This window comes from Primulina eburnea, chromosome 9 (genome assembly GCF_022965805.1).
Source record: "Primulina eburnea isolate SZY01 chromosome 9, ASM2296580v1, whole genome shotgun sequence".
NCBI classification, from domain to species: Eukaryota; Viridiplantae; Streptophyta; class Magnoliopsida; order Lamiales; family Gesneriaceae; genus Primulina; species Primulina eburnea.
This window is the reverse complement of record NC_133109.1, coordinates 29,286,124-29,355,866: the sequence shown is the minus strand read 5'-3', so window position 1 is coordinate 29,355,866 and position 69,743 is coordinate 29,286,124. Positions and strand designations below refer to the sequence as shown.

General features: G+C 33.6%; 9 protein-coding genes and 1 long non-coding RNA gene across 23 annotated transcripts; 3 read left to right on the top strand and 7 right to left on the bottom strand.

Annotated features, from left to right (window-relative positions):
• Positions 1-9,903: 9,903 nt before the first annotated feature.
• Positions 9,904-11,320, bottom strand: LOC140840509 (uncharacterized). Its single transcript, XR_012120009.1, has 4 exons — positions 11,190-11,320; positions 10,994-11,115; positions 10,304-10,915; positions 9,904-10,219 (listed from the first exon to the last, which is right to left on the bottom strand). It is a non-coding gene; the product is annotated as an uncharacterized lncRNA (long non-coding RNA).
• A 1,719-nt stretch (positions 11,321-13,039) lies between these two features.
• Positions 13,040-16,387, bottom strand: LOC140841506 (SUPPRESSOR OF GAMMA RESPONSE 1-like). The gene is made up of 6 exons (XM_073208993.1): positions 16,090-16,387; positions 15,038-15,170; positions 14,582-14,768; positions 14,000-14,496; positions 13,638-13,928; positions 13,040-13,546 (listed from the first exon to the last, which is right to left on the bottom strand). Exons 1-6 carry the CDS (start codon positions 16,095-16,097, stop codon positions 13,493-13,495), a joined length of 1,170 nt encoding a protein of 389 aa, XP_073065094.1. The 5' UTR covers positions 16,098-16,387; the 3' UTR covers positions 13,040-13,492.
• A 496-nt stretch (positions 16,388-16,883) lies between these two features.
• LOC140841505 (serine/threonine-protein kinase STY13-like) lies at positions 16,884-20,520 on the bottom strand. Its single transcript, XM_073208992.1, has 6 exons — positions 19,809-20,520; positions 19,296-19,428; positions 18,891-19,086; positions 17,805-17,929; positions 17,560-17,718; positions 16,884-17,461 (listed from the first exon to the last, which is right to left on the bottom strand). Exons 1-6 carry the CDS (start codon positions 19,937-19,939, stop codon positions 17,150-17,152), a joined length of 1,056 nt encoding a protein of 351 aa, XP_073065093.1. The 5' UTR covers positions 19,940-20,520; the 3' UTR covers positions 16,884-17,149.
• Positions 20,521-28,563: 8,043 nt separating this feature from the next.
• On the bottom strand, positions 28,564-30,482 carry LOC140840508 (ribosomal RNA-processing protein 8-like; the record flags this gene model as incomplete). Its single annotated transcript, XM_073207695.1, is given in 7 exon segments — positions 28,564-28,733; positions 28,846-28,890; positions 29,660-29,777; positions 29,853-29,959; positions 30,198-30,268; positions 30,271-30,282; positions 30,362-30,482. Coding segments are annotated over 7 exon segments (546 nt in total), but the record flags the coding sequence as incomplete, so codon positions are not given.
• Positions 30,483-34,650: 4,168 nt separating this feature from the next.
• On the top strand, positions 34,651-36,990 carry LOC140841504 (putative pentatricopeptide repeat-containing protein At3g01580). Its single transcript, XM_073208991.1, has one exon. The coding sequence runs from the start codon at positions 34,737-34,739 to the stop codon at positions 36,852-36,854; it is 2,118 nt and encodes a 705-aa protein (XP_073065092.1). The 5' UTR covers positions 34,651-34,736; the 3' UTR covers positions 36,855-36,990.
• Positions 36,991-37,909: 919 nt separating this feature from the next.
• LOC140841503 (U-box domain-containing protein 45-like) lies at positions 37,910-40,395 on the top strand. Its single transcript, XM_073208989.1, has 3 exons — positions 37,910-39,233; positions 39,324-39,735; positions 39,879-40,395. The coding sequence occupies exons 1-3, from the start codon at positions 39,016-39,018 to the stop codon at positions 40,251-40,253; spliced, it is 1,005 nt and encodes a 334-aa protein (XP_073065090.1). The 5' UTR covers positions 37,910-39,015; the 3' UTR covers positions 40,254-40,395.
• A 361-nt stretch (positions 40,396-40,756) lies between these two features.
• Positions 40,757-43,908, bottom strand: LOC140841502 (serine/threonine-protein kinase D6PKL1-like). Of its 2 annotated transcripts, none has more exons than XM_073208987.1 (4): positions 43,680-43,908; positions 43,438-43,573; positions 41,850-42,999; positions 40,757-41,732 (listed from the first exon to the last, which is right to left on the bottom strand). In XM_073208987.1, exons 3-4 carry the CDS (start codon positions 42,992-42,994, stop codon positions 40,883-40,885), a joined length of 1,995 nt encoding a protein of 664 aa, XP_073065088.1. In that variant the 5' UTR covers positions 42,995-42,999; positions 43,438-43,573; positions 43,680-43,908; the 3' UTR covers positions 40,757-40,882. The 2 variants fall into 2 exon arrangements, with proteins under 2 accessions (XP_073065088.1, XP_073065089.1); XM_073208988.1 differs by having other exon boundaries at positions 41,850-42,943.
• A 3,567-nt stretch (positions 43,909-47,475) lies between these two features.
• Positions 47,476-55,072, bottom strand: LOC140841501 (nuclear pore complex protein GP210). 13 transcript variants are annotated; one of them, XR_012120203.1, is made up of 6 exons: positions 54,803-55,072; positions 54,419-54,684; positions 48,439-53,918; positions 48,313-48,360; positions 48,109-48,234; positions 47,476-48,022 (listed from the first exon to the last, which is right to left on the bottom strand). XR_012120203.1 is itself a non-coding variant. In XM_073208986.1 (3 exons), the coding sequence occupies exons 1-3, from the start codon at positions 54,970-54,972 to the stop codon at positions 48,502-48,504; spliced, it is 5,853 nt and encodes a 1,950-aa protein (XP_073065087.1). In that variant the 5' UTR covers positions 54,973-55,072; the 3' UTR covers positions 48,299-48,501. The 13 variants fall into 13 exon arrangements, 1 of the variants encoding a protein (XP_073065087.1); XR_012120208.1 differs by lacking the exon at positions 48,109-48,234 and having other exon boundaries at positions 47,477-47,843; positions 47,975-48,022; XR_012120205.1 differs by lacking the exon at positions 48,109-48,234 and having other exon boundaries at positions 47,477-47,843; positions 47,975-48,022; positions 48,313-53,918.
• A 5,629-nt stretch (positions 55,073-60,701) lies between these two features.
• LOC140841500 (uncharacterized) lies at positions 60,702-62,343 on the top strand. Its single transcript, XM_073208984.1, has one exon. The coding sequence runs from the start codon at positions 60,755-60,757 to the stop codon at positions 62,159-62,161; it is 1,407 nt and encodes a 468-aa protein (XP_073065085.1). The 5' UTR covers positions 60,702-60,754; the 3' UTR covers positions 62,162-62,343.
• Positions 62,344-62,985: 642 nt separating this feature from the next.
• Positions 62,986-66,397, bottom strand: LOC140840507 (uncharacterized). The gene is made up of 14 exons (XM_073207694.1): positions 66,183-66,397; positions 65,812-65,960; positions 65,239-65,603; positions 64,918-65,022; positions 64,713-64,796; positions 64,529-64,644; positions 64,337-64,438; positions 64,139-64,252; positions 63,993-64,046; positions 63,829-63,895; positions 63,684-63,737; positions 63,519-63,593; positions 63,407-63,442; positions 62,986-63,320 (listed from the first exon to the last, which is right to left on the bottom strand). The coding sequence occupies exons 3-14, from the start codon at positions 65,293-65,295 to the stop codon at positions 63,207-63,209; spliced, it is 978 nt and encodes a 325-aa protein (XP_073063795.1). The 5' UTR covers positions 65,296-65,603; positions 65,812-65,960; positions 66,183-66,397; the 3' UTR covers positions 62,986-63,206.
• Positions 66,398-69,743: the final 3,346 nt, after the last annotated feature.

Sequence of the window (69,743 nt, the reverse complement as noted above, 5' to 3'; positions counted from 1 at the left end):
AAAAAGTCCATTAAAAAGTTTGAAAAAAAATAATCTCTTTATTTTTTTAATGAAAGTTTCGATTTCAAATATGAAAATATTAACGGGTTTTAACTTAAAATATTCAATATAGAAATTTTTTTTCCACAGCTTGCACGGATCATCTCGACTTTTATTTGCAGCTACTTCCCGATTCAACAAGTAAACCAATGTCTCTGAAAATTACAATTCAGACATCATGAGTTGTCATAAACTTCGCCTTAGTCACCTTTTCTTTTCAACACCAAATTATTGTAATATTTTTTATTGTTAAAACATATAAACAATATGTGTGTGCGCGCGCGTGTGATTTTTGGGCTATGATGTTAATTCAAATATATTTTTATTGAATGATATTAGTTGTATGGAATGATAAAATTTATTAGTATAGGTTGACGTTATTTTTATAGGATAATGATGTAACGATAGATCGTTTTAAATATTTTATTATTTCTTCTATAATATTTGATATCCTAGTTTTATATTTATTTTTCTTTATCATTCTCGACAATTTAATAAATATTCATAACTTATTCGAAATAATTCGAATTTGAGAAAATATAATTATAAGCGTTAATATAATATTTGGATAAAGTATGAATATTAATCCAATGCCGGAGATGAGATGAATTAAATAACCGACGATGTGAATGAAGATAAATATAATAAATGAAGACGAAAATTGAAGATATGAACTTCTACGTAAATTTTACTCATTGTTATCTTTAATTAATTGCTTCACAAGAAAAATCATTTGTGATTCATTATATGTCGTTTGATCAAATACCTAGGATCGAACTAACCAAATGATGCATTGGATTTTAAAATTTAAATACATATTTTATTATTTAATCACTTTTTAATAAACCAATAAAATTAATGGATGAATTAATAACTGGTCGGCCATTGATTAAAAAACGATAAGCAAAAACTTGTGTGACACGGTGTTATTGGTCGTATTTGTGAGACATATATCTTATTTGGGTCATCCATTAAAAAATATGAATTTTTATGCTAAGAGTATTACTTTTTATTGTAAATATGGGTAATGTTGACCCGTCTCACAGATTAAGATCCGTGAGACAGTCTTTACGTAAGGAATGAGTTTCATGTGAGACCGTTTCACGGGTCATAATCTGTGAGACGGGTCAACCCTACCCATATTCACAATAAAAAGTAATACTCTTAACATAAAAAGTAATACTTTTTCATATGTGACCCAAATAAGAGATCCGTCTCACAAATACGACCCGTGAGACCGTCTCACACAAGTTTTTGCCTTACGGGTAAGACCCACTCAAAAAGATATATATCTTTTATCTCATTAATTTTATAACATACATATCATAAGCAAATCAAGTACTTTAAAAAATTAAAATACGTTACATTACAACACATAATATTTATTAAAAAATCTTATGTGAGACGTTTGATATTTCAATTTAATGAGAGTAATTCTACCAAATTAATAAAAAATTATTATTTCTTATATCAAAAAAATAATTTTTCCATATAAATATGAACCGATACAATCCATCTCATATTTATAGATCAATGAGACAATCTCATAAGAGACATTCTCGATATTTATATACACAAAACTCTTATGATATTATTTCACAAGTCAATATTGTGAGACGAAACTCTCATTCAATTTAATACATAAAAAATATTAATTTTTATGTTAAATATTGATTGTCAATCTATCTAATATATGATATTGTCTGATTATATTGTATAACACACATACAATACGTCAGTCCACTAGTTTTCGTACCATTGTCATCATCAATAATTTATTTCCCGTCCCACGTAAATGGGATTCAATTATATGAGGGAAACATTTATTTTTGTTTCTTTTTCATTAAATTCTTGGCAAGCGTTAGGTTCCTTTTGTGGATTGAAACGAAATCGAATATATTAAAATATGCGCAAAAACGGAATTAGGTTCCACATTGCTGGGAGAGACTATATATATATATATATATATATATATATATATATATATATATATATATATATATATATATATATATATATGATGCGATTCGAGTAAAACGAAGGAGTCGGGTGGGGTGTTCCACTGAATCTGCTATCATTATAAGGAAGGAAATAAGAGCAATATGTATTCGAGCCAGAAGCTTCTTTCTCTGAAGAATTAGATGTCCTGCACTCAAGAAGATAACCACATGAATGGGCGTCGGAAATGTGTCCGGCATGGTCACTCCAATGCTTAAATCAGTTATGGATTCATGCAAAAAACCAATGTAACTAAGTGATGGTTATAATATTGGTGTAGGAGTTTTTTACAATAAATGAGTAGTAAATATGAGTATTCAATATCTGAATAGAGAAAATAAATGCAAGAAGGGAACATGATATTTATGGTAAATGAAGTAATGATGACCTCGTTCTGCGTGTTACCTACTAATTATAGCATGACGGCTAATCATATCTTATATTCTGACATGTCAAATCTCACATTAATCACGTCCACCCTACCTGATGTTGTCAACCACTTGAGTCAGTGTCAAAGACGGAACGACCGCCGACACCCTATTTTGCTAATACACTTGAATGTGGTGCTCATATCGAGGTGGTCTGGTAGAAAATTTCCCGGGAGCTTGCACGAGAGCCCGGTCATCCAATAATCAAGGGAGAAGTCGTCTCAGTCTTTCAACTGCTCGGCCTCTGGTGACCCTTCTAATAGATTTACCTTGATTTGAGCTATCCACTATATATCACGGGTCGTCCGTGACCTGGGCTTCTTTGTAGACATCACCAACCGTCTCGGATCATTCATGAACTGGACACAATCTATACCCCTGATGTGGGCACCATCAATGACCCAGAACATCCCGGGACATCATCAATCTATATAAAAACTCGATACATCTTCAATCATGCAATAAAATATGGAAAATTCAATGCTACATCAGATGAATTTCACACGACGACGGCATTTGAGTGGGTACCATGAAATGTGTGTCTAGATCCACGAGGTGAAATATTATTTTGATTTTCTGATAGCCGTTGATTATCTCCCTTATGTCCTCGTCATCGCACCGTTGAATGATTAAATTATAACCATTTTCTTTAGCATTAAATGGAGCATTCATTTTTAAATTTAAAAAATGGAAATTTGGAGCATTTACTAAGCCAGGCTGTATTGATCAACTGACAAGACAGAGAAATTACCTCCACAATATTTTTCAGAAATTTAGGTTTTTATTTAATTTTTCCTTTTTATTGTATTATTTCTGTGTCTTTTGCTTAAAGTCATAATTACTAATGTAATTCGACTTCTATTTTGATTTACATTTAAATATATTGTGTTAGATTATATATTAGATTATATATTTAATAATTTAAATATTATATCTTATATTTAAATATATCAACATTTTATTTATGTTTTGAGTTAGATGTTATATTACAAACTTTGGAAATAGTAATTGCAAAATTTCAAAAATTAAAATGTCAGTGTCATTTGTCAATATGAATATTTTTCATTTTCAATTTGTCACGTAGTTTATATATACATATATATATATATATATATATATATATATATATATATATACATATATATATATATATATATGTATATATATATATATATATATATATATATAATTTTGAAATGTAAATGTATAACTCATATACTTTTAAAAAAATACAGTAACACAAATTTAATGTTTCAATTGGTCTCGTAATATGATTCTTTTTTTAAGAACATGGTTATATTAAAATTTTTAATACATGAAATTATCAATATTTTATTAAAAATCATAGGTATTATTGAAAAAATAATACTTTCGGTTATGCTAATTTAACACGCTCACAGTTTCATGCTATACTAGAGAGACTAATATTTTCAATATATATATATATATATATATATATATATATATATATATATATATATATATATATATATATTAATTTTGATATGATGAGCATTTATCACGAGTATTTACATGAATATCGATGAAGTAAGGTTGTCTCATATATCTAATAGGTGGGCACGGTTCGGTCGACCGGGTAGTCGATCCAACGGCTCGGATTTTTTCGAGTCAATTTTTTTTTTTTTTTTACAAGGAGGTGGTCGCGGATCATTCATGTGGACTGATCCGGATTGTTCATTGTCCGTGTAGGCAGTGTGAAACAAACCGATGGACGCTGTCACCTTAGCCGATGTCATAGAGGTACTATTGGTCGATGATCACCAATCAAAACTAACAAATATAGTTACAAATATATATATACTTAAAAGGAATTACTCTAACCTAAAAAAAAAGTTACATTTTTACCTTAATTATCATTACCGTCAAATTTTCAGCGCCTCAAGAGGTATTCAAACTTTGGTTTAAATTGAAAAAAATTAAATCCAATTCGAAGAAACCAAAAATCAATTTTTTTAAATTCAAATATAAATATTTAAACCGAATTTTAATTGGTTCGGTTTCGAGTTATGTATCTCAAAACTGACCAACCCAAAAATCCATAAATTTAATTTTATTTATATGATATATCTTATGAAATGATATATAGTGAATTAAGAATCGTTTTTGTTGATTGTTATTAATTTAATTAAACGTGATAATAAAAAGTTTTACTAAAGAATAAATAAAAGATTATATTTTAATTACTAATTCAAATGATTGTCAAAGTCGAATCGAAATAATTGAACCGTTTTGGTATACAATCGAACTGAATCAAAGAAAAACGATCTGAATAACAAATTATATATTTTTAAAACGGAAATAACCGAAACAAGTTACATAAAATTAAAGCAACAACAAAATCAATTATATAATTTTTACATTAACATAATCGTTTTGGTTCGATTTGATTTGGACATTTTTTTATCTACATTTTGAACCAAACAATGTTTTTGGTTTAGCTAACTCTGAATCTGTGATCGACTAAAACCGATCCAAACCTATGGTTGGTTTCATCTGACTCCATTTATGTTTATATCTACGAGGTATAACGTCGATGCATCGATGAAAAAATAAATTAAAACACAACGGAAAAAAATATATTGCACAAAGATCAAATTTCGATCGATTGGAGAACCAAAATCTTATTCAGATCAACGAATACGACGGTTTTTAAAATGTTTCTAACTCAAACTTTTCTTGTTAAAATATCAAATATTTTGCACCACACCATATATCTTTATTGCAATTTAGTAGAAATCAATAAAATTATTTGGAATAAGTCTCTTGTGAGACGGTCTCACGAATCTTTATCTCTGAGACAGGTCAACACTACCGATCGATATTCACACTAAAAAGTAATATTCTTAACATAAAAAGTAATATTTTTTCATGGATAACTCAAATAAAAGACTCGTCTCACAAAATAAAACCTATAAAAAAATCTCACATAAGTTTTTGTCACTTATTTGACGGTGAGTTTTATAATTGTACATAGGCATTTACTTTCATGTACAATTGGATCACATGGCTGTCAATTCTTCATGGTGGCCTTTGCCCAAATGTGTTGCTTATTAGGAGGGCAATATTTTTATTTTCTCACATGGCCTTAAATTCACTTCTTTTATTTTCATTTTAAAATTAATTTTATTTTTGACTTTTCTATTTATTGGCAATTAGGTCAACACTTATATTCAGCATTTATTTTATTAAATTTATGTGATTAAAAATTATCCACGCTTAAGCGAAAGACAAAACCAATATGTCGGTTTGGATTGATTTTCAATGGAGTAGGTCTTTTGTGGAACGGTCTCACGAATATTTATCTATGAAACAGGTCAACCCTACCGATATTCACAATAAAAAGTAATATACTTACCATAAAAAGTAATATAACATGTGAGATCGTTTCATACAAGTTTTTGTTTTTTTCCTGGATCGGTTTTAAAATCAACTAAACTGAAAAAAATGGGTTTGATTCGAAGTTTCGATTAAAAAAAATCCAAAACGATAAAACTGATTTTTAAATATTCAAATAATATAACACCTGGTTAAAAACTTAATTTATTATAATTTCTTGAATTTTATTTTATTTATTTCTTAAATATATTTATTTCTATTTTACTATTTTTCTAAATATGTTTAATATAGGTGATTTCGGGGCTTTTTCACCGTTTCCAACAAATTTATTAAAATCTTAATAATATAACGTAAAAAAATTATTTAACAAACTAAGGTGTCACGCCTCTCGAAGAGGCGTGACTTGCCTTTAATTTTTTTATATATAAAGCAAGTCACGCCATCTTATATGGCGTGACTTGCTTAATAATATTGTTTTTTAAGTAAATCACGCTTATCGAACTGGCGTGATTTTTTTTTAATTTAAATATTTGCTGGACCCTGGTGGCAGAAGATGGTGGTGGAAGTCTGTCATCTGAAACAACAACGATCCAATTCAGTAATAATGCATGTTTCTTTCTTCTTCTTTTTTTTGACAAAGAAGACGTTAAAAAAATTTATGATTAAAAATCATGTATCAAAGTGATTTGATGTATCACTGACGAAGACTAACATGCCATGTTTGATACGAAAATTTGCTTATATATCATTTGCCTTCGTTTCAAATGCAGTATTCTTGTGCTTGATTTAAATGTATCGTTATTGGTCATTCCTTGTGGATTTTCGTTCGATGTTCGACTAAGACATTGTATTTCAGCACATGAGGTTTGTATGCTTTAAATGAAGTTTTTCATTCGACGTTTGATTAAAACCATTAATTTATTTATTTGTGATTATATATTTGCAGATAAAATTTTGATTTGGACTTCTATTTGAGGTAAACATTGATATAAATTAATTTACTTGAGTATTCGAGTATAAATTATGAATTTATCATAATCTTACGTTTCGAGTTTATGATTAAAATGCTTAATTATGTTTCTTTGTATTATCAGTTATTCTTATTATTTTATATTATGCAAATGATAATAACAATACTTTTTCTTCAATGTTTTATATTGATAGTATTTAAAAAAATTAGTATAACGATTAATTTATTTTACACAAATAATATAAATGTTTTTATTATAAATACGATTAATAATGTTTTTAATTACTTAAATATAAATAAATATTAAAATTAAATTTCATTTCTTATTATTTTAATTGACATACGTAGGGTCAAAATTTTTTATTATAAAAATTATTATTTATAATATTATTGACTTATAAAGTACAACTAAGAAATAGATTTTTTTTGTATTTTAGAATAATAATCAACTTTTTTTAGAAAATAATAATAATACTTTTATTTATAATTATTATTGATGTTGTTGTTTTATAAAGGTAGCATATAAAAAATTAAGTATTAAAGTTATTTTATTTTACACAAGTAATATAAAATTTATTAGTATAAATATTATATTTTTGTTCTTAACGTAATAAACATAAAATCAGTTGTATAATTAATTTATTTAATTATTATTTTATTCCACGTGTGTATTTGTGAAAACTTATTATATTATTATTAATAACTTGTAAGATATAAATAAGAAATACGATTTTTTATTTTAGAATAAAAATAAAACTTACAATTGTAATTCTGATGGTTTTTGTTTTATTTAGGTATGTTATAAAGAAAAATATTACAGTTGATTGAGTAAAAATAAGTAAGTATTACACAAATAATATAAAATCAATTATTATAAATTTTTTTGTTATTAATTTATTAAATTAAAATAAGTAGTATGATTTTATTATTAACTTAATTCGTATTTAGTAGGACCTATCATTATTTTACATAACTAATATAAAATTTATTATTTCTAAAAACTGTATTAAAAAAATATACATATAAATGATTTTACTATTATTTTTTTTCCTATTTAGTATGAAATTTATTATCATAATTATTTTTATTATTACTTACTTACTAAATAAAAAATATTATTATTATTGATAGTAGTAGTTTAGTAAAACAAATTTAGCATTATCATCATTATTATTATAATTAATCTTAATAAAAATGAAAGCATATGTAAATTAATTTTATAGTGTATTAATTTGTTATATTTCACATTTTGTTATTCAATTGAAATTTTAAAAAATTTATTATCACCATTTTATTTTGTGTGACCTATTGAATTTTTTTTATAGAAATAGACAGTGTGCCGATGCTTTTATTCGTAGGTGGTAATATTATTATAGGACATCACACCGTAAAATATAGTATCACTGCATTGAGGGCAACACGAATACCAAGATCTATTAATTTGCATGAGTTGAAAGAAATAGTATACCATCTAACAAATATTGAAAGTTCAAAATATAATTTAAAATTGTCAACAAAATATTCCTACATGGATAAGTCACATTGCGTAGAAGTGCATTTGACATCAATGATGACAATAATTTACAGTTTATGCTGGATTCTATTAACGAAATGCGGTGTATTGAATTGTATATCGAAAAGGATTTGATTGAGCATAATGTAGATGTTCCTGAATCATACATTCCATGTATAACTGAAGGGTTCAATTCGATGGGATTTCATGATGAAGCTGGTACTTCCGCTGCTGTTTTTTTCGAACCAATAGATGAAAATTGATTTAATTCGCATGATTGGACTGGGGGATGGGATCGAATATTACTGACACCGTAGAAGAAAATGTTAGTTGGCCGATTTCCGCACCAGGATGGGATTCTGGTGCAAGAGGATGGTACTCAGTTCATACAAATCATGTAGGTTTGGATTGTTCACTGAGTGAACATCGTACTGGATCGGGTTATGGACTGACACCTGTCGTACATGATGAACAAACATCACGTGAGTTGTCATTAGATGTTCACCTTCACGCCACTGAAATATTTACTGAACCTGATACAACTACAAGTGAAACAGATGAAGATGAGCATGAAGACGAAAATGCCACATTTGCTGATATTGGTCCATCTCATACCGACACCAGTGATCATATGCATGCATATCCTTTTGAAGGCATTTCAAATCTTGAACACCGACCCGATTCATTACCATTTTCTGTCCCGTCTGTCGGTCAATATTTATGTGACGTACCTCAATTCTTTAGTACAATATATGATGAACAACGCCCTGATTCTGTTCGAATTCCATCTGCATCGAATTTGATTTATTACAACGCAGATAGAGGAGAACTTTTCACGAACATGGTTTTTAAATATAAAAAGCATTTAATAGCAGCAGTTAAGGACTTTTCAGTTAGAATTGCTCGACGTGAGTATCAAGTTGTAGAGAGTACAAAGACTTTGTAGAAAGTTAGTTGTAAAAATAAACATTCAAATATCAACTGTAGGTGGGGTCTTCGTGCATCGTTAAAATCAAAATTGAGGTATTTCAAGATCACGAAATATGGTGGTCCACATAATGTATGTCTAGCTAGGTGAGGTTAGACCACCATAACTTGGACAAAAATATGATTGCAAAAACACTTGTCGGTATTGTTCGGTGTGATCCTTCGTATGAGATTAAATATGTTATCCAGCTTGTGAAAGATCGATATAATTATCAAATCTCATATGGTAAGGCATGGTACAGTTTAAAACGGGCGGTGGAAAATGTATATGGTACATGGGAGAGTTCAGTACGTCTTTTTCCAAGGTACATGGGTGCCCTTGTTAAGTACAATCCAGGCACTATTGTAGAGTGAAACCATTTACCGAGACAAAATTCTCAATTGAAGGTGTTAAACTACGTGTTTTGAGCCTTCCGACCATGTATAGATGGGTTCGCACATTGTCGAAAAATAATTAGTGTTGATGGTACTCATTTATACACGAAGTATAAGCACAAGATGTTTATAGCTGTGGGTTTAGATGGACACAACCAAATCTTACCCTTAGCATTTGCCATAGTTGATGAGGAAACATACGACTCCTGGAAGTGGTTTTTGGAACTTAAACAAAGTAGTTAGATAATAAAAACATGTACCATGTGAGCTGTGAGGCCAGGATTGAGTCGTCGGAGATTGTGTACTCATGCTTTGTCGCCAGTCAGGGGTCGAGAATGATGGTTCATCGGCTACATCATCATCTCTCAGTCGTCGCCTTCTGTTTGAAGACCTAGCATGATGATGTTGTTGCTCGGGTGTTCTAAAGGACATTTCATACAGTAAATCACAGGTCTGGATAGTTTTTTTAACAACTTTAGCTAATGCTTCACGCGATTGATCATCAACAGAGAGTCCTCCAAACAAATTCTTCAAATTTGATGTTTCATCTCTCTATTTTAAAATGAAACACATGCATATTAAATTGTAATAGAATAATGCAAAGTGTTGAAAATAAATTGTTTAACAAACACTTACCACAATACGTCTGAAATATGCATCTCCGGGCTGATAACCGTAATCGATTTGTTGAGGCTCTATAGGAGATATGAAACGTCGAGTTATAGAATCATACAATGTCTCATAATCATATATCATGCTATAATTTTCAACCAAATCACTCTCAACAATCATATTATGACGATTTTCCCAAGCATCCACCATCAGTCTATGATGTTTGACCAATCGTAATTTTTGCGTCCTCGTCTCGAGCATTCATGTAAATGATCTCCATCAAGTGCTGATATTGGAATGTTTTGTGACATTCCAAATTGCCGAAGAACTCGATTTGGGCGATGCATCTCCACAATGTGAAAACATATCAATGGGCACGTACTTCGCCAGAGAGTAGGATGTCTACATTCTAAGGACAATGACAAAACATCCACAGCTTCGAGGTCGTAAACAAGCCATTTGAACTATAAATAATGAAAAAACGAATCATGTACCCATGCGATAATATATGACATATATGAAATTTATATTTAATGAAATGTAAACACCTGACAATCTCTCATCTTGTCAAGTACATCACGAATGATTCTCACAGAATGTGTAGGTGTATGTGTCCACGTGAATACATTTTTCCATCTGTATGCACATTAAATTCGTAATACTATAAAATAAAGATGATGTTATCAATTTTATATCATATGTTGTATTTATTACCTTGCTCCGTATGGTGGAATTGGAATAATATTATCACCGTTGTTTTCATTTTTAGGTCGAGCGATGAGGTTGTATCATAAACGGTCAGGACATAGATGAATCATTCTTGACCATGCCCAAATCTACAAAACAATTGAGTTTAATAAATGTGTATAGAAATGAGTATAAACTGAAATAAAAATTGTAATAAATATACCTGCAATATGTATAAAGGGCCTGCGATTTCTTGTTTTCCTGACCCAGAGACGGAACACAATTCGTGATATAAATATGCAAGTACAACACTTGCCCAATTATAACTACGAACCTTATGTATATCTTGCAGAAAATGCAAGTACAACAGTTTGACCGCAACCTTCAGAATCAGGTAACATACAACCACTGATAACAAACATCGCAACACATCGGGAGTATTGTGCCACTTCTATGTCTGTACTGTTTGGATCTGAAGTCTGTCTGAAGTGGCATAAAACCTAACCAATCATAACAATTAACATGCCATACAGTAAACTTGCAAGATACATCAGTCCCGATGATAGGATCACCATCAACATTCAGCCCCCAAATTAACGCAACATCTTGTAGCGTGATTGTGGCATCGCCAACTCGCAGGTGAAAAGTATGAGTTTCTCGGCACCATCGTTCCACAAGAGCGGTTATCAAATGATTATCATAAACATAATCACCACATAAGAAGTTGCCGTAAAAGCCTATTTCGTTTAGACATGATCGGACACGATGGTGTAGTATACCACTTTTCCAAAATTCCCAAATTAAATTATCTTATCGACGCACTCTTAGGGTGTGATCCAAGTTGTTAGGCGTAATAAAATTAGATATGTTTTTTGCTGATAAAGAACAGTAAGATCAACAGGTCCAGCATGTAACGACATCTTACAATCAATAATAAGAATAATATATTATTATTATTATTATTATTATTATTATTATTATTATATTGTATAAACAAAACAAATACAATATCAATTATAAAAAAATAAAAAATAAAAAATTAACTACAAGTAAAAAATAATAATTACACTAAAAAAAATATTTTTACAATCTATGAGTTTTGAAAATACGAAGTTATTTTAATAATAAAATTTTAAATACACATATTTAAATTTTCAAATCTTTCTTAAAGAATTAATTGAATCTAATATTAGTTTAGTTAATAATAACGATTGAAAAATATATTTTACTAAAATATTTAAGTATTTATTTAATAAAAAAATACATTGAACCATGTCATCTAGAGATGTTCAAAAATAGCAGTCCAAACCGCAAACCCAAATCGCATGGTTAGGTTCGGTTTTCTGACAATCACGATATGGATGGTTTTAAACTCGGCCGAATCGTAAGTATTGGTTTTGTTCAAGGTTTAGATAAAAAAAAAATATGAGTAGATTTCATGTGAGACGGTCTCACAAATCTTTATCTGTGAGACGGGTCAACCCTACTGATATTCACAATAAAAAACAATACTCTTAACATAAAAAGTAATATTTTTTCATGGATGACCCAAATAAAGTATCTGTATCACAAAATACGACCCGTGATACCGTCTCAGACAAGTTTTTGCCAAAAAATATACAAAACAAACCGGTTATATAATATTACAAAGAGTGGGTCTCATGTGAGACCGTCTCACGAATCTTAATCTGTGAGACGGATCTACCCTACCGATATTCACAATAAAAAGTAATACTCTTAGCATAAAAAATAATACTTTTTCATAGATGACCCAAATAAGAGATCCGTCTCACAAATACGACCCATAAGATCGTCTCACACAGGTTTTTACCTATTACAAATTGTGGGATAAAGTTTGTTAATTTTGTGTGATTTCTTTTGGATATATGAATATTTAATTTGATTTTAAGTTTTTTTTTTCTTTATTAGTTAACTTAGTAACACTTCAATTAAATTGAAAATTTATTTATTACATATTTAGTCCAAATAAACATGATTACAATCCTAAAATTTTAGGTTTTTCTTTATCAGTTACAAAAGTTTATAACCTGCACAAGTATTTTACCGAACGTTTGAAATTCACAGTTGCACCACCATACACGTGAATTATGAATTCTTACATTGGTTTTGTTTCTTGAACCATAATGTTTTACACAAACGCAATATTTAAGGGATCTGAAGGGAGCATATATAGCTCGATAGCATTTCAGATCAAACGTACTCGAGCCACCAAAAACCAAAACTGGACTCGTATTTCTTCATTACGGATGAGTCGGTTGCAGAGAACTCTAAAACATTCCAGCAGATTCTGACGTGCTAAGCTGAAAATACAGGCAAATATAGCGTAGGCATTTGCCTGGAAAGCAAGCCAGATTCCGTTGCGAATGAACTTTAATGAACTTTTTTCTTTATTTTTTCTCCTTTTTGTTATTTTTCTTCCTCAGTTCTTGAATGTCGAGTGCCCTGAATAGGGAAGGTAGATGATTCGTTTTTCGATTGCCATCATATGTGAAAGTTCTTGACAATCTATAACTGATTCAACCAATCAAACACACTGTCTTGAGAGGCAAACTGTAAATCCTACAGCATGGCACAGTATAATCAAGATTGTAAATTTTATGTAAACTAACTTGAGATGGTGTAATGTACATTTGAAGGATAAAGGGTTTACCGAAAGATTGAAATCCGGGGGGGTATCGAGTTCAATGTTGTCAAGATCTGATATTCCACCGGAAGCAGTGACATCTCTTGTATCGCCACCCTCTTGAGCTAAAGAGGAGTTATGTCGCCTTGGATCACCAAACATCGTGTTAGAATCAATTATTTCATTGCAAAATAGTGAGTTTACATCCACAAAGTCAGCGGCTTGCGATTCTCCAGCCAGACAAGTGGCATATTCCACTTCATCGTCGAGCCAAAAACCAGACGGAGGTTCCGATGGGTCTTTGAGATTCTTTGCGTTCTACACCAGAATACAACAGGTTACTACTATGTTGAAATTCACATTACTTCAAGGGGTGAAATCTCACCAACCTGGACAAATGACTTTATCAAATGATCATCTGAGCCACCATTGAAGGAGGGGGTATTCTGTGGCCGGGGAGGATCAGGAGTAGACATCTTGGGAGTTTTTGGAATAGCCTGAGCCAACCCCAAGTCAAATTCTTCTTTTACAATGGAAGTTTCATTATACTCATTCTCCTTCTGTGGTTGATAGAAAATTCTGGAAACTACGTATTCTCCTTCTTGTTCATCTTCATTAGCACCAAGATGGTACTGGTGCATTACCCAGTTACATTTATCAGGCTTGGACCCCTTTTTTGAAGGTGCATAAAGTACCATAATTTTCTTAAAACCTTTCAGCACTACATTTTCCATCACAGGTTTGGTCTTCCCAGTTTTATGCCAGCGAACATTCGCCTTTATCGTGCTTTCTTGACCATGGATTCTCCTGCGCTTCCGGCGACCACTAGCATATGCATTAATAATTCTGTAAAAGAAATGAAAACTACTTCCATCTTTTTTAGCACCTGAAATATTTGTACTTGATGAATTACTAAGAGGAGAAACAATATAACTCACTCATTCAAAAGTTGGGAGCCGGAGCTAACTCACCAGGAAGATTTTCGGGGTGAGTGTAACAAATGCCCTCATCGCATTCTAGAGTTGGGATAAATTCATCAATGAACAAGTGTGGTTCTGAATCCCCCACCCCACATTTTGCAGCCAAATGGCCCAACAGCTCAACATCAGATGGATCAAACTTCACACCAACAGGGAGGCCGGGCCATTCATGAGAAACCTGAATTTTGGGGAGGGTGGGGGTGTGGATTAATTTCATAATAACCAATTTTAGCCAAAAACGAGCCAGCTCCATAGAGATCTCCAACATTCACGCCACAAGAAAATTTCAGTTGTTAAATATCGAATAAGATGTTGTCTCCTAACTTTTCATATTACAGACTATTCTGAACAGGATGAAAAATTGGGAGCCATGGCTAAAAGCTGAGATGTTATTTTATGCTTAATAGTTGAAAAACTACTCAGATTTTTAAAGATGCTGGAGCTCACATCAGTATTATCTATGTGGTAATGACAATTTGGACACTCCTTATTTGCTCCACAATCTTTGATTTGAAATGCAGCCGGAAGACCTGCATTTTTCACTTTCTTAGCAAGTCCTCTGGTATCAATAAGCCAAGTCCTGCATTGTTTATAAGTTAGACCAAGCTAAACAAAAGGAACACATTTGAACCAAAAAAAATAAATGCATTCGTAAGAAACAGCCGTGGAACTTCAACTTATAAGTTAAAGGTGTGCCTCTTCAAATTCGAGGCCGCACCTGCAGATGTGAAAGAAAAAAGACACCAAACTTTATGATAAAAGGGCGTATGCAGCATCAAACGAACACACTTTCTTGACTCTATAACTGAAAAAGAAATTAAGTCGAGATACATCCTCTATATTTATGATGGTCCCTCAATTTTGAAGTGTAAAGTAATGAATTTTTTTTTTTTTTTTTGAGAGGAAACAGTAAAGTAATGAACTTTAAGTTGGGAAGATGTCAACTATCGCTCTCAAATTGCCAAGATTCAACAAAAACTACATTTTAGTCAGCTACAAAAACACATTCATCTAAATGAAGAACCCTTTTGCACTGATTTCAATTCTATATTTCCAGCTATTGTGACGATATTGTTAACTTTTTTATTTACAATACAGAACAACCATTTCTACACCCCCGAGCCCCTCTCGACACTCTTCCCAAAGAGAAAGAAGACAAAGTTTCAGCAAAAACTTAAAAACGAAAACAAATAGAAGGCATATTCCATAAAATATGATGGGCTCATCCGCACAGCTCCTAACACTTTCTTTGGTAGTATTGCGGCTAATAATCGAAACCCAGAAACTATAAATCAAGAGCAAAGAAATGTGTAGCCGATACATTCTTTACCCATTAAAATCACTCTGAATCATTCACAGCAAAAAAGAAAAAAGAAAAAGAAAAAGAATCATTCACATTGAAAATCGATTGGTCTTCCGAGATTAGATTATCCCCTTTCCACTCCAATAATTCGAAAGGAAAACTGCAAATTCACATAGAAATCCACGTTTCGATTTACCTAGCCATGATTCAGGACAATATAAGCACAATGGTGATCAGAATGCATTCGAAGCTATGAGAAGAGTGCCTGTGAACTTTACTCTTCTCTCTACTTAGCTTTGTGAATCAGTGGTAAATGAGCGGGAAACTCCTCCTTTGGTTCGGATTTGAACCTCAGGCATGTGTGGACATGAAATCGACATAAACGCGCAGAGCATGGGGCCACGTATGACCGAAGCTAACTACGAGCCTATTCCCGAACGTTGCTGTGGAGAAGAAAATTCTCTGGTTACGTAAGACTTGCCCTCCAAGCTATTAATAGAAAATTGGAGACAACATTTTGGAAAGTGTTTTCACCTTTTAGGATAATTTATTTTTTTAGGATTTTTCCCTTAAAATAAGGTTGTAAGATTTTTTGAAAGTTTATAGATATTGGTATATTTGCAATTATAATATAAAATCCTTTTGTTCTAAAAATATATATGATATTATGAAATATTACATTTAGTTAATTATGAGAGTATTTGTTTTTAAAATATTAAATAATATCTTAAAAATTAAATTGCACTTGTCCAATATTTTTAACTGCTTATTTACATTTCACAAAAAAATAATAATATTACTTCTCAAAAAGCTGCTTTTAATTGATTTTTTTTAATATATATATATATATATATATAAAGAAATTTACATAGGATCCCAACCTACTTGAAGAGCATGCATTAATTAATATACTTGGTATTAATAAACTATTAAAATCCTGAATCTTCTTGTTTCTTGGATTCCCTTACCATATCCAGAGAGGAAATCAGGTGATGGAATAACTGATATGACTGTAAAATGTGCGTTGCATTGTACAATGAAGCTTGGATTAGCTTGCATTAATGAAGATTACAACTGAACTCTTTAATTTATACTTGAAGAGAAAAAGATCTCATACAACCAACATTGGATTCAATCTTTTCTTCCCCTCCCCCTTTATATTATCGATTTACGATATCAAGACGCCTTCGTTGTATGCCTGATTTTCTGCAGATGTTCCAGCTTCACTCAAGAAAATTGACCGTGTTCGGGGAAGATCAGCAGCACATGTTAAAACAGAAGAACCATCTTGGCTTGTCCTCCATCGGTGTCTTGGGCGTGTCGCTCGTGTCATCCCGTTTAGCCATCAATGAGCTTGTGCCTGGGGATTCTGGCGGGAAGGTGATGTTCTGAGTAGAGAAAATCCTGAGTGGCAAAACCGGTTCTGGTGGTGAAATCCTCGATAGATAATGCAAGAGCATGTGTATTATCTGAGTGAAGTTTGGCCGAGCATTTGGATCGTCCTTCCAACATGAAGTCACTATTAAAGCTAAATCCTCTGGTAGATCATTTGAACTCGGCCTTACATTCTGATCAGAAAAAAAGAGACAAATAACAAATTAGGAACATAGTTTGGTTTACCAGTCTAAGAAAATCCGTATATCAGTGCGAAGAAGGGGATTTTTACTTTAAAAGCCGCGGCATAGGCTGCTTGTAAATTTGACATGCCTTCAAAGGGTAACTTATTATGTATCAGTTCCCACAGCACAATTGCGAAACTGTAAGCATCCACCTTATGGTTGTAATGCTTCTTTTCTCCACGTCTCAAGGTGACTGTGCTATAGAGCTGGAACCAATAATTTTGGAAAAAATGAAGAAATCGGCGACCACAAAAATCGTGGGACGTAAGGGAGGAAAAAATTAGTAAAGTACCTCTGGAGCCATCCAGCGATAGGTTCCAGTCTCGGCCGTCATCATTTCTGTCAATGTTTCTTCTCTTGCTAAACCAAAATCCGCAAGTTTTACAGTTTTATGGTCTGCTGTCAAGAGTAAGTTTTCTGCAGGAAATAAATAAGTACTTAATAGACAAGCTTAGACCAAGGAACAACCGAAACCGAACCTGAACCATGAACTCACAGTTCAATTCCGGCTCCTTAATTTAAAGAATCGATACGGTAAATTAATTTTCAGTTTTTAGATCTTCTAGTATACATGGACATATTAAATTATGTAATTAAACTATCTGATCTTTATATATTTAATTAATTTTACCCCAGATTAATGTTATTTTATAGTATAATTGTTGAACAATTAGTTTTTCAGTCCCACATTATATCGTTATTTTTCTTTTTCCTTTAACTTTTAAAGAATAAATTTTAGTTCAAATTGATTCAAACCAGAACCACCAGAGATCCGTATCCAAGCAGTTCCATTCCGGTTTCATCTTTCATTGGAACAAGAACGGTTGGTTTGGAACCGTGGTCGGGCATAGACGAGCGTGAATAAGTGTATAATGAACCATGTATTGGTTATCAGAGCGTGAACAACAATATCATGAACTATGTATTGAAAAAATGAAAAAGAGACATAAAAGATCATCTCAATCATATTTTCAATACAAACACTCCAGTTGTCAGCTTTTGAAGTGAAAATTCAGAGATTCACGCGTCAAACGCTCGCGGGATCATGCATCCTTGTATTGATAATTGATTTCAGAATGTGCGAGGCTTTCACAGACTAAAGTAGCCTGAGAGAACTGAGATGCTCTTCCAGAGCATTTTGCAGGAAAGAAACTCTAACTTCTCTTGCCCAGACGGGCTGGAAATCAGGTTGATAACAATATCTACTTATTTTCTATTAAATCAGTCTCATATAAAAGAACAAGCAAGTATTTGGTGATCACTACAAAAGTTTTATATATGATAAAAGTATTAGATACAGAGTAGAATAGTTTTCACGCTGATGGATACAATTAAATATACGCGTTTGATAATCCAAAGAAGAGAAAATGAAACATACCAGGTTTCAGGTCACGATGTATAATTCCATGAGAGTGCAAACACTCCATGGCACGGGCTATGTCGAGCGCAAATCCGACAGAAACACGCATGTCTAGACACCTTGGCCTCATATTTACCAAGTACTTCCGCAAAGTCCCACCGAGGAGAAGCTCAGTCACTATCACCATCACAGGTTCCTTGCAAGCTCCAATAAACTGTATACAACAACAATATAGTCTCAGACATCGACAATTTCATGATCACCAAAATGGAAGCAGGGGCAGACCAAAAGGAGGCTAGCAATATCTTCCAGCCGAAAACATTAAATTTCAATTCCCATTTCCTTGAAGTTTCTCATGCAGAAGTTTTACGCCTCATATAAAGGACACGACATAAATCCAGGATTCTAAATGTAAAACACAACCTTGACCAAGTTCTTGTGTTGGACTCGAGACAGCATCTCAACTTCTCTTCCAAACCTGGCGTCCCTCTTAGCGATCTCTTCGGGCGTTTCTCCTCTGTGAACAATTTTGATGGCCACATTCTGGTTTTTATATCTGAAAGAATGTGACAGAAGGCAAATTAACTTCTTCACGATCAGCCAGTATAGCAAAATATATGTTCCAGAGCAACAACCTAGTTAACTAAGGGGAATTTTCATTATACAGCATACAGTTTCTAATAAAAAATACAATCCCTTCGAGCACACGGACCAATAAATTCAGTAATGCGCGATTTAGATTCTGAGGCAAAAGATATGCTGGATATTTAAATCTTGGCAAAGAGGAATGACAATTTCCACTTCTTGTAAAGATCAAAGATAAAATTACAAGTAACATAAACAATCTTGAAGCAAGGTAATCAATTCCTTGTCTAGTTCCAATTTCTTCAGCTCGAATTAGAGATCAAGATTCAGACAGAACATAAGTCGACTTACTTTCCCTCGTACACTTTGGCGTGAGCTCCTTCTCCAATCTTGGGTCCAACAAGAAGAAGCTTGGGATCAATCAACCACTTGGAGTCTAAACAAAGCTCAGCCCCTGAGTAGAATCCATTTCCAGATCCCATCCTTCACTCTCTGTTCCGCTCAACTTATCTACACAACAGAAGCTAACATCTACTCTAAAGCGTCACCAAGTAAAAAAAATTCACCCCTTAATCCAACATTTCACGCAAATCCCACATCAGAAATACTCCCATAAGCAGTCCTGTCACTACCCAGCAGCATTTACCATCCAAAGGTCAAAACCCATACCCCAAATATTGTACAGAGATTACTGAATCTGAAACAAGTGTCCAAGTTCTTGCGACCCTAATGATCTCACTCTCACCGATTCACACCCACCAAAGATCCTTCCTAAACAGAACAGATCAATGAATATCGCCAGAAAACAGATGAAAGGGGGCACCCAGAATCCAAAACCAATCAAGAAAAAGGTAATCTTGGATGGGTATCAATTACAGAAAGGTCGTCTTGTTTCCTAAATTTGCGAGATGAAGTGGGGTTAGTATGTTTATTTACGCCTTTTCTCACCGCGTTGTACTGTTTCCCGTACTCTTTGATCTGCGAAGATGGGATAAAACCGCGGAGGAATTGAGTTGAGCCCGTGTCAGGATCAGGAAGGGGTCTGTATTTTGTCTTCTTGAATATTTTAACGTATAATATATATATACGTGAGGCGGAGTCCGGGGATTGGAGGGGACAGTAGAAGGGCAAAGTGGGAAATAGAGTAGATGCCCGTTTGAAGACAGTGGAGATTGTGGAGGACATGAGGGCAAAATGGGAAATAGACTAGATACCCATTTTGGGAAAAATATGATATTTAAAGATGTAATAATACATTATTTATTTTACTCCTATATTAAAAAAAAATAAAGAGAGAGATTATTAAAAAGTGCACATGGAAATTGACAGTTGCATAGGGGACAAGGAAACTCGAAAAATTATGATGATTCCACCAGTCTCCAATCAGATTCGTGCTTCCTTTTTTATGATTAATTAATGCGAATTTTGATTGGTTTTTTAGTACCGCGATCCGATCAAATTTAACGTTATCCATTATATCTCATCTTACTTAACCAAAGAGAATTGATAAAAGAAATAATCGTGAAAATTAAGATATGATACGTTAACTCATGCCTCAAACGTTTTATTAAAAATTATAGTTGATGATATTTATGTAACTCTAAAATTTTAAAAAATAGATTTATAGTGAGACGGTCTCACGAATCTTTATATGTGAGATGAATCAACCCTACCGATATTCACAATAAAAAGTAATACTCTTAGCATAAAAAGTAATTTTTTTTCATGAATGACCCAAATAAGATATATGTCTCACAAAATACGATCCGTGAGACCGTCTCACACAAGTTTTTGCCAATTTTAAATTCACGTACAACAAATAAGATGAATAAAATTCAACTATAATATTTTATGGTGTACAATCACTCAACGCGTTTTCAAAGAAAACACACGTTCTCTTACCATAAGAAAACAAAATATATCACAAATATTATAGAACTAAGTACTTAAATAAAAAATAATTGAATTGAAAGAAGAACTCATGAAAAAAATATTATATTTTATATTAAAAATACTATATTTATTTTAAATATATATAAGAATAAATTGTCTGAACTTACTCTTTCTCCTATTAATAAAAGATTTAGTTAGATTAAATTTGGTTTTCATGTTGATTCCTTTTTGAAAGTGGATTGGAAGTTGAAATTTTTTCACTTGAGCCGAGTTAAAAACGTGTTCCACTCTCAATGGTAAATTAGGGTTGGCGTCCGCCTTAGATTCAACGCCTTTTCAATTTTTAATGATGGAAGTTTGAAATTTTTTGATGATGGATCCAAGGTAAATATATATTAGCTTCGGTTCACATAATTGAATTTTACAAAATCTAATAAATCGATCTTTTAGCAAATGAAATGAAAAGCGAACCGAATGGAAATTGAATATTTCCGCCCATAATTGAGATTTTTTTTAAAAAAAAAATTAGAAAAATCGTTTTATTATAACTGTATTTTCAACCGGGAAAAAAATAAAGATGATTTAATATCGATCGACGATATCAAATCAGACTAAGAATTACAGGATCACCCCTTTCATTTCGGGGTGATGAGGGATCGTACCATTCGAGTTTTTTTCATGCTTTTTCTGGAAGTCTTGAGAGAGCTACAATTAATAGGATTTCACTAATCTTTCCTTCTAAAAAAAAAGAGCGTATAATTCCTTTTTCCTCGTACATTCATATATAAACGCTGGATTTCTGCTTACAAGTCAACCTCACTAACCTTTGTATTAATTCAGATTTTCTTCGGGCGATTCAAGCATTAACACATTTTGTAGAAGATCTTGGACCCGATCACTCTATATTGGATTAATAGTGGTTCTCTACATTGCTTTAATACTTGTAACTAAGAACTTATTATTTTCTTATTAATGAATTTAATTTATCCTTAAAATATATACATAAGAAAGAGTTATTTTTCAAAATAAAACGCGCATAGGCTGGTTGACCATAATTTCCTTGAATTTATTAAATATTAAATAAAACCAAGTGTGAAAAGTCTTTTTCACCATAATTTCCTTGAAATTTATTATTAAATATTAAATAAAACCAAGTGTGAAAAGTCTTTTCGTCGGCAGTATAGACTAATACTAATTGAAAATGATGGTCATGTTTGACAAAAAACTTGAAGACTACTGGGGAAAAAAATCAAAAAAGAATAAAATAAAACTATATATTCAATATTTCATAAAATAAAACCAGATTTTCGAATCAACTTAAACGAAATTTATAATTAAATCAATTCGATTGATTGTGAGATAATTAAAATTTTAACCAAGATTGAAAAAAAAAACATGACGACTTGTTATGGACTTTTGGTCGACCTTATGCTAAAAAAATATCCTATTTTTAGATTGTGAATATACGAAAGATTATCAACTAAACTCCTAGTCGGTGATTTTTTAAATAAATTTATTAGGACGTCTTTTGTTTTTTTAACATGAAAAATAAAAAGGAGAGAAATAGAAAATAAAGAAAGAATCCAATTCGACCCGATATTGAGCAATCGGTGCTTTTTCTGACTTTTTATGATGATACTAAATGCAATTTAGGAGTACGCAAGGAAGCGTGATTTGTACATGACAAAAACTTATGTGAGAAAGTCTTATATGTCGTATTTTGTGAGACGAATATCTTATTTATGACATCCATTGAAAAGTATTACTTTTTATGCTAAGAGTATTATTTTTTATTGTGAATATCGATATAGTTGACTCGTCTCACAGATAAAGATTCGTGAGACCGTCTTACAAGATACCTACTATTTACATATTATTGTATTGATCATTTGACCTTATCTGGAGCACACCAAAAATTAACAATGACATATTCCCAAAGTATTAAAAAAAAACGAAAATCAGCCAAAAATAGTCTCAACTAAAAATAGTCTCAACTATTTGTGTGAATTATGATATGAGTTGATTTTGGTGGAACAAATGTGCGGTTAATTTCTAATTATTTCTAGAGTAGTTCTCATGTGAAATCGTCTCACGAATCTCAATCTGTGAGACGGGTCAACCTTATCCATATTCGTAATAAAAAGCAATACTATTAGCATAAAAAGTAATATATTTTCATGAGCTACCCAAATAAAGATCCGTCTCACAAAATACGACCCGTGAGACCGTCTCACACAAATTTTTGTCTTATTTCTATACTTGTTGAAGTGAATTATAGGACGAATTGAAGCAGATAATTTCGTCCTCGTTTTTTCTTTTTAAATTTCTCTTGGTATTGTATTGTTTTTCAATAGAAAAATATAATCGCTCCGGAAATAAATAAAATCTTAAGCCTAAAATATTACATTAAAGACAAGAAGCAATTGAGTAGGTCTTTTATGGGACGATCTCACAAATCTTTATCTGTGAGACAACTCAACCCTACTGATATTCACAATAAAAAGTAATACTCTTAGCATAAAAAGTAATATTTTTTCATGGATGACCCAAATAAGAGATATTTCTCACAAATACGACCAGTGATACTGTCTCATACAAATTTTTGCCCACTGTAGGACCACATTTGCTATAAATGGGGAGTGCGATAGAGAGGATTATGGGTATAAAGATGGTTGTTGAACAAAACTAAATATGGGGGAGTAGTTTGAGTATTTGGCTAAGTCAAAAAAGAATGGGGAGAAGAAGGTTCCCGCGAGGAATGTGAATCTTGTGAAATCGGTCGGTGATTTGTTTTGGCTTTTGACTTTGTGTAAGAAACTTCCAAGTTCTCAACCAATTCCATACATTTGTTTTTCCTTCTTTAGATAATTGAATTGGTCATTTTTGTGTATGTATTATCGTCACGATCGATATGAGATTCAATAAACAATCGCTAAAATCCAATATTGGTTAATTATACTATCCATCTAGAAAATAATGATAGAACACATCCAAATCGACAATACATGTGATATTAGAGTGAACTATTTATAATATTTTGTGTCTGGTTATGTGATTACATTACAAATATTTTATTAATTATGTAATAATGTTTTGAATTTGACCAGTCAAAAAGGATTAAAAACCTAATGTGAATAGTTAAAAGTCGTGGTCAAATTCAACTACAAATGTTCTTTGCATTTGATTTCATCCAGGAAAAGTTGAGAAGTTTTGTCCCACTAATCAACCAACCACCTTTTGTTGATATTGTTTGTGTTAGACGGTTTCACAGGTTGTATATTGTGAGACATATCTTTTATTTGGATCATCCATGAAAAATATTATTTTTTATGCTAAGAGTATTACTTTTTATTGTGATATCAATAGGGTTGATACGTCTCACAATAAAATTTCGTGAGATCGTCTCACAAGAGACATAGTCCTTAGATAATTAATTGATTGGTTAAGGTAATTGTATTTTAAATATATTTGAAGAGATTATTTTTTATATAAGAAAATTGATCAAAATTATTTTACAAATTTTTTTCGACGACGCTAATTGTGTTAAATATATAATCAATTTGGATGTAAAATTATTTGACTCTCACGTTCCAATTTTATTATTTATGGATTTGACTTATACATTTAACCTCATTTAATTATTCCTTATTTTTAGTAGACTAAATTGTCCTTTCATAATCATAATAGTTATTAAATTTCATATTCTATTTATATGATTTCATACCTTTCCATTTGTTTCTCTATCTAGCTTTTAAGTTTCTTTACAATGGAAAAAAATCACGCAATCAAAGATATAAATTTTCTTTTTTATATTTTTATAGTAATACATTAAAAAAATCTATGATAAAAATTACTATAATTTAGTCATATAACTATCGAAATATAAAGTTTAATTCACAATTTTTTTTCAAATAAGAAAAAGTTTTTACCAAGCATTTTACATAAAACAATTTAAAAATAAGAGCTCAAAATTTTAATAGTTCTCATTTAATTGAACTTCATAATTTTTTTAAACGGCTTCGATTCATATTTGAATTTTATATCATTGATGATCCTATAAGATATATATCAGTACATAATACTTTAAATACTTTTTAAACCAATAATTTTTTAAAAATCTTGTTTTTTTTTTTAAATTAAACAAAAGATTCAAATAAAAAAAACAAGAAAAAAATATTAAAAAAAATACAAGTAATTAAAACGTGTTTACCAATTCGAAATCGTTTCTTCGTCTCATTAAAGACCTCGTGGCTCCAATACTTTTGATAAAGATATTTTCATTGTCGTGTTGTGTTGCTTAATGAAATTTTTTAAGGAAAATCATGATCATAATTTTTCGTATTGAGTTATTTAAGGAAAATCAGATCGCATCTTAAGAAAAAATAACAATAGAGCGAACTGAGAATATAATAATATAGAACCAGAAGCAATAGTTAGAAAGTTTGTCTTTTATGATAATATGTCATACTACAGTTAGTAACATCCATTGTAATGCCCGGAAATTTAATCCTAGTAATATATAATTATTGATATATAATTTGATATGATTATGAAAGGATTAATCGGGACATGAAAATAATACTACATGTGAAATTCGAGGAAGTTGGGCAGAGAGTGTGGCGCCCGAGCGGTGGTTTTTGACCGTCCGAGCGCCAATGTTCAACAGAAATGTGTCTCGGGCAGAAGATGTGGCGCTCGAGCGGTAGAATATTACCGCCCGAGCGCCAAGGGTGCAAGTTGAAAATGCTTGAGCAGAAACTGCCGCGCTCGAGCGGTAGTTTCTTACCGCCCGAGCGCCGAGCAAAATAAGGAAAAGTTGACACGTTGATGTACATGCAACAAGTAATATATATATATATATATATGAATTACATGTATTTTCCTCAGAATGAAAGGAAGGAAGGAATCGAAAAATCATTCAAAAATCCTTACGCCTTTTAGATTTGCGATTATGTGAAATCCGTCCGTCTGATTTTGAATATGAGTACAGTACCGAGTTCCTATCAACGTAGGCTACAACTTGACGTAAGTTTTGCTACGTTTTGATATGCTTTGAAATTATGCCGTTGTCAGAATTGAATAGAATTCATATATGATGTTCTTGTCATGTTAGACATCATAGAATCGAAGTCAGATTGAGAAACAGACTGATTATGTAATTGTTATGATTTTTGGAGTCGATTTGACTGAGAACTCATATCAGATATGTATGGTTATTGAGATTATGACTGGTATCGATATTAATTATGAGTTCTGGTATTATATATGTGATGTTTGGACTGACGGGGTTATCGAGACTGTATTGCTATACCGTTGAAACATCAGTTAATTGATATTGATCAGATTCTGTAGTGATTTCGATTATATCGTGATATGGTCGATATGGATTAGAGTGTATCTTGATTGGATATCGATCAGCATATATTTCGATTTGAATATTAATCAGAACATGTATTGAATTGAGTTGAATATTGATATTATATCTGTTCGGTATTGTTATTACCAGATTGAGAATGGACCGAGATAGAGTCGGGAATTCTTCTTCTTCTTCTGAGCGAGAAGATAAAGGTATAAATTAATGTTGAGTTGGGATTGCACAACTCGAGTGAGGTTTGACTCGAGTTTCCCTAAATCACATACTTTACTTATTGCATTGATATTTGCATTGAGTTGATTGATATACTTGTTCTCTTGAATTATAGATAACAGGTGTCAGACGAGTAATCTTGTGACAGAAGTGTCTGATAGTGGTAGAATTACCACGGGCACATTGCACGATGTCATGAGATTTTGTATTGGCGGAAGTGCCATAGTCTGTCAATGGATAATTGGCTATCGATGTGGATAGAATTATAGCTCCTTCTATTACTGGTGATCAGTATTGTATCGATGTGGATATAATTATAACTTCTTCTATTACTGTTGATCGATGTTATATCGATGTGAATAGAATTGGAGTTTCTTCTATTACTGGTGATCGATACTATACTGATGTGGATAGAAACAGAGCTTCTTATATTACTGGTGATCGATACTATATCGACGTGGATAGAACTGAAGTCTTTTCTATTACTGTTGGTCGATATGGAATGCCAATGTCTGGAAACCGGGATCCCTAGACTAGGATTGAGTCTAGTCTAAAACGTAGAGTCACGAGTTTGAGTGACAGTTATATTGATTTGTATTGAGGGATGTTAATTTATGTTCCTGAAGATGGTTCATGTCCCTTGATGATCCTGATATTGGTACATGCTTAGAATAGAATTTATTCTTGATATTGATTTATGTTCCTGATCAGGGTACATGTATAGAATATGATTTATTCTTGTTATGGATTTATATCATGATTTTGATATATGATAGGATTTTATGTTATATGCTTTTATATTGTTTATATGATGGCATGTATACATGATTTATACTGGGATATTTATATCTCACCGGAGTTATCCGGCTGTTGTCTTGTTTGTATGTGTGCATGGCAACAGGTGGGCTAGGATCAGGGTCAAGAAGAGAACGAGGCTGGACTAGATAGCGTGGAGATCCGGGCTTTGAAGCAACTTAGGATTCAGCACTGACTTGTAGTTGAACCTAGTTGGATTATTGTAGATCATACAATAATTGTATGTTATGTTTAATATGTAATTTGAATTTAATTACATTACGTTTCCGCTGTGTATTTTAGAAAAAAAAAAAATTAGACCCTGTTTATTATAAATGATTAAATAATTCCTAAAGACAATTAAGGAATGAATTAGCGTCCGGGTCACCACATCCATTTTGTTTGTACTATCTATGAGATGATGTCCCTATTTATTGTAATCGTTCTGTACTATAGTACATTTTATTAATTGTTCACTAACATTTGGGTGCAAAAACAAATATAAATGGATTCAAGTACTCTTAACAGGAAAAAAAGAGTCATTTTCATTCGAACGTTGAAAATGATTTATAAAAAACTTTACGATGTGTTCACATTTACTTATTTTTTGTGAAATTATGAAATCACTAACATCTTCTAGATTATCCAAACCTTGAGCGCTAATGATGTTTTTCCATTATAAAAAAAGAAAAATAAAAAGTGAGGGAAAATGGATAAAATTAAAACAGTGTAGCTAAAATCTTGAAAATAAAATAGGAATATTAAATTGGTAGTAGGGTAATGAAACAATTATAGTAGCCTCTCTTTTTTTGGGTTTTTGTAATTCAACAACATGATAATTTATAATAAAAAATTTCTGAAAGCAAGAAATAAGCAGCTTTATTTCTGCTGCTGCATCAGATTCTGAGCAACGACGAATGAAGCATAGCTCACCGACGTTTGTATAAACAAGGCTTCAACTTAGGCCACTTAATCCGCTGCTCTTTAGGTCTTCGTTTCTCCTACAAAACCAAAGCAAGAATAAAGGGTTAGGTTACCGCGGAGAACTAATCGACCAGATTTTAAAAACTGCGACAAGCATATTCAGAATACAACAGTATATTGGCATAAAACCTTCTTCTGAAAGTAGAAAAGCAAGAAAATTTTATTGGAGAAGTCCTGCAAGGAACACAGACTGATGTTGCTTAAATCTGGGATAGTAGTTGGGAGATCGGATCTTTACTTGGGGAACTCGGATCGGACCTTCGAAATCTGGATGGACAAACAAGAATGTTAGAAGGAAGCCAGAAGGTTGTTCCGACGTAGCCCCTCCGACGCTCAAGTCAGAGAATAGAAAATAGAGAATACTGTGTGTACAGAGTTAGTAAGCATATGAATGAATAAACAATGAATAGAACCTGATATTTTTAGGAGAAGAATAAAGTTTTGATTTGACATGTCTAGATTTCAGAATCTCGGACAAGATTATATTAAATCTTTGTGGGCTTTATTTATGTGGGCTAACCGTTAATGTCTGAGTAGAAGCTATCTTAGGTAGAAGTCCGTCTATAGTCTGAATCCTGTTGGAGCTCGGCTTGGGAGCTCGGTCGAGACATTTCCAATCAACACGTTACCATAATCTGGGAGGTTGGCTCGGTTCGTGATGGGAGGTCGGCAGGGGAGGTCGGCCACCTCTTTCTGATTGACAATATTACCGGCGTTTGGGAGGTCGGCTTAGATGACCTCCCACCAGCTTCGTGTGAATGAAGTGACCTCCTGACGGGCTCTGTCATGAAGATGACTTTACGAGACTTTTTGAATATATTTTTGGGTTTTACTTTTTTGGGCTTTCGAGAGTGGACCGAACCTAACCTAACCCCTGGGGTATCACAAAAAAAATTATGAATTTCTTTTGGAGCCGAACAGAATATGACGTGTTAGTTACTACCTGAGACATGGATGTGAATCCCAGTTCGCATGTAAATTTTACAAATTCTTTTGGGTCTGCTCCCCCTGTGTTGGGATCAAACCTGCTTTTCACTTCTGCTATCAAAAGCCACCACCCCCTGTAAATGGTCAATTAGATTTGCTTTATGAGCTATAATTTATGCATCGAAACATATAAAACTTAAAAGGCACACCGATGCTCAAGAACTCTGTTTGCTTCTTGAAGATAATTGGGAAAGTTGGTACCCATGAGGGAGAGACAAAAGACGACAACATCTACAGAAGAAGTGTCGAGGGGTGTCTGTCCGAACAATTGTCAGCGACTAAGTTCAAGATGAGACTTCCTACTTGCCCAACAAAATAATGAAAAAAGAAGATGAAAAAGAAATGGAGTAACTCAATTTTCAAGAAAGTAGAAGACTTCAAGCACATAAAACTTTCCATCTTGTAGGGAATCATCATCAACCAAAGCATGGGGCAACAATCCCATATTTATCAACCCAAAAGAGAAACAGATAAGGAAAAGGATAGAAACCTACATTGGACATATCACATGCAATCACCGAAGGGTCACTTGAGATAAGATCAAATCAGAAAACTTTATTCTTGCAAGCCGTGCATCACCTGAATATTATTGAAAAACTGACTTTAACAAGCAACATGCCAAAAAATTAGATCATTTATCCAGGTTCAAGATTCTTACCACAGCCGAAATCCACCACAACTAAAGAAGGGCTACGATCATTCATCCATTTTATAACAATATCATTTGGTTGGACAGGCCAATGGGACATCTGCTCTTGGTACCCTGAATGATACTGGTAAAGTGGGTGGGAAAATCAAGTTACAGCATGTTAAGTCAAGGAGTAGAAAGTTGTGGATAAATGAATCAGAAATACTCTAATATGTTGTAAATAAAAATTATGTAGAAAACCAAGTAAAAATCTCACACACAGACACACAGAATGCTATTCACTATCATAGGCATAAAAAAGGCCTTTTACAAACATCACACTGGTGGACAGCATATATTTTCTTGGAAAATGGCATGAAACCAAATCACCACTGCTATTGCTGTTCCGACATTAGTAATTGCTTTAGTGTGTCAAGTCTCAAGAAAAATTTTTCACTCAACATGAAAATCACGTGGAATGGAATACATGAACGAGAAAGTTTTTTTACTCAGTCTGAAAATCATGTGGAATGGAATGCATGAACTATAGGTATGCAGCAACATGATAATGTGTATCCTGCTTGCTGAAGCAAGAATCATCCCATTCTCGCAAATTTTTTGGCACTCTTCTTTAAGTTGGAGCAAGTTTCCATAAATGAGCTATGAAATTTACAAGAGTCGTTCGTAGATTATTTTATGAATCTTGTATTTCAATTTTACCAGGGATACAATCAAATGAGCACTCAGATTGAGATTCAAGCATTAGCCCAATGTTATGAATACATAGATTAATGGAAACTAGATTGTAACATATCACATTTGTTGAAAATCAAACAGGAACTCTGCAAATAAAGGCCCTTGCTTAGTTCTTGGCTAAGGTCGAATATTGATCGACATATATCAATTTATATAACAATATTAGTATAACATGTAAAATTTGTGTTTTATCAGAATTAAATGTTGTGCCAAATGTTACAACATTTAAGACAACATGCAGCGGAATATTGAAGTTTGTAATACAAATTCACTTTAAATAAATGGATGGACAAGATTAAATTTGCACAAGTATAAATACTTGTGTGTTGCCTCATGGCAAAAATTAATCACTAGGAAACCAAAACGTTTACAAAAATCTATCACTAGTGATCTAGAAGAAAATCAATTTTCTCAACACTTCGAGAAAATACATGCTTTCTAAAATAACCAACAATAATAAAACGTAATTAAGAAAGCAAAACGTGATCCCGAAAAGCACAAGCAACTAAACACTAACTTCAGCCAACAACGTTACGGAAGTTGTCCATAGGTGTTTGCAACATTCACGGCAACACGGTGATCACCACTCTTTCAATCAGCAACGGCTTCGTGAATTTCTTGCTTTGACAACTCCTCTACGTGCACAAGTGCGTGTATAAAAAAGAGGAAGATTAGTCAGACTTCGGGGCTCTCTAATACAGATACATACACGCACTTGTGCACGTAGAGGAGTTGTCAGAGCAAGAAATTCACGAAGCCGTTGCTGATTGAAAGAGTGATGATCGCCGTGTTGCCCCGAATGTTGCAAACACCTACTGACAACTTCCGTAACGTTGTTGGCTGAATATAATGTTTAGTTGATTGTGTTTTTCGGGATCACGTTTTGCTCTCTTAATTACGTTTTATTATTGTTGGTTATTTTATAAAGCATGCATTTTCTCAAAGTGTTGAGAAAATTGATTTTCGCCTAGATCACTAGTGATATATTTTTGTAAACTAGGAACGAACACGTGCGATGCACGTGGGTGACTAATAATGAAAAATATAATCACGAGAATTAGATAATATTTAAAATCGTTTGAATAAAATATTGTTTATTAGTATTTATCAATCTAAATACATCAAAAAACAATACATTATGACGATAAATCATATATATTCACTTATTTATATGACATTTTTCAATCCGCGTGATTATAACATAATGACAGCTCTTTTAAATCAACAAAAATATTTTTCATCCAAATATCATTCAAAATGAAAAACAATAAAATTAAAATTAATAGAATAGTGAATTTTACCAAAATCAAAACCACAATGTACTTAAATAGAATAAATACAAATTTCAAATAAAATTATCTTAATTTACTAAATTGTCATAATAATGTTAAAATAAAACCGTTAAAACTTGTTACTAAGTTAAATATCACTTGTGCTTTTGCTAACTTTTAACTCCTTATGGATTTTTTTAAATTTTCTATGTTTTTTAAAATACATATTATAGATAATTAATTATATATCAGAATCAATCATTTATAAATTAATATTGTTGATTAATAATTTCAGTGAAATAAATTTTTTTAACATAATATCACTCAAATAAATATGTGTAGTAAAACACATATATAAAATAATATGTAATACTCAGTTAAAAAATATCATATGTAAAATTGTAATATATAACAAATGATAATAAATTATCAATATAATTCATATTTATTATAATGATTATATTAATTAAAAAAATTATCAGGATTATATCATAAATTTAGTTAAAAAGCAGAAAGTAATTTTCATTTTTTTTAATTTATCGTTACTTTTTATTTATATGAATAAAGTTGAAATAGATCAAACTAATCAAATTATACTGTAAATAAAATATAATTTTTTTTTTGTGCAAAAAATGTGGTGTGGTACATGAATAATATTTAAACAACATGAACAATTTTGAAATTTAAAAATGAGAACAATTTTGAAATTTAAAAATGAGGTTAAAAGTTCTTGATGTAACAAAACTAAAATAAATATAAACTAATATATAATTCAGAAGATGAGAACTTAAAATGACTATCAAAATAAATCATCGGAAACTAATATAATCTCATAATTTTGTGAAAGATGATAAATTTATTTAATAGATTAACCGAACTGTAAAAAAGATGAAGAAAAAGAAATGGTAACAAAACAGAACCATCGATAAATTAAATTAATTAAATCAAAGAAATTAACGTAATATCAAATAATTAAATTAAAAAACTAATAGAAGGAGGAAAATAGATAATCACTAAAAGATCCAATGCATTAAACAAATTGATGTAATAAAAGTAAAATAAATATACACTATATAGTTTGGATAGGGGAGCTCAAAATAACCATAAAAATACATCTTTAGAGACCAAGATATAATATTCAAATTTTGTGAAAAGCGACAAGAAATAACCGAACTCTGAAAAAAAATAATTCGGAAGAGGAGAATTTAAAATTACTATCAAAATAAATCATTGGAAACTAATATAATCATTATTTTGTGAAAGATGATAAATTTATTATATAGATTAACCGAACTGTAAAAAAAACGAAAGAAAAAAATGGTAACAAAACACGAATTGTCGATAAATTAAACTAATTAAATCAAATAAACTAACGTAACATCATAATTAAGTTAAAAAACTCATGGGGGGAGGAAAATAGATAATCACTAAAATAAAATGAAACACTAAAATATCCAATGCATTAAACAAAATAATGTAATAAAAATAAAATACATATACACTATATAGATTGGATAGAAGAGCTCAAAATAAATCCTTAGAGACCAAGATATAATCTTTAAATTTTGTGAAAAGTGACAAGAATTAACCGAACTATGAAAAAAAAAACAAGAAAAAGCCATGTAGAACCGCAAGACGGAAAAAATAGAAATGAATTCAATGTTTTCAATGAATATTAATGCTCATATATTAATAATAAGTAATTAGTTATAGTTATTTAAGACAAGCAAGTAAATTACAAGTTAACTCATATAAGAATACAACTTGCTAAGCTAGATAAAGAAGGACATATAGAGAAATTCACAATTGGAAGTGATATATTTGTATTTAAAAAAATAAATAAATAGATAGTTATAGTTATTTAAGACAAACAAAGAAATTACAACTTAACCCATATAAGAATATAACTTTCTAAGCTAGATAAAAAAGGACATATAGGGAAATTCACAATTGAAAGTGGTATATTTATATGTTTTAAAAAAAAAAATAAGTAGATAGTTATAGTTATTTAAGACAAACAAAGAAATTACAACTTAACCCATATAAGAATATAACTTTCTAAGCTAGATAAAAAAGGACATATAGGGAAATTCACAATTGAAAGTGGTATATTTATATGTAAGTAGATGTTTCGGTTTCTTAATGATTAATTTTTGCCCTTATCCATCCATTTAGTTAAAGTGAATTTGTGTTACAAATTTAATATTTTACCGTATGTTGTCTTAAATGTTGTGACAACTGTCACAACATTTAATTACCATAAAACATAAATTTTACGGTTCATGCTATTCCATTCCACGTTATTTTCAATATGAATAAAACGAGTATTTTCCCTCCTTTCAATAAATCTGGTGTGGACTCCACTCGCGAAGCTGTGTATGATAACTGGTGTTCCTCTCTTCAAGATTTTCGGGGCATGTAAGAATGTGAAATGCTTAACCCAGTTGCATTCGCTTGTCGTCAAAACTGGTTTCATCAACGACTCTGTCTTCGCGGGCAAACTGATCGATCTGTATTCGAAACTCACTCCCTTTGAAACAACCCGGAAACTGTTTGAGGAAACGCCTCACAGGGATGTGTATATCTGGAACTGTGTTATAAAATGTTGTTGCAGCGCAAAAAGGTATGGTGAAACGTTGTTTCTCTTTCGCCATTTGTTTTCATTTCGAAGACCCGATCATCACACTGTATCTGTTACCCTCAAAGCTTGTGCCAGGCTTAGAGCACTTCATTTTGGTAGAATTATTCATGGATTTGGCAAGAAGGATAATCAGGTGGATTCAAACTTGTTTGTTGGGTCTGAATTAATCGAACTGTACTCTAAATGTGGCGAAATGGATGATGCATTACGAGTTTTTGAAGAGTATTCTGAGCCGGATGTTGTTTTGTGGACTACGATGATCACTGGGTATGAGCAGAACGGAGAATATGAAGAGGCGCTTGCCTTTTTCGCTGAAATGGTTGTCATTGATCTGGTTGTGCCTGATTCCGTTACACTTGTCAGCGTTGTCTCTGCTTGTGCAAAGTTATTGAACTTAAAGGTGGGAAGAAGTGTTCATGGTTATATGATCAGATGGGGATTTGAGAATATTTTACCCTTGTCGAATGCTTTCCTAAATTTGTATGCAAAAACAGGATTTGTGAATGCTGCAGCTCGATTGTTTATGAAAATGAGGGAAAAAGATGCGATTTCATGGGGTTCTATGATTTCTTGTTATGCTCATCATGGAAACGCAGCAAAAGCTCTTGATCTTTTTAATGATATGATAACTTTATCATCTGGAGAGTGTGATGCTGCTACTCTAATTAGCGCTCTGCAAGCATGCGAAGTAATTTGTGATTTGGAGATGGGGAAAGGAATTCATGAGCTTGCATCAAAGAATGGGTTAGAGTTGAATATCTTGGTTTCTACTGCTCTAATTGATATGTACTTGAACTGCGCTTCCCCTGATGAAGCGATTAGAATTTTCGAAAGGATGCCTGAGAAAGATGCCATGTGTTATTCATCCTTGTTGAGTGGATGCGTTGAAAATGGATTGTTTTACAAGTCAATCCAAGTTTTTCGCGATATGATCGTGGCTGGTCACCAACCTGATGCTGTTTCTTTGGTAAAAGTTTTGACAGCTTGTTCAGAATCAGGCGTCCTTCAACAAACTAGCTTCTTCCATGGTCTTGGGATTAAAAATGGCCTGGAGAACAAGCGTTTTGTTGGTGCCTCTCTCATAGAATCTTATGCAAAATGTGGTAGCTTGGATGGATCTATAGAAGTTTTTAATGGAATTGAAGATAGAGATCTTGTAATTTGGAGTTCCATGTTTGCAGGATACGCATTTCATGGTAAAGGGCATGAAGCAATCGAGTTATTTAACCAGATGGTAAAGTCTTCGTCCATCAAGCCGAATCATGTATCATTCCTCTCAATTTTATCAGCATGCAGTCATGCTGGTCTAGTAAAAGAAGGCATTTTAGTATTCAACATGATGGTGAATGAGTATTTTCTAACCCCAACAGAAAAACATTATGGAATTATAGTTGACCTGCTTGGTCGGAATGGAGATTTGGAAAATGCTGTGAAATTTATGAAGCGAATGCCAGATCCTGCAGAAGCCAGTACATGGGGAGCCTTGCTTGGTGCATGCAGGATTCATCAGAACATGTTAATTGGAGAAGCTGCGGCTAAGAAACTAGTTCAATTAGATCCGGGCCATGCTGGTTATTACCTTGTGTTTTCAAATATATATGCTGTTGATGCAAGGTGGGAAAGGGCAGCTGAAGTTAGGAAAATGGTTAAACATAAAGGATTGGGTAAAGCACCGCCAGGTCGAAGTGTGATCGAGTTGAGGGAAGAAGCCGTCGGTTTCACAGCTAATGATAGATCTCACCAAGACTCTGCACAAATTTATGGATTACTGACCAAATTAGACTGGACGATGAAAGAACAGAGCAAGTTTTCTCGCATGGATTTCCGGTTACATGATTCGGGGGGAATTTTATAGTTATGGTAACTGATGAATATACAAGACCAAACCTCTATAAAATATGACTGGTTTTAGTATTGTAACTCAAATGTTCCAATTCTTAGACCAAAAACCAACTATGGAGACGTGTTCAATAAAGCTATCATTGAAGGAAGGATACAAGGGAATAGAAATATGAAAGGGTGCAGAAAACATGATTCCACGAGTATGACAAGTCAGTAACGGATAATTTTTAGAATTTCAAACACAAAATTTAGAATATAAACTAAAATATCAAATAATATTATTACAAGATTGTACAACAAGAACAAGTCAATAACCACAAAATGACTGAACACGAGATGGAGAGGGAAAATTAAAAAATTTGAATCAGGAGAAGAACTAACGAAGTCCGTGGATTAGACGTGAGGTGTTTTCCAAGATTTAGAAATGAATTTAAACACTGAAAGCCATAAAAATATAGATCTAAATTTACACATTTTTGGGAAATTGCATCATAACTATTAGCCTGAATAATTTTTTGAGACCCCGAAAACAATGGGCCTGAGGCAGAGGCAACACGCCTTAGGTCCAACCTACGCTATGTTCTTGGATCGTTTGATTTTTTCGGCTGAGTAGCGATCAAAAAATACTAAAAGAGATGAGTTTGTTTGATCATATCAATACAGACACTATCTGTACATGCTAGAATCTTGTCATGTGTCGATTAAAATCTTGTCATGTGTCAAAATTGATGATGTGTCTTAATATTTTTAATCCATGTTCAATTAAAATCTTGTAATGTGTCGATTAAAATCTTGTCATGTGTCAAAATTGAGACTTGTGTGAGACGGTCTCACGGGTCGTATTTGTGAGACGGATCTCTTAGTTGGGTCATCCATGAAAAAATATTACTTTTTATGCTAAGAGTATTACTTTTTATTGTGAATATAGGTAGGATTGACCCGTCTCACGGATTAAGATCCGTGAGACGGTCTCACATAAGATCTACTCTTCCTCTATTTTCATCGAGATGCACCGGACTTGTTGGCATGTGGTTATATCCTAGGATTTTCGATATACCCTCTGCCTAAAGGATCATCAGGCTCCATACAATGTCAATTGCTAGGACAAGAGGCAGTTGGTTTGAAGTCGACACTCAACGTAGATATCACGAGAATTTGAGGTTTCGGGAATTCATGGCCTCGGGAACGCCAGCCTTATCCGCCTGACTGAGCTGGAATAGTGACATGAAGCTTGAGCCAACGGCCGCTCACTCTGCGATGTATCAGGTGATATTTGGTTGTGACAGTCAATATTCAAAGAACTTGCATTAAAACCAACTTTTGTGGTTTCCACATTTAAAATATCCGGGAAAAAGACGGACGCACAGGAGCAACTTCCAATGGGAGTCTCTGTAAAGATCATTCCAAGCACGATTTCGCGAGCCGCCGTATAAATTCAAGAGACGTGACATCTCTCTTTGTTATTATATATTATTATTATATAATTTCAGCTGTGTATCTCCCATTATACAATTTACGAGGGTGGTTACATTTTCGACAACGGGACAAGTGCCCAACATAAGACATGTTATTCCGGATAAAGCAGCAGAAAGATATTGTTATTATATTAACAATTATATATTTTTTCGATTTTAATAATTATTTATTTGTGTTGACGTGACATCAGAAATTGATGATGTGTCTTAAATGAAAATGGATTAAAAAAATGCATGTTAGGGGATTAAAACCGTGAATTAACCAATAGCACAACCCGTGTGTTTCTAAACCACTACTCAAATCATTAGTATTGATTGAGGTATTTTTAACTTTGAAGACAACTTACACTAAATTAGCATGAGTAACTTAGAGGGGAGGATCTCAGCTATGATGTTAAAACAATTAAAAAAGGCTGACAGACGGTTTCTTCTATAAATGGAAAGATAAAGATTCACTGAAGGGTATTTCCTCTTCGGGTTGTTATCAAAAGCTGAAGAGGGAATAGTCCGTTGCTTCTAACTCAAACAATACGAAGGAAAAAAGGTCCTACTCTCATTCAGCCAAAAAGTAGAGCTAACCTTGCATCCTATCCAAGTAATCACCCTAGGATATACCAATTATATATATTCTTGCATTCTTCTCGTATGACTATAGACTTGGAACCAAAGGAAGAGTGAGAGAGCCTAAGAGGTAGTTCCATGGAAGCAGCCATGGTGGAAGCCCTTCTATTCGGTGACGCAGAGACTCGGGTTTTGGCTGCCAGAGATATTGGCAAGCTTAACAAGAAGCAAAAGCAGAGTTTAGCCGAAAAAGGAGTGGTTTCTTCCTTGGTTTTGATGCTTCATACTACACAAGATTATGAATCCATGCAAGCTGCACTCTTTGCTCTGCTTAATCTTGCCTATGGAAGTGAAAGGTTGGTGTTAAATGTACGCATATCATTCTTAAATAAACACAGAATCTTACTTGGATGTATAGATTGAGATTTTATACTAATCCTTTTCAGGAGCAAAGTTCTAATTGCTAAATCTGGTGCTATACCAGCTATTCTGAAAATCATGCAATGGGAGAACGAGTCACTGCTAGAGCTCGCATTGGCAGCTTTGCTGATCCTCTCTTCTTGCTCGCCAAACAAGCCTGAAATCGCGTCATCTGGGGCGATTCAACTTCTCTTCCAACTCCTAGACTTGCAATTTCCAAACTGCAATACCATTAGCCATCAGGCCAAGCTCGATATCTTGTCCACGTTGAACAATCTCTCCACGTCCCTGCAGATCATCCCAACTATTGTGCTGTCAGGTGGCCTGATTTATTTGCTCCAGCTAATTTATGAGTCTGAAAGATCATCAGACTTGGCTGAGAAATCTATGGCATTGGTCGAAGCAATTGTCTCCTCATCAGATATTGCCCTTAATCAGGTACCAATCACCAAAACAACCAAGCATTTTAAAGGGAATCGAGTTTTTAATTTTTTGGGTCAGCCACAAGTTTTTAAATTAATTTGTAAGGGGTTCCAGCATTACAAGTAAAGACATTCAACGTTGATTGTATTTGATATCAGGTTTCTGAAACTGGAGGAATGATCCAGGTTTTGGTGGAGGCAGTGGAGGAAGGATCAGCTGCCACCAAGGAACACGCAGTGGGGATTCTAGTGTTGATATGCAAAAGCTGCAAGGAGAGATACAGAGGAATGATTTTGAGAGAAGGTGCAGTACCGGGGCTGCTACAGTTGAGCGTCGATGGTACATGGCTGGCCAAAGAAAAGGCGAAAGCTTTGCTTTTGCTGCTTAGAGATCGCTCCGGTGGAGGTTCTTCGAAGATTCAGCAATCCAAGAATGTGATGTTCGAAGAGGTAATGAGGGAGATCGATAGAAGAGAGAGGGCAGGGACATCAACTCAGTTGGTAGAGGAGATGATTGCCAAACTTAGGACATGATTATTTTTAGCTTTTGTTTATTGATGTTTTCCTATTGTTATCGACTTTTTGGCTACTGAGGCGTATGGATTGTATTTTACTTTCTTTGTACAGAAGTAATCCGAGGAGATTTTAAGAAATTTGATGTTTGGCTCGCAGTTAATACTACCTTAGAATAAGTATAACCAAATTCTGATTCAAATGAAATCTTTGTGACATATCTAATATATGAAAGGGCGTCAATTTAAATCTGATTCATTTAAGCAATCAATGAAAACAAATCAATTTCAGTTGCTCATTGGTATTTTTCCCAGAAAGAACTTTTTATACAACTCTTTAAACCAAGAATTTAGAACATCCTACTCCTAAGCAAATAGATTAATAAGGTGATTATCATGTCAAACAATCAACAAAACTCCATCCAAATACAGATCTTTCCTTGAAAGAAAAGGGTACTTCATAAGGTCAATTATTAGCACTTTGACAATCACTTGCAGTATAAGAAAGGACAAATAATTATTCAACAACAGTAATTTACACTTACCATGGATCAAATAAGGATTAAAAATTCGAACCTCATTTCAGTGAAAAAATAACCCTCTGAATACAATTAGTTAAGAAGATAGAGCTCTCAAAATATGAAAAAGATATCAAAAGAAATCAATCTCGTAGTAATTACCCGAAGGCTTCACATCAACACCATGCCCCTTCGAGGGTGCCGGTGCTGCTGCTGGTGCCCTCCCATCTTGCATCAAGAATGGTGGTGGAATGTCTGGTGGACTTGCACAACGTATAAGAGCCCAATTCACATTCTGAAAAAATGGATGTTGTTTGATTTCGGTTGCACCACGCCTATATGCAATCCGATGCTGAGGCTCTTTTACAAGTAAGCCTCTGATCAAATCTCTGGCAGCAAAGCTAACAGTAGGTGACTCCGGAAATCTCAATGGCTGTCCAACAACGTTAAACAATGTGGCCCTGTTCCCTGCCCCCTTAAAAGGTGTTCTTCCAAACAAAAGCTCATATAAAAAGATCCCAAATGTCCACCAATCCACTGCACTACCATGGCCTTCGCCTTTGATAATTTCAGGTGCAAGATATTCGTGCGTGCCCACAAATGACATGGATCGAGCGCTGGTGGGTTCAGCCATCAGTTCTGGAAGAGCAGAGGCTTGATTGGATATTTCACTCCTTTGTTTGGTTTTCTTTTCTTTTTTGGGCTTGCTTAAGAAACGTGGTCCAAAACATGAAGGTTGGATACAAGATGGCTGGATGACACATGATGGCTCGATGCAGAATCCAGAGCTCTTCGACTCCAAGTTAATATTCGAGGACTTCACTAGAGTAGGGCTCACAGCACATCGCAAGGAGAGATCAAAATCTGAAAGCATTATATGTCCATCTTCCCTAACCAAAACATTTTCAGGTTTAAGATCTCTGTAAACGATCCCAAGCATGTGTAGATATTCTAAAGCAAGGAGGACTTCCGCAACATAAAACCTGAAGAGAGGCATGACACAATTTAAGTTGTTACATGCTGATGATAGACAATTTCATGAAATTCTATCTACATCACAAAAGTTTGATCGTAAAAGCAAGCATGTAAGAAATTTTTACCTGGCAGCATGCTCAGGAAAAAACTTCCCAGGCTGTCTTTGTCGAAGCGCGTGCAAATCTCCGCCAGGACAGAATTCCATCACCAAGAATGATAATTTCTCTGTCTCGAAGTGCGCATACAAGGTGGGGAGAAAAGGGTGATCCAGAGATTGCAGAATTTCTTTCTCTGTCTGAGCCCTAAGAAGCTTCTTTCTACTCGCCAAAACTTCCTTATCCATCACTTTGATAGCGAAACAGCATCTTGTGCCTATCAATTCCGCCAGATGAACAGTGCCTATATCTCCACCTCCCAATCTCTTGAAAACCCTAAAATTTTTCAACTCTAACACCCCATTATTGTGAGATCTGACAGCTTGAATAGCTTCCCACATTGTATCATTTGCTTTGTGCGGTTTGTACACTGCACTGTGAAAACTACTAGAGCTGCTCTCATCACTAACATCACTACCAGTGCTGCATCTGATGCTAGTCTTCCTACTCCCAACATAATCACACGAGTTGCTGACTTCCCCACTTTCACCAGACTTCTCCTCACTGCTGGCACGTTCACTCACTTCAGTGTTGGTGAAGCTTTGTTTGGCTTCCGTGTACTGTGTGGCCGAGTAAAAACTATTTTGAGGACTCGGGCAATTGTTGATTCCAGATTTAGAAGGCAAGTACTCATTTAAAAGATCAATATCTCCTATTGCCCGAGATGAAGTAAAATCTACCGATTCCAAAAGGCCATTGGAGTTGTGATTCTTGTCATCATTCCTTTTTGAAGCCAAAATTAAATCCTGCTTCTGAGCATTATCTTGTCCTGATTCATTATCTATATCACAAGGGCCTCGAATTTTCTCTTTTAGTTTGTCGAATCTACCTCGGTCTCCAATTTCCGGCATATTGGAATGGAGCGATTTATAAGAGCCATTTAAAACGATCCCTGAGATAGCCGGAATAGAGGTTCTACTAGTCTCTTGTTTTGCAGTTATCGCAGGAGATCCGGATGATATCCCTTCGTATGGATACGGTTTTCTAGATGGGGGATGAGGAGGACGACTAGTCCCAGTTACAGAAGAATTATACTCGATGTTAGTGATGGAATTGGAATTCATCTGTAAGGAATTAATGTCCTCAACAAGTGATTCCATAGTGTCATACGGCATGAGTGCTGAAACATACCACCAAAACGGAAATTTTTCAATCAAACCGAGTCTAGCATGGTTCCGAAGTAGTAGAGAGTAAATGAGAAAACGATGGTTACATTTGTGGTCCATTGAACTCAATGAATGTGAATATCTATCTATATTTTAATGTACTAAAAAACACATTACAAAACTGATTTGAGAATCTAAGCATAAAAAATCAATCCTTTTTCCACAACAAAATAAAATAAAAAATCACAGAAGATCGGAAACATTGTAAATCATCAACCCCCTTAACCAGATCAAGAAAAGAACCCCAAGAACCGCCCCGACAAAGGTAAAAGTTGCTGCTTCATCACAAACTGGATCAATTCACGTTGCCTCAAGAACCAAAACCAAGTAAAAAAAACCAAAAAACCCAGAAAGAATAAACAGCGAAAACTCAAAGAAGATTCTTGATTTACCTCATAAGGCAATGCATATGACTGAACAATCTTACAGCACTCTTAGCAAATAGTCCTTCACAAAATATCGAAGAAGCAACCGGTGTTTGAAACAAGAAACTGCTATTCACATATCGTGTTACGAATCCTTTCAGATCTGATCGAAACAATAAAGGGATTATTACAGATGGACTACAGCAGCCCCAGAGGAAAAGGAAAAAGAACAGCTGAAGATTATAAATCCACTTAATGATTTCACTTACTTGGCCGAAAATTTTCGTTTACTGGGTGAAATTGCATAAATTTTTGCCAAGAAGTAATCACCGAAATACCAGTCAAGAAAACAAAGATTAATACAGGGTAAATGGTGAAGAACGCAAAGATTGAAAAGCCACCTTTACTCCATTGAAGAGTAAAATTTTTTGCTGTATTATTGGGCAAAACAAGTACAAATCTCTTGGCTAAATATTCTGAAACGTTCATTCTTATTCACAACATACGTAAATTTAGCGTGTGTAAAATATGATAATTACATATAATTATCAACAAGTCAAGAATATATTGACTCTATTTAAAAAAATACTTTTAATTTCTATGTTTTTGAATAATAATATTTTTTTATATATATTTCTAATTTAATTTCTAATAATTTAGTCTGAAAATGATAAATACTAGTCTCATATCTCATGTATTAATATTTGTGATGCGGGTCGACTCGATACACATTTGATCATTTCATTAAATAAAAATAATATTTTTATAATTTAAAAAAATTATTTATCAAAAAATATACCATCACATCAAATTATTACTCTAATATTTCAGTTGTGTGTGTGTCTGTATATATATATATATGTAAAAACTTGTGTGAGGCGGTATCACAGGTCGTATTTTGTGAGACGAATATCTTATTTAGGTCATCCATGAAAAAATATTATTTTTTATACTAAGAGTATTACTTTTTATTGTGAATATCGATAGGATTGACCTATCTCACAGATAAAGATTCGTGAGACCGTCTCACAAGAGACCTACATATATATATATATATATATATATATTGCAAAAAACTTGTGTGAGACGGTCTCACGGGTCTTATTTGTGAGACAAATATCTTATTTGGCTCATCCACGAAAAAGTATTACTTTTTATGCTATGAGTATTACTTTATATTGTGAATATGGGTAGGGTTGACCCGTCTCACATATTAAGATCCGTGAGACCGTCTCACATGAGACCCACTCTATATATATATGGCAAAAACTTGTGTGAGACGGTCTCACGGGTCGTATTTGTGAGACGGATCTCTTATTTGGGTCACCCATGAAAAAGTATTACTTTTTTATGCTAAGAGTATCACTTTTTATTGTGAATATGGGTAGGGTTGACCAGTCTCACAGATTATGATCCGTGAGACGGTCTCACATGAGATTCACTCTATATATATATATATATATATATATATATATATATATATTTGATATGTATATAAATTTGAAATGGTGCATATCACCATATACAATTATGTGAACATTGATGATATGATACTCATATATTGGACGTGGTATATAAATTTGAAATGGTGCATATCACCATATACAATTATGTGAACATTGATGATATGATACTCATATATTGGACGTGATATTTCATACATATCAAATATATATATATATATATATATATATATATATATATATATATATATATATATATATAAAAAGAAGATAATTGAAGTTAAGTAGATAGAAAACTTGTTATGAATAAAATATATTAATTATGAATTAATAATGACGTGTGATTGTCAACTGTGTAACCGTCAACTATTTACTTGACCACATGCACGCACGTGAAGCGGGCCGTTCCATGTGGACCAGCCGTGAATCTCTCGGCCCAAACTATATAATTATGAAACTAAAATTATTAAATTCTTGTAAATAAATTAGTCAGTTAAAGATTCCTTAGAAATGAGGAAGAAGATATACATACACCTAAGCGTTTTTACTTAAAAGTTGTGGGCTTATTTTTTCTTTTTCTTATAAAAGTGATCACTTCTCCCAAATTTTACTTAAAAAGTTGTCGTCCAAAAGCTCGAGTTTCCTACATAACAAGTGAACAAGAGCAAATGAAACGTTGGAGCTTGAACCCCAAACATGTTGCTTTAAAGCTTGTGTTTCATAAGAAAGTTGTAAAAGTGCGGAGTCAAGAATATCGTTCTGTCCGAACTAAGATTTTAAATTCTAAAATCTTCTAATATTTTAAATTGATCTATCAGATTAATATCAAATTAATCCCAAATTTACATATAAATTTTTAAAAAAAGATGAATTGCGTTATAGCATTGTGTCATTTTCAGCAGTAAGGAGTCAAATCCTCTTACTTGATCACCTTCCATTGATCAATAAGGTTTTATTTATGATAATGCAAGAGGTGAGACAACAACAAATTGGTTCGAAAATTACACATACATAGTCACCTGATGGAATGGCATTTGCAGTCAAAGGTGAACATAACAAATTCTCTGGAAACAAAATTTGCTTCAACTCTAAGAATCACCCAAAAGAACGACCTGTTTGCAATGTTAATGGACATAGTAAGGATACTTGTTACAAGTTGCATGTGTGTACCTGGATACAATCAACTCAATAAAACTAGATTTTAAAGTTGAATTAAGTCAAAGTTTCAATCTTAACATGATATCAGATATCAAGCTCAGCGTTATGCGTTGGATTGCTCTATGGCCACTCCAAAATATCTAGTAAATTTCATCATCCAATTGTTCATTCATAAATGTTAGGAGGTGCGTTAGATATCTCACATCTTTTGGTGTGCTAGATATCTCATATCAGTTGAGTTAAATCATTGGGAGTTTTAAATGGATTGGAACAATTCTCTCCTTTGAGCTAGCTTTTTAGATTAAATTAGGTCCAAGTTTCAATCTCAACATGATATCATAATTCAGAGCTTGGACTCACCATTATGTGTTGGATATCACATATCGATTGAATTAAGTTTTTGAAATTTATATATATGAACTTGTAAAATCTCTAGAGCTAAATTTTGAGATTGAGTTAGATCAAAATCTCAATCTTTAATATGCATGTGTTTTTCCTCTAAATATTGAATGTTCATGTGTTTTTTCTTGGAATTGAAATGAATGGAAATAGATCCAAGTAAGACTGGATACTCAACCAATTTCAGACATGGGCAATCCTCCTCTTAGACTTAAATTTTGAGATTGAGTTAGATCAAATCTCAATCTTATTATAATGTTCATGTTTTTTTCCTTGGAATTTAAAGGGATTGAATTTTTTCTTCGAATTTGAAGGGATGGAAATGGATCCAAGTCAGACGGACACTCAAAACCAGTTTCAGATGTATTTGACATTCACTGAAATTATTCGACGCGAGAAAATTTTTGAAGGGAAAAAGTTGAATGGATTTTAAATTGTTTTCTTGCTGTAAATCTACTGATTAAAAATTAAATTTGTTAAAAACTATAATTATTATAATATTTTTTTTATACATTAAAGGGGTCTGACAAGTCATATATGTTCAGTGTAAATTTTAGGTATAAAATTCAAATAGGTCGAAGACTGATATTGCTCCTTCGTAATCTCAAAATAATTGTTTATATCTCAAAGTTTTCATTTCTACAAGTTAATTGAACTCCAAAATTGTTGGGAATTTGAGTTGCCATTGATGCAAATATAAAATAATTTTCTTGATGAGGCAAGTGATTTACATTTTTCAAATCATTCATCATTGGTTTCTAAAATATCCAAGCATACATGGCAAATTCTCCTATTCCTTTTTCTCTACTTATTATCGTTGATAACTAACTTGCTGCACTAAATTCGTAGAAGACTCGATAATAACCACCAAAGAAAAAATGCCATTAACAAATTCGAGATTATAAATTAAATAGATGAATTGTTTAGATAATATATTATAAAATTAATTTAAAACCATTTTTTTAAAAATTAAAATTAATTTAAAAACTAAAACAAATACTAATGTGTGAATAAATTATTTATTAATTCAAGTTTATGAATTACACAACAAAAGTATGTGACAATACACTAGATTCAGATTCCAATCATTTTCACGAACTAAGAAACATGAATGAGTAAATAAGGTAATAGACATTCCATTTTGCAAAGAACCTGTGATACTATTGCCGCTACCATAGTCACATCACGTCTATAATCGCCGTCACCATATCCCGCATAACTCTGACCAGGCTCACCATATTCATTACCGAACACAGGTGATAAAGTTTCCGGATTATGTTTCAAGATAACCTCAGTATCGTAAACGTGCTTGGGGATTTGCCTCACCTGTGTTCCCCTGCAAAGCTTTGGCTTGGGCTCGTTTCCGTATTTTTGTGAAACTTAAGGGTTCAACGGCATCGCCAATGCCTGATGCTTCACAATAAGAAAAAGGAGATATCAAGAAATCACCACAATGATTAGCACCAAAACCACCATATCCCTTCACTAAACATTTTCTAATTCCTATATCCTCCACCAAACCAGCTGTATAGTTTCTCTGACACAAGGTGGCGGCAGAGGGTTTGGGTTCTTAGCTTTTACATTCTTGACGCCTACATAATAAAGAGGCAATAGGTGATCACACCAAGGTGAATAGATGGATATAAAGCACTATCTTTAACTTTTAACATTTCTCAACTGAAAACCAGCCAAAATTTTGTATCAGTACAAGACGATCTCATCTTTCTTCACGAGCAGTAAATATATATTATCATCAGGTCTATCATGGTAAATTAGTTCAATATACTATACTTCCACATCTTATCTGCATAAAGATAAGCAAAAAATAGTGGGAAAAGTTCGACAATTAAATCGACCAAACCACTAGATGAAAGTAACTCACCTAATCCACAAAGGCCAATAACATGTGTAAATGTGTAATCCTTATGTCCTACAAAATTGTACAAGGAACATTATAATATGATATTAAGTTCACACACACAGACTGTTATGAAATGATGGCCCTTACATGTTAGTTTACAAGATGAGGCAAGGCGGCTTAAAATACACTGCAAACTTTACTCGATGCAAGCTAATATGTATTTTGAGGATTGATCCTCCTCCTGAACTCTTGCCTGTAATATGGAGTTTCATCCAATGTCCTCCGAACATAGTCTATGAACGGCTGTGGTGTCCGAGGAGACTGATCATTTACAACGGCAGGGCTAGATCGGTTAGGAGTGACAGGTGCTGCCACGCTTGGGGTGCCAGAACGAATAATGGGTTCTGATCTATCAGGTTTGTCAAGGCAATATATCAGGAAGGTCACAGTTAATATCAACAAGAAGAAAATAGCCACTACACCAATCCATGAAGTGACAACTGCTGTTTTGACCACTGCTTTGCTCTCCTCAGCTTCAAAACTAACATTAATTTCAACACTTTGGCCCGTTGCTGGGAGTGAGAGGGTGAGTTGATCTTCAAAACTCTTGCCTCCAAGAACTTTGACCTCATATCGCACATGCTTCCCTTCCCCGGCATCTCCCCTCTCCCTGATGGGTCTAATGGAAAGGTGATCCCTGTCACGCCAATTGATCTTGATATCAGTATTCCCGATAATGGTTAAAATCCTCTTGTTTGAGTCTGGTGTCATGTTAAGATGCAATGAAGGTTGGTCCATTTCAAGTACAGTAAAGCCACCAATAAAAACAGCGGATGCAGAACCAGAAATATGATGGTTTCCTTTGAGTGAAGCTCTGACAGAAACTGATGTATGATGTCCGGTATCTCCCAAGTTGGGAGTTGATCGTGCCAAATGTTCTGGAGAATAAGGGAAGAACAAGCAATACAGATTATCAGTGTCAAGATCCTTCCATGGCTTAGAAAACCCAATGTAGGGAGGGTCGACTGCACACTCAAACAAGGATAGAATGTTGTTCCCGACAGCTTCATGAAGGTCCGTGTAAGCATCACTAAATTTTACTGTGAAGGCGTATCCCTTCAGTGGAAATGGCACGTTCGTAAGTACCTCTTTTGGAGGCTCAACCAACACAGTATTCGTCTCCAACACAGTAACCTGAGTGCTAAGATGCAAACTTGAACTCTTGAAGTTAACATGGGTTTGACCTGCTCGTATAGCTTCAGCTTTTCCTGATAGTCTCTCCACAGATAAAATACTCGCATTGCCACTAAACCACTGGCCTGAATTTGAATCCCCGAAGCCCTTAATGCCAAAATTAAGGCTTGTTCCTCGGTGCATGACTGGATTCTGAGGATATAAGAGCGGCCCGACAGAAATCAGAACATAGTCTGATTTCTGAGGATTATTGATGAAGGATATCTGTAAAAGGGCCATCCCTTGGTTTTTTGCTAGAATACGGATACCCCCATTTTGATAGCTGCTGTTGATTGAGATAACATCAGGATTATTGGTTTCAGCTTCAAACAGCGTAACATTATGAGCCTCGTGAAATGGATTTCCAAGAGCATCGTGATATTTGATTGGAAGATCAAGCTGTGCACCCATGGGTAGCGCGTGGACAGGAAACTCATCTGTCACAATTCTTATTTGAGCAACCTCGGTAACCTTCACACAAGAAGCAACCTCAGTTCTCCCAGTTGACCTGTCTTTCGCTTGGATGCACACAAGATTGTCAAATCCCTTTGTTATGATTTTAGCACCTTTGATATGTATTGCAGCATCCTGCACCTCCTCATTCTTCCTATTGTAATGCCCTAACAGAGAATACGCAATCGCCAGTTTATCACTTTGCGGATCCCCTTTGTTGTACCCATGAGAAAATAAAGGTAATAGATCTGATGATGTATAATGAGGAGGAAGGATCCAGGTCATTGGTGATCCAAGAGCAAGTGGAAGATCAGAGACCACCCACAGTAATCTAGATGCACTATAAAACACTGACTTCGAAAATGAATTCGACAATCTAATATCACAGGAGAAAGAAACAGTAACATTTGTCTTGCCAGCAGATAATCCATACATAATTTGAATAAAGCTACTCTCTTGCTTGTTCAAGGAACCAGACGGAATATTTCTTAAACTGTCATGCTCTACTTCTGGTGCATGATTTGCCACATGAAAATTCAGAATCTCCTTGTCTTCCACAGTCCAATTGAAATTTTTACAAAGCCCGTAAAAGGAAAATAAATTTCCTTCCGACAGAGAAGAATGTATTCGCATCAACCGGCCAACAGCAAGTTGTTCACTCTGAACATTCAGAATCGCTGAAGAAGGAATCCCAACTTTAACAGAACCGTATGCTTGACAAAGCAAGAAATCACCAGTACTGTATATTGTGACAACTACTGTACTGTTCCCAGGAGAAATGGCTGAGAGTCGACCTGAAGACTTGTGAACCTCTGCAATCTGACCGTCCATACTCGCATATTGAGCATGTGTACCAAGTTTAGGACCACCTCGTACAGAGAGCACAAAAGATGCACCAGGTACTAGGAATATATCACTGGGATGTATTCTTGGTGGGGCATAGATTTCCACCTTGACTGGTTCGCTCACAATTTCAAGTCCAGAATGTTGGACAGTACTAAGATAAATAGTTGTTACCCCAAGATGAGTACCTCGGATGGTGAAATTCGGCGCATGCACACACCCATCTCCCACAAATGCAAAATCATAATCCTCCACAAGCTCAACCATATCATCTTCAATATGAACACGGATATTCATGTAAATGTACTGAGAAGAGTCAAAGCTCCACCCCTCCCCAACCCCGGCCAAAAAATGTAGAGACTGCATATTTCCTTCCATGATGCTTATATATTCTCCAGTTGTAATCTTTAGCCACTCAATATCTGCAACTTGGACTGAAGAAGATGCAACAAGTGGAGGAACAAGACCAATATCGTGAACAGTCACAAGTGCAGACCCCAAGCTTTTAGGAGCCAGCATTAAATGTTGACAATGATGAGCAGGACTTTGCTGTATAACTCCCACAATTTGAGTATCATTTACCATTGTATCCAAGAAGCAGCTCCCTCCACTGATTGAGAGATTCAACCTGGCTTCCAAACTGAAAAACAACAAGCTAAACTCTGGACTAACTCTAAGAGTAGAAACGAGTTGCAGCTGGATTGAATCTGTCAGATTATTCATTGAACTTTCAGGCATCCTGGTAAAATCATGATGGCCAATAGAATCGATGAAGGAAACAACCGTAGCGCGAATGGTGCACAGTCCAGATGAATTTTGCAAGATTAAAAATCTCTCCCAACTGGATTTTGCTGTTGATGAACTGTAGGCATCATCCATGAGTACCATACCTTGGCATCCAATAAGTTCCCACCTTAAATCGAGAGAAGATGAATTTGCAAATGGTTTTCCAGAATCACTAATACCAACTGAGGACACTCGTATTCTCCGTCCATTGGCAACTGTAATTGGAGATACACGAATTCCTACTGGTGTACGGTTAGCCTGAACAGCAGATTGTAAAATTTGAGGTGCATTCAAAGCTTCATCAGCTATTATTACAATGGTAGATGGAAAACTACATGCAAGTGATAACTGTACTTCCGCTACAGCAGGCAAAGGATGATCTTTTCCAACTAAGTTACCACGCCTAAAAATGAGTTTAAAAGTCCCCAAACTTTCACATACTATTCTGTATGCATTACCATTGCTGGTTGGTATTTGATAAATGACCGCTCTATCTTTCACGTGCAATTGATGTTCATCTAAACCTTCCACCGTTTCAATATATTCAATATCTTGATCCCACCTTTCTGGTCCCCCTTTTAACATTATATCCATGTGTGTTCCAGGGACAAGATATAGATGATCCAAATTACTTAACTGATTCTGCGATTGGGCCTGAACTAAGTCAAACCAGTAACCACCAAACTGGTTCCCATTGCTCGCCTGATGCACTATGAGAGGTAAATATGCTGCAATACTTGAAGACGCTTTCAAAACAACGGGGACTATACTAGTCTGGTCAAAATGTTGATGTTCTGTAGTCAATGTTGCATGCACCGGAGAGCGACCATGATTAGATGCATAAACAAGGGTCCAAGCACATGGAGTCCCATGTGATAAGGATTTGAGTTCAACATCTTCCTGCTTGTTCGGAAAAACTAAACCAACAGTTCCATTGACAATTATAAAAGACTCACTTTCAGTTTTCCATTTCACCAAAGACCTGAAAGCATCACATGCATAGAAGTAGGATCCACCTGGTGCCTTTAGTGTCACAGAAACATGAAGATATGTTCCAACAGAAGTCTCCACAGGGAATCCAGGAAGCATAGCCATTGAGGAGGGCAACGTAACTTCAACAACCACCTCATCATAATTCAATGAATCAAAGATAGACACTGCTCGGATAGTTGCTTTTCCCGGCTTTTTTGCCTGAACAATTCCAGAAGCCGACACAGATACAGCAGCCACATCTGATGAAAACCATTTATAGTCACTGGAAGACATTGCGCAACCTCCACTTGCTTCCAACTCCAAATCCTGATACACACCAGGGACCCACGGGAGGAGAATACTGTCAGAAGCACCACTCTCTCGTTTAATAGTGAATTTAACTTGATCACAGACCATGACTTCTTGAACAACCTTAAGAACTTCTATTCTCATTTCATCTCCACTGTTGTAAGCCAAAGTTGCAGTCAGCCTTCCCAATCCACATAAATTTGCATTGAGGATTCTATAATTCGGTTTGGTTATTATAGCATCTGATACCGGAAGAATATTCCAGAACTCATTGCTATCGTGAATTTCAATATCATCGCTTTCTGTTATGTAAATTTCTTGTGCCCCAGGTCCCGGCGAGAAAACCTTCACCTCAACGAGATATTGTCTGCCATAAACAACATACCAGCGTGATACAGAGGGAATGGGCCTGGTGCCCTCAGAAAGATCTCCGTGTAGAGATAGAGGGGATATAAACAACAACAAAGAATCGGGCAAGACGACATGAAGAGATGATGTTTGCATGTGCCCAACAACCCTAGTATCATCAACAACAACTGTGGTCATCCCTAAGTCCAATGCATGAACTTTACCCATTTCTCTCTCCACCTGAGCAACTGAAGAATTCAAAACTGACCATTGATGGAAAGGAGAGGGTAAACTTACCAAATGTGGACTATTATTACGAATAACCTTCAACTTGTAATTGACAACAGCACCGATAAGAAGAAAAACAGGTGATGGAGGATCCAATGACATTGCTTCTGCAACAGTCAAAACAATTTTATCTTCCAAATGCATGAATGATGGTTCTAGCAGATGAACAGAAACTATCTCATGCCCAATTCCAGTGCCTTTCACTACAAACAGATCCGAATATACACCACTTTCTTCAAGCTTCACCTGGATGTCCAAGTCACCACACAAGCCACCACAATCGCTCAATGGAGATTCCTTCAAAGGAACATGGATAAGGTTATGAGGAAACCCATCAATTTCAGGCATCAGTCGCCAACTGAATCGCAGTCCCGTCAATGAGGAAAATACATTTTCTGTGTATCAGAGATAGAATGAGAAAATAAATGATGACAATACACAAAACAGAGAAACAAGCACTTTCACACGCGGAAAACACACGTGGACTCGTTGTGCAAGCACAGTTAACAAAATGCAGTATGCAACAAAAAGATAAAAAAGCCAGACGAGCCAATGACCCCCTCAGAGCTTTCGATCTCCTCTCATCTGCTTTAATATCATTATTTTTCATAAAAAAAACGAAGCTTATGATTCTGACAAAGGAGTACTCCAACAACTTGAAAATTTTGAAATTTGGGGAACAGCAGTTGTAGACGATAGATACTATACTTCAAAATAAACCAACCCCCACTCTTTCCCTCCCCCAAAAAAAAAAAAAAAAAAAGAAGCATTGCTTACACATGAAACTCGAAATATGAGTAGATGAGTTTGCCGAAAGAGAATAAAATGGTCGAGAGAGAGGGGAAAAAAAGCCACGCATTCCAAAAGTAACGAGCCAGTATATTTTCAGCATTACCTTCACTATCAAAGGCCCGAACACGAAGAGTAGCCAACCCGTCGAGGTCAAGCTTGATGGAGTTATGAAATATCTGGACCCTCGAGATAGCGTCAATGTAAACCTTGCAGCGAATCACCATTCCAGAGTTCAAATCAGTTGCGTAAACAGCAGTCTCCTTTCTCCCGCCATATGGAGCAATGGACTTCAATCGGGCACTCGTCGAGCAACGACTGCTCGAATTGTACTCCGGAAACACAGATAAAATGTCTTGGTGATCCCATGACCTAATCAAGCACCCAACAAACACACAACTCATAACCAAAACCAGCTACTTCTCACCACACAAGAAGACATAAACATGAACCCAGGAGTTGGATTCAACATAGTGGATGTACAACGTACCATTTGAAGCAACCGTCGCTGCCTTGAAGTCTGTATTCGACTGGGTAAGTCATTTTGGGAGGCAAGAGTATGTTAACATCGGCAACGTGAGGGCCGGAGCTCGACAGCGAGTTCGCATTATGCAGCAGCAGGAAGAGGGCATAAAGCAGAACTGGAGCAAATGGTAGCATTTTTCTCAGGTGAAAATCGAGGAAGAGGGGTGATCATCAGGGGAAGAGGAAATTTAGGAAACTAGGGTTTTAGTGCGCGGGGTTTTGGGATGGAAATATGGAAATTTTCTCAGGAAAAACCATATTATGTATAATTATTATATAATTATCTTGAGTTAGTATTCTTTTATTATCTAAATTTGTCTGATTTTCTATTTTTGGAACGTGCGATGAAAATGTAATATAAGTGATAAATAATTAGCGTGAAAATTTTATAATATATTTGGTTTTTATAATTATGAATTAATATTATAATATGTAATATGTTTGGTGTAGTTTATAAATAAAGATTGTGTTTGTGAATTAGATAAAATAGCACTATCTTTTGGGATATGGAGAATGTATCTGTAAAATGTAAATGGTTGGCAATAAAGGTGACAGGTCCTTTGAGACAGTTTAACGGATCGTATTTTGTGAGACAAATATCTTATTTGAGTCATCTGTAAAAAAATATTACTTTTTATGTTCAGAGTATTACTTTTTATTATGAATATCGATATAGTTGATCTGTCTCACAGATAAAGATTCGTGAGACGGTCTCACAAGAAATCTACTCATATAATCTTTTGAGGAAAAGATATAATGTTTAATTAATTTAAATTTTCTTGTAATATTCTAACATATAAAATAATTATAAATTCAACAATTTAGTAATGCTTGAATGTAATTTATGATTGGACTGGTATTATAACTAATTTAGTTATTATTAATCGTATTTTAATTATTATTATTATATTAACCGTGATTTAATATTCAAATTTGTATTGTTATTTTAATTATAATAATAAATGCATATTTATGTTATTACTTAATTTATATTTTTTTTATAATTTAATTGATTTGTTAGTTGTCTTCAGAAATTAATAAAAAAGTTAATAATTAATATAATATTTAAATTTTTATTTTTTTATTTTTTAAATAAATTAATTCTAAAAAATTTATTTATTTATTCAATCATTTTAAGAATATATTATTAATTAATATATGATGAGAACACTTTAGTAATCATAATATAAGTAAAAAATTAACCAAGAATTTAAAATAATATCAAACATCATATAACTTATCATACTGTATTATTTATCTTTATTTTTATTTTATAATCATTTTTATTATATACGATTTACTTATCATATCATACTAATCAAACAATGATGTAGGGTTTTAATCGTGGAAAGGGTGTTTTGTTGAAAAAAATCATTCTCATCGTTTTTATTGTCTAAAATTGGAAAGATATCTTTGGATATGGCTTCAAAATGCTTAGGCCATCTCCAACGATGCAGTGTTAATTGTTTCAACGGGGGTTGCGCTCTTTATCCAAAATAGCGCAGCCGAGGAGACCCCTGCACCAAATATTTGAATAATTAGATATTTAATCATAAAAATTAGATATTTAGTGCATAAATCGCATTATTTTAATGTAAAATTTGCATCAAAATAGATTTTATGGTTGGAGATGGCTTTAATGAGTATTTATCATTGGCCTGATGATTAATTTGGACTTTTCAATTTACGAGAAGAACAAATGACACCAAACGCGCTATTAGGGTAATATAAATATGACATTTTAAAATATCATGATTAGTTATTACATGAATATATAATTTTTATAATATATATAACAGCAGTGTATCTTTTTAATAATTAATATTATTAGGTTTTGTCTCGAGAGGGTGTTTGAGTTTGTATGGTAAATGAGTTTGAAGAGAGATCAGAAGTTTTATTTATCTTATCAATATTTTATCGGACGAGTTTGTAACACATCTTGTACCCAACGTGATTCATAATTTAATGCATTAGTTATGAGGTTTATTAGTACATACCAAAGTATAGCGGCCGCGAGTTTGCATGTCATCATATCAATTTGAATTCAAAATATAAATCATGTATATATAATATTTTTGATGGGATGAGGTTAGCATACTTTTTCAATTAAAATTTAATTTTTAAGTTTTTGTTATTTATTTTTATTTTTTAAAAAAATATAATTATTATGAAAAAATAAGCATTTTTTGATAGCATGCTAATAAAATTTCAGGTTAAAATTTCCCAAACACTTTTGCAAATTTAATGATTCGCAAAGCTCCGAAAACATGACTTTACCTCTCTATCTTTTTCTATCGTGCAAATTTTTTTGACCACTCCTCTCTTATTTATTATTTGATTATATGCCAAGGAAAAATAAATAAAAATTGAGAGCTAAGTGGAATAGTGGAATGACTCTAAAATTAATAATAATAATTTGCCTCCACTTGACAAAATATATAAAAAAGGACAAAATTAATAGATGTACGGGAAAATATTTAACAGAACTTCTTAATAGAAACGACTTTAATATTACTATATCATTTTAAATGAAATAGTAAAACTTATATAATTTTGCCTTGGTTGAATTAAGCATTGAAAATTCTAAATTGGTTGAATGAAAGAGTAAGTCTATGTAGACTATAGCAATCTCAAATATTTATATTTATGAAACGAGTTTACATAGTTCATATTTATATATATAAAAAAGTAATAGTTTTAGCATAGAGATTAATATTTTTCTATGGAGCAGATCGGTTCAGAGATTTATCTCACAAATTTGACTCGTGACAGAATCTCACAAGTGTTTTTGTATGTTTTATATATGCTTTTTATAAAGAGACGTATCCATTATCTATACTTTTACAATTCCTCTTAAATGATTCTTTTCATCTTGCAATTAGTGAGTCGTCCAATGACTTGTAAACATGCATTAAGATTTGGTTTCCATAAATACTTCAAGAACAAGAAGTGACCATTGGTCGCAAATTCTACAAGATAACTAAATATTTTTAAGGTTTTATTTGGACTCAATCATTTTGAAATTTTCGAATTTATTTTCATTGTTAAATAAGTTAAATAGAAAAAAAAATCAAATTAATTTTATACTTATTTTTATTATAATTATACCTATCATAAGATGACTTTAATATTATAAAAATGAATAGATCTCTTGTGAGACGGTCTCACGAATCTTTATCTGTGAAATGGGTCAACCCTATCAATATTCACAATAAAAAATAATACTCTTAGCATAAAAAGTAATACTTTTTCATAGATGACCCAAATAAGATATATGTTTCACAAAATACGACCCGTAAGACCGTCTCACACAAGTTTTTGCCTATAAAAATTTGCAGTTCATTGTGATCTTCATAATTGTAGTGTAAATAAGTAGTGATATTGATTTGAATACGTTCGATGTAAGTTGTATAAACAATGAAAATACATAAAAAAAAATTAAGAACAAAACGGAATTGGTAGGAGACAGAAGGAACCCGATTCAAACAAAATCTTTGGTTGCACATTGAAAAATGAAATTGAAATTTCAAATGATACTGATATATTTTGAATTCTGAATAACGAATTTCAAATGATACTGATATATTTTGAATTCTGAATAACGAATTTCAAATGATACTGATATATTTTTCATCTCAATACTGATATATTTTGAATTCTGAATAACGAATTTCAAATGATACTGATATATTTTTCATCTCAATAATATATATATATATATATATATATATATATATATATATATGAAAAGCATTACATTTTATGCTACAAGTATTACATTATATTGTGAATATGGGTAGGGTTGACCCGTCTTACAGATAAAGATCCGTGAGACCGTCTCACAAGAGATCTATAGGATCGGTTAAAGGATAAGAAGTGTTTAGAAGAGGGGTTGAATAAGCACTCACGATTTTTATCTCTTTTTCGAAGGTTTGAATCAGTTTGATAAAAAACTGATCCTCAAAATCTTGTCAGTCGATCACAGTCAGTTAACAGTAAAGTGCGGAATATAACTGACTGAAAGATAAAATATAATAATTGAAAAAGCTTGTAAAAGATGCACAAAGATTGTTTCTGGATGTTCAGAGATTTCAATTACTCCTACGTCACCCCTTCTATCACGAAGATAGGATTTCCACTAAAAGACTTTGATCAGTACAAGATTTGTACAGACCCACTTCAGATTGGAGTTAACAATGCCAAAACTGAAACTCTTAGTTAACAACTCAATTTTCTTGATAAAAAACTTAGTACAACTGATCTCTAGGATCAAGTTTCACAGTAATAACAATGTGCTAAAATGCTCGAAAGATAGCCTAACAGCTATGAATATATATGATAAGGGTGAGTTTGAATTTTAGCAGAGTAACAATATGAAAGATTGCGAGTTCACTCTTCGCAACTGATTAAAAAATTTCGTAATTGTCTTTAGCTGCTTCTCTCTGCTATTTATAGGCTTCTCTCCAACGGTAATATTAAGTAACATTTGAATCTTTATATCCGTTGATTGTCACGTCAATATACTGACTGCAAGGTCTGAAATGCGGCGTCCCACTACTAGTTGCAGTCTGCTTTGTAATGTTGTCGGTTGAATGTCCTTTTCAACTAATGATGTGTTCAGCTGAATGAGCAACTGATAAGTAGATGGGTAACCTCACAACTGATCAGCCAGTTGACAAAGTAGATTCAGTTCGGCTAGTCTCAATTGCTTTAAATAACCAGCGCATTAAACTTCAGTTAGACAACTGTCAGTTCGTGTGTACGTGATTAGCTAATTCAGTAGATTTAATCTCTTAATTTGTCAAGCCACCGAAATTAAGTTTCTAACATATATATATATATATATATATATATATATATATATATATATATATATATATATATTAAAAAATATCACTAAAAATAAGTTATTAAGATATTGTAAAAACTTTTTAACAAATAACATCGAGCCAACTTGTTTTTATAAAATAAGTAGGTTTCTTGTGAGACGGTCTCACGAATCTATATATGAGATGTGTCAACCATACCGATATTCCAAAAAAAAAATAATATTTTTTCATAGATGATCCAAATAAGAGATCTGTCTCACAAAATACGACATGTGAGACCGTGTCACACAAGTTTTTGCCTTATAAAATTATACAAAAAAATTTCTCACTAATTTTCCCATGTAGAATTTTTATTTATCTAACAATTTTATTTTAACAATCTAATTTCATGATGAGAAATTGCATATTACAAACTACCAAATTAATTTTATACTTTATTTTAGAAGAAAAAATAATTTACAAAATTTGAAATGTAAAAGAAGAAATTAACGTGGACGTTTCATTTCCTTTTCCATCACCAAACATTTTAATTTGTTTTGAGATGGAAAAGTTGGTCCTTCCCACGGCATCTTTATTCTCCACCAGAACACTCCTATCTTCCCCAACTAATTATTTATTTAATTATTTTATATGGTATAAATAGATATCGTTTGGGCCCATTAAATTCTATTTACTTTTATTCTTAATTTAACACAAAAATATCTCAACCAATCAATTTTATAAAATAAATTTCCGACGTAATCCAATTTATGAAATCATACCATTTTATCGAAAAATTTTAATTTTAATAATTATTATAAATCAGATCAACGTATTTCACAGATAAAAACATTTTACTAGTTTTTTTAATAACATTATCTTAAGTTTGATTACAATTTTTGTTTTAATTTTTTAAAAATATTGAGTTAAATAAAAAAGATACAAAGAAAAAGCCAATGTATTTAAAATTCGTGGTTTAGAAATTTATAATTTTTTTTTAAAAATAAAAATATATAATACCCACGCATGAAAACGAGGGGTAGCAACTATATACTAGCAACTTTGTGAGACCAAATAATAAATAACGAGAGAGGGACTTTTATCGAACAATGGACACTCTTCTCTGCGATGAGCTTCTACAGGAAATCTTCCACCGCTTACGGCCGCCGTCGTTCGCCGCCGTATCCCTTGTCTCTAAGAGGTGGCGCCGCCTCCTACGTTCTTCTACCACCTCTCTTTCGCTATATCTTCCCCCTCCATATGACCCCACCACCATCGCTTCTTTCTCGTCCTTTCTTTCCCAGCACCCTTTTCTCACTAATCTTTCTATAGCCACCTCGCCACTAGCCGTAGTTGGTGACAACCTCTTGCTCTCCATCTCTGCTGCTTGCCCCAAGCTGCGAAAGCTCCGCTACTTGACCAATCCACTCTCACCCTTCTCTTTGGTTGTTATGTCTACTTCTTGTGCTCATCTTTCTTCTATTTCCGTCGCTCTCTTTAGACCCCTTTGTTTTCATTGGCTTCGTTGTTTCAGTGGTCTGAAATGCCTCTCCCTATTTTTCACGAGCCCTGTGTCGGTGCTGGATTCTTATGGGGTTGAAGAAAAAATCGATGCTTTTGATGCGGATTTCTGTTTGGAGAATCTATCTTTATCTGGAATTGTGTCCGAGGATCTTGGCCTTGGGTTGCTCTGGAGAAACTGCAAGAACATTAAGAAACTGCAGCTCCAGAGCTGTGCGAGTTTGGGAGACCACGCTTCCGTTTCGGGTTTTGTGAAAATCTTGAAAGGTCTCCAGGAACTGAAGTTGAGGGCTTGTAGGAGTATAGTTGATGGGGTATTGCTGAAAGTTGCAGAGCATTGTGTTTCTTTGGACTCTCTGCTGATTTATGATGGTGGCAGCCAAGAGGGTATTATGCAATTTATTAATCAAAGCAAATGCAACTTGAAAAGACTTGAATTAAGATTGCCTCTTGATCTTGATAACACTCATTTGATTGCTTTGGCTGAGAATTTGAATTTCAGGGGTTTGACAAGTTTAAGGTTGGAAAATTGCTGTCTTGTGACTGGGGATGGGTTGAAAGTTTTTGCGAGGACGATAGGTGTTAAGCTTGAGGAGCTCGCTTTGATAAATTGCGATGTGGTGGAGAGAGAATCTGGTTTATTGACCGCTTTAGGACAGGATTTAAAGAGACTGAGGAAGTTGGATTTATCTTTTAACGAAATGATGGTCGATAAGGAGCTAACTCTGATGCTTGCTTCATGTAATTTCTTGATTGAATTGAAACTTAGAGGCTGCCGTGGATTGACCGAGAAATCTGTGGCCTCAATGGTTAGGAGCTGTAAGAACTTGCAGAGTGTTGATATAACTTGCTGTGGAATTGAAATGGAGGGAGTTGAGTTACTTGTGCTAAAATCTAAGCGCTTAAGACAACTGGAAGTGGAGCAGAACAAACTTTTCGATACCGCCAGGATAGTAGCATCTAGTAAATTTATTGAGGTTGTGTGTCTCCATTGATGATTTGCTATAATAAATCTCGGGGAATTCGAAATTAAGTACTCTGTTTATTGCTATGTATAGAAGAGGTACGCACGTACGTGGCCTAATTGATGTAGTTATATTTTCTTGCTTAATTGTGTATCTTAAAGTGGTAAGCAAATTCTCCATCCTTAAAATAATAATGGTTGCCTCTTGATTAATGCAACGTCTTCTACTTGAAAGGAATTCTACATAGCATATTTTTTTGTTCCGGCTAGATTTTAGCTCAAGATTAGTAATACTATCGATCTGAAGCAGAGTCCTGTCGGTTTTCTTGTCGGAATAATCAATTTGGACCCTTCACCGTGTATTTTGAATTTGAACTGCAAGTTGTGTCTACCGAATTTTCTGTATACAGATTGAAAGAAGCCATCGTAAAAATGACATGATAGCTAAATCAGCACGCTTGAAGTCATTTCATTTTCACTTCTCTTTTTTCCTGTTGGAAATGGAACACATTTAATTTCATTTCATTTTCAAGACTATGAAAGTTTTGGCTCGTCATTTAACCAAGCCAGACTTGCTTGTATCCATTCATTTGAATGCTCGCAGAGTATTCCATGGTGTCATCTTGTTCACCCGTCGCTGTTTCACCAGGTCATTGTTTCATTTCTGGGACCAATTTTTTTGGTTCTATTTCGCCGGGCATGCTTGATTCAAGAATGTTACATTATTGTAAAGATTCTGTTGTTCTCTTGTACTTGGTTCATTGGAAGAACCCGTAACAACTGTTTATCAATTTTTTGCCTGCATAGACCATTAGTGTTGAGTGTTGAGATTTGTGGTTCTTTTTCTGAAAGGTGGAAACAAAATCCACCGGTGTTTGATACATTTGGATAAGAGTGAGATTCTAATTTGGACTTGAATAAAACAATAATGCAAGTCAGCCCGGACTAAAAGAAGTTGACCGAACCATAATCCGGAAATTAATCATCAACTAGGAAGAAACAGAGAGAGCATGGCTGGCTTATACATCTGCTACTACCAAAATCTGATAAGAGAGTGAATTTCGACAGTTTTTTGGTTATCTAGCCGTAGAGTTATGTGGATCAATTCCCATTTCCTTGTAGTAGGCTTCTTCTGCAGCCGAAAGACGGTCTTGAAACATTGTCCATTCGTTTCTACACCTCTCACGTACCTAAACCAAAAGGATTCACTCAGTTACATGATGAATGAAAGAAGAACAAAAGGCATTTTTAGGCTGCAGTTAGTTTCTATACGTACCCCTTCCCATGGTGACTTGCCATTCTTGGCCTCACCCTGTTGAAATGAGTGTAAAATCAGAAATTTCACGTGAATCGATTCGCCTGACATTTTAGTATTATGTGTAGCATACCTGATTTCCAAGTGAAGGAATGGTTTGGTGCACGATCCACTGAGAATCCACGACTCCCATCCTTTCACGAGCCGGCTTGAGGAACGACGCAGAAAGCACATAGTTAATCCCATGAGTAAAGATGGAGTGAACTTAGTTACTTTACGTAACCTTTTCCTTACTGACCTCCACACATTTCCTAAGCGCAAAATCAAGCCCCCATCCATGGACTAAGTCATTCTGTAGTAAATGGCATAAACGTTTCAGATTTCACTGTGTTTTTCGGGGCTCGCCTTAGTTATAGAAAATGTTAAACTAAACGTTTCTGTACCTGAATCATATGCCAGACACAGCGCCATGCTTCACGAGAAAACACCGGTGCCATGATCTCGACAAATCTGTACATAAAAGAAAAAGAAAAGAGCACAGCACGCCCATCTTGGTGAGTAGAACTATGTACATTATCACATTGCTAATATTTATTCGTCAACATACGCTGCACATGGCGGTAAACCCTCTCTGCACCAGTCTTGCTTTTCCTCTGCATCTCTGTGAAGAGGAATGATTAGATCCTAAGAGGTCAAGTTTCAACAATCGTCTGGGACAAAATAAATCACGCTACACAATTTTGCTTGCAATACTTGTGAACTTCAGTGTCATTTCGTTTTCGCGTCATCTCCCATGTCATTCCACTCTCTGGGGATAAACCGGGTTGCGAAATATCCAAACCATGCTTCTTCACAAGTTTTATATATCTGCAATGTAGGCATGTAATTTCAGCAAACATTTCTTTTTAGTATCAGCTCAAAGATGGAAAGATATTAAGTGTTCCTACTTACTCCTCAAAGCCAAAATTCTCCACGCCTAAATCTTCATCCCATATAAATATATAATCGTATGGTGCCACTATATCCGGGTGCAAAAAGCGCTTTGCATACCACCTTGCGAGAATGAAAATAACAAGATCATACAGTTATCCGTTGCAGCAGGCAGTGTGGGAGACCATAAAAAAGACTCATCTTTATCATTACCATTTAGTCTGCTTCCGCACACTCACGTGGATGGCTCTTTTCGACCACTCGAATTCTTCCCATTCACTTGTCCGATTATCATAGTGAAATAACAAAATTGTGAAGTTTTCTGTCAACTGTACAAATTCATGAATCAATGAAACAGAAATGGTAAAATTAGCATTAAAATGGAATCCCCTGTCACCTTCTTCACCGCAGCATCAATATTCATTTTTTGCTCCAATCCAACAGTAAAGGTCATTAGATACCTCGGTTTTATGATCAAATCCTGTGCCACAGATTCGTTATTTCGTGTTAAAAAAAAATAAGACTGTTATATCTTATCCTCTCACTCTAAACTGTGAAGCAAAAAATTGACCATTCCGATTACATTACGGCAACAAACACACCTCTTCAGGAGCACCATACAATCTGTGCATATAAAAATCAGATTCGGGTACAATTACACCAGGCGGTAGTCTTTCAGCGCCTCGGGGATTTGTCGCGACCCATATCTGCATAAAAATTATCAGAACAAGTTAGAAAATGAAGGGAAGCATGCAGCAAATGTTCTTAATCTGTCTCTTAGCCAAACAAAAATGGGTATCAGACTAGACTTACGCCTTCAACTCTCATAAATTCAAAGGACAATTAATTATCCTTACATACAAAACCAGTGAGGAGGTGAAAAAATTTAAACCTCCTGATTTGCATACGAAACAAAAGGGTACCTTGGTATTGTTAAATCCATGTGAGATGCCTTTAGGACCTTTAAGAGAAGACCACATATTTAACAGCGTTTGAGTAGGGATATCAGGGCATTTGTAGTCAATGTCAGCGATGTCGGTGGGAGGAAAGATTCTTGATGACAGAAGTGCCTATTGATCATCAAAGTTTAATGAAACAAAACATTTCTTCAAAAGCATTTACCTAACGAGACACGATTGTAACAAATCTATAAGAGGAAGAGTCGAATCCGCATGCCTTTGTGAATGAAAGTGATGGAAAGGACACCCCTAAGAAGTAGCCAACTATGATCCCCACGAAAGTTGTAACAGTTAGCCTCATTGTTTCATTTGTTCTACTCATTTTCAAGCTGCAGCCAAAAGAAAGGAACGCAACCACATTATAATCAATCGAATCTGAACCAGAAGCCCGGACTAATAAAACTCAAAAAACTGAAATTTGATATGAAAATTGGCAAGCCCACCGGTCCCTATCCACCGATGAACTTCATGAATGATTCATTCGTTAAATTAATCTAACTCGATGAACGATTCTAGAGCTTATGCAAGTAGAGTTACTTGGAAATAACGGTTCTTTTCCTGGGTGTTCCCATAGTAATCACTGTCTTTGCTTCCAATGAATAGTGACTTTCTCTCTGCATGGCAATCCAAGTCAAGGGTTCATTTCTTCAAGAACCATGCGCACGTTCTCAATGATTTCTTCGACCCTGAAACATTGAAATCTTGAAATCCGGATTTAAATCTAAATCCCATTGCTTTTTTTCTCTGGGATTTTTGAACACTTCTTAAAATCACCATTAATTATCTGAAACAGTTGTCTTGGCCGCTACTAAAACACAACCCAAGTTTCATACTTTTTTCCCACCGGCAATGAAGCCAAACATCAAGATTCAGTAAACGATACAGGTGGTGGATAGTTTGACTCTCACCTTTGGCGATTCAAATCACATTCACAATCCCATTGGCCCAAGTTTTTACGAATATAAAACAGGTCCAGACTTCTGATTGTCGAAAATATTGACGCTACAATGAGCCTAGATCACACACAAAAAAAGGGGGAATCTTTTTCCCTTCACTGGGAACCGAGTTTCAACGGTGACAAATGGCAGATTCAGTGCTTAAACTCAAAAAGAAAAGTTGGTCTCCATGAGAGATGGAGTGTTGTACGCAAAGTCAGAACTCAGAAGTCTAACGAATCTAGATTTGTTTATCATTTGTTCTATTATATTATTATAAAAGAGTATGACACTCATTTATTACAATATATTTTTAATTTATTTTTATACTTTTAATTAGTAAAATAATCTTAAAGTGTTTAAATATGTATCTAATTTAGTTTAATAATAATAATAATTGTACTTAAAAGTAGATTAGATCGGGTGAATTGAATATATTTTTTGGGATTATGTACCAATTAATTTTTTAAGGTAGTTAATATATCAATTTGTCAATAACTATGAATATATGAAATCAAATCTCAGTTTGGTTGTATTTTGTGTACTAAATATTTATCAAATATCAATCAAATCATTAATTATTTATTTCACATTAATCAAATAATAAATATCAATAACAATAAAAAGATTAAAAATTACAACATTTCATTCATATCTCTTCTTATTATTATTGATATTTATTAATTATTGAAAAGACAAAATAAAACATCACACCCCAAAATTTAATAAATTAAATCAGATGTACTATTACTTTTTATATTATTGTGTGATCGTCTCATCAATCAATTTTATGAGATATTATCCAACATATCTAAATCAAGACAAAATATTACTTTTTAAGTAAAAAATTACTTTTCATGGAAAATATGGATCCGATTGATCCGTCTCACAGATATAACTTTTAAAAATAATTTAAATAATTTTTTTTGAAACAAAAAAAAAAAAAGACAATTTTTATAATTATAGACATATTTTGGTACACGAGATGAGGGATGGATTGATAAATAATAATCTTTATCCCACGTTTGGTACCTTTTAGAAAGTCCATGATATTCTTAATAAATAACTTTATATAAAGATAAAATATCACTTCTATTAGGTGTGATAATTTTAATTTAATGATAAAATACACTACAAATGACTTAATTACCATCAATTTATAAAAATCATAAACCCTATCTTCTCTCATTTCACTTGTGCTTCCATCTATCCTTCACAGTCGGCGGCTGGAGAAAACCCATCTACGAAGAGGCGTTCGTGCGAAGATCTGCACGCACTGAGGTGAGATTTGTGATGCTATTTTGCCACTAAGAAATATGAAATTATAAATTTTATGTATGCCATAGAACATAAGATATAACATACTGCGTCGCACGATAAAAACAAAAATTTTAATTTAAGTTGTATTTAAATTGTGGACCTCTGAGAGCATGTGTGAAATGATCATCTGAGATTTGTTAAAAGAGACGAGTTGCTCGTTGGCCGAAGCTTTTGGATTTTAGCTATCCTTTGACTTTCCTCTTTCTTTTCATTTTATTTTTCCAGATTAATCTACATTTTAAAACCTTTTTTAATTAATAAAAAAATTTCTGCCATGTTTCGTATTAATTTCTGCGTTAGACATGGCTGCAACTAATTTTGATTTGTCCAAACCCTGGGCATGGGGAGCCTATTAATTGGCTCGTCTGGACTTTTGAGTCCTACGGGTGTGTACGTTTAATTCAATATAAATTTGTTAACAAAAAAAATAAGTATTATTGTTTACAAATAATTATTAAAATTAACATGTATGAGAGTATCGATAATGACTTAAACACAAATCAAATAAATTGATTATGAAGCATAAAATTAAAAAACAAATTAAATTTACAAATTCTAGAATAACCAAATTGGAAATGACAAAAACTTGTGTGAGACGGTCTCAGGGGTCGTATTTTATGAGAGATATATCTTATTTTGGCCAGCCGTGAAAAAATATTACTTTTTATGCTAAGAGTATTACTTTTTATTGTGAATATCATTATGGTTGACCCGTCTCACAGATTAAGATACATGAGACCGTCTCATAAGAAACCTATCCATTAGAAATTTAATGAAATGTCATAATCAATGCAATCATTTAAATGTATTTTATATTTTCAAGTATAATCATATTAAAATTTGAGTTTTAATAAGAATTTGTAAAGTCTTGAAATTTATATTTAATATGTTATGTCAACACATTAATATCGATAAATATTTTTAAAAACATTTTATTCTTGACGGGAAATATTTTCATCCATAACATCTTATTTTTGATTGAAAATTAATAATTTAAACAATTAACTATATATATAATTTTAATTGTAGTGATGTGCTGCTTAAGGTTAACTTTTAAGGATAATAGAAAACCAGAAGCAATATTCTGTTTAAGCTAAACCAGAAACTGTATTCATCTTAAAGAAATTCATAACATACCCTTAAATATAAATACCAGTAGACCGAACTAAGACTACTCTAGTGACATTCGTTTTTTGCTTTGTATTATCTATCAAATAATGTCTTTATTTGTTGTAGTTGTTCGATAAAATAGTACACCTTTAAATGCATTAAATGAACCATAAAAATCCTTTATTGCTCACTACCATTTTGGGTACAAAAACAAATAACAAGTTTATTTTTTGATTCATATACTCATAACATAAAAGAGATTCGTTCTCATTCGAACATTGACGATGGTTGATAAAAAGCTTCATAATACGTTCACATATACTAACCTTTTGTCAACTTACAAAATCACTCACATCTTCTAGCTTACCATACTGAAAGTTTACAAAAACATCACACACTTTAAAATTCTATCTGATTCAGAAGATCATTTGTGCTATCATTTGTTCACATGCTCTTTCATTGTATTTATCCACTGAAAAGTGTGAAGTGTTTGTAATATGTGGAAATTGTCTTTCCCATAATCAATATTTATTAAGTGTTGAGTTATAATACTATGAGTTTCAGTAGGCAAGGGTAAGTCATACAGAAGTGGATTTGTACAAGTGTCTACTGATCAAAGTCTTTTAATGATTCCTTTTGAAAACAGAAGAATGAGAGACATAAAATAGTTTTGTCCTTCGGACTTCGAGAAACAAACCTAATGTTATTTTACCTTGTACTGTTTTTAAGTTTCATCAAGTGTTACGAATTGTTTCCGCACTTTTAAATAGTCCACTACACTTTCAAATATCGAGATCAGCTTTTGATTCCTAAAAAAGTTTGAAGAACATATTTCAGAAACAGAAGAAATAAAAACTTTGGAATGTTTATTCAACCTCTCTCTAAACACTCAACTGATCCTAACAAGTGGTATAAGAGAGAGGGTTCATCTCGTTTTGAAACATTTACCACGTGAAAGCTATGACATCTTTTAGCAAGGTTCTCATGTTCTCTAAAGAAGACTTCGACAACTGAAAAATTAGGATGAAAGCTCAGCTTGCAGAACAAGACAATGACATGAGGTATATTATCAGTTATGGTCCCATTAAGATTATGAAAGCCAAT

Bases quoted from the DNA above. Each gene is read 5' to 3' on its own strand.
- LOC140841502 (XM_073208987.1), bottom strand. From the start codon at position 42,994: ATGCCGTATGACACTATGGAATCACTTGTTGAGGACATTAATTCCTTA. The intron at 41,733-41,849 runs GTAAAAATTTCT...GCCTCTCTTCAG, and splicing joins TTTCCTGAGCATGCTGCCAG to GTTTTATGTTGCGGAAGTCC.
- LOC140841503 (XM_073208989.1), top strand. From the start codon at position 39,016: ATGGAAGCAGCCATGGTGGAAGCCCTTCTATTCGGTGACGCAGAGACT. The intron at 39,234-39,323 runs GTTGGTGTTAAA...AATCCTTTTCAG, and splicing joins CTTGCCTATGGAAGTGAAAG to GAGCAAAGTTCTAATTGCTA. The intron at 39,736-39,878 runs GTACCAATCACC...ATTTGATATCAG, and splicing joins CAGATATTGCCCTTAATCAG to GTTTCTGAAACTGGAGGAAT.
- LOC140841506 (XM_073208993.1), bottom strand. The intron at 13,929-13,999 runs GTTGGTGAGATT...ATTCTGGTGTAG, and splicing joins TGATAAAGTCATTTGTCCAG to AACGCAAAGAATCTCAAAGA. The intron at 13,547-13,637 runs GTAAACCCTTTA...GCCATGCTGTAG, and splicing joins CCCCGGATTTCAATCTTTCG to GATTTACAGTTTGCCTCTCA.
- LOC140841500 (XM_073208984.1), top strand. From the start codon at position 60,755: ATGGACACTCTTCTCTGCGATGAGCTTCTACAGGAAATCTTCCACCGC.
- LOC140841504 (XM_073208991.1), top strand. From the start codon at position 34,737: ATGATAACTGGTGTTCCTCTCTTCAAGATTTTCGGGGCATGTAAGAAT.
- LOC140841501 (XM_073208986.1), bottom strand. From the start codon at position 54,972: ATGCTACCATTTGCTCCAGTTCTGCTTTATGCCCTCTTCCTGCTGCTG. The intron at 54,685-54,802 runs GTACGTTGTACA...GTGCTTGATTAG, and splicing joins AGCGACGGTTGCTTCAAATG to GTCATGGGATCACCAAGACA. The intron at 53,919-54,418 runs GTAATGCTGAAA...TCTGATACACAG, and splicing joins TCGGGCCTTTGATAGTGAAG to AAAATGTATTTTCCTCATTG.
- LOC140840507 (XM_073207694.1), bottom strand. From the start codon at position 65,295: ATGTGGTCTTCTCTTAAAGGTCCTAAAGGCATCTCACATGGATTTAAC. The intron at 64,047-64,138 runs GTATTGCAAGCA...TCCTCTTCACAG, and splicing joins AATGACACTGAAGTTCACAA to AGATGCAGAGGAAAAGCAAG. The intron at 63,896-63,992 runs GTATGTTGACGA...TTTTATGTACAG, and splicing joins GGTTTACCGCCATGTGCAGC to ATTTGTCGAGATCATGGCAC.
- LOC140841505 (XM_073208992.1), bottom strand. From the start codon at position 19,939: ATGGGATCTGGAAATGGATTCTACTCAGGGGCTGAGCTTTGTTTAGAC. The intron at 19,087-19,295 runs GTTGTGTTTTAC...TGTTGTATACAG, and splicing joins AACACAAGAACTTGGTCAAG to TTTATTGGAGCTTGCAAGGA. The intron at 17,930-18,890 runs GTATGTTTCATT...TATTTCCTGCAG, and splicing joins ACATCGTGACCTGAAACCTG to AAAACTTACTCTTGACAGCA.